Here is a 72,089-nt window from a genome sequence, read left to right on the forward strand (position 1 = left end):
ATATGAAGACAAAGCAAGGGAGATCAGAGCAATGGCGAGAATACAAGAACAGCAAAGATGCACCTACTTAAAATGTCATTTACATAAATCTTCCCAGGATTCTTGTGTTGGAATATACTTTAATCTTTTATTTTACCAAAGATTAAGCCATTGGACTATACAACACAGATAAAATGGAAGTTTATCATATAAATCAGTACCTGCCCACACTCATAGCAGTGAGGTTGGAATAAAAATCTAGGTTGCACTCTTATTCCACTTGATTCTAAAAATCAAGTCTATTTGACATTGGTTTGAAGCAACACAATCTTTATCAGAGTTCCCCTTTTAAAGAAAGCCCCAAGGAGATATGATCAAGCACAAATGATCACTTCATGCATTTTATTGATAGTCTATATTTTAAATCTGCAGTATGACATCTTACATAGGGAAAAAGCTTCTTCCTAAAAGATAACTATTAATAATCAAACCAGCTTTAATATGACTGACCTTCCAAGGTCTTGCTTTGCATTAAACAAGTTAATTTTTAGCAGGTGTAAAGCACTGTACAAAAAAATAAGAAAACTGGGTACATTCTCAAAATTTAATACAGGGCTTCCCAACCAGGAGTTTGCTGGATACATATTGGAGAAGGGTGTTATGTTCAGCTTTAAATTGAAAGAAAATGAGAAACCAGATAAAACCACCCAACCAAATTCACTTCACTTTGTGCTCCTCTCTGCTTTTTTGAAACTCTCTCCCAGAGGTCAGGAAGCCCTGGTACAACAATCACTTTAGTCTTTACAGAACATACATTTATGTGCTTCATGTTCAAAGACATAAAGGCAGCCTTTATTAATGTTCCCCCCAAATCCCTTCAGGTTCTTATAGGTTTCAGACATCTTTCCAAGACTGCTGCCCAGTTCTTTGTGAATCCAAGTAAACATCTATACCAAAGCAGCTCTTCCTGGGAGAAGATAAAACAGGCACGGGTATACAACCAGGCCCACTGCGTACCTACTCGACTTGATACCTGATCACATGGCCCTATATCTTTAAAAGCAGCACCAGGGACAAATGGAGCTTGTATCAAGAGGTAAAATCCAAACATCGGACAGTTAAAACATCAATCAGTTAGAAGAATGTTAGTAGCAGGGCACTAAATACAGAGTTAAGGCTGGGCAGCTGGTTCTTCAACCAAACCTTGGTAATGGAGTAAATCTGCAGGATGAGGAATTGATCAAGGAAACTCTGAGTCATGAGGCACAGTGGTATGTATGATGGGGCTCACTTTCACTACGTCTTTAAGATAGCCACCACCAGAACCAAGTGGAACTTTTAGCAAACAAATCCTCATCAAAAACAAGTATCTGATTGAAATTTTGAGTGTTGCATGGTATGACTGTTTCTTTTAGATCTGAATCCAAACACCTATATAGACATGGAAAAAACCATAAAACTGATAAACTGTTGCTTTATCCCTTGAGAGTTCTAACACCCTCATAACAATTCTATTCTATGCTGTAGACTTTGAGATACAAAGTAGATTTAAATAACATTAACTCATTGAGAGTATTAGATAATATTTTAGAACTGCCCAGTTAAAGAAAAAAATTGTTTCAGAATGCTAAAAATTTTAAAGGCCAGGTATACTGAACTCACAGCTGGTTTTAGCTGCTTATTAAAACTGATTTTAAAATCAAATACTAGTTCCTCAGACCTTGCATTTTCCAAATGAAGCATGTTTCATCAAGGTACATTTCCAAATGTTTTTTCAAAAGCACACAATTTACTAGTTAACTCAATGAATTACAACACTGTTATTGAATATTAAACATACTGAAGAATTACACTAAAAAGGAAAAACAGACACTTCAACATGTGTCTTATCAATTTCTTGGATTGCTAAGGTATAGAATACTTCAGAAAGTAGCAATTAGCAAAGTCTTAGAAGACTAGTAAAAAATAAAAGTGCCCTGAAAACATGGCTTCTGTGTACTTAATGCTGGTAAAAATTTGACAGGGAAGCCAGTAAAGTAAAACATTTACAAAAAAAAAAAATCAAATAAGGCAAATCATTTTCATTCACAAAAGAACAAAAGGGGCAGATAAAAATGTCCATCTTTAAAAATGTTAACCACCACCACAAGGTGCCACTGTATTCTAGTAAGCTGTAAAAATGGCCTTTTAAGAGGCATTTTGCTATATTTCTCTACCACATAGGTATTTTGGGAACTGACTGAAAATCATGGCTGACGCTTGACCCATTTCACATTGTGGACCCTTGGGAAGCAGGTGATTAAATACAAAGCAAATTAAGTGATAACCCTTGATAAATGAGAGACACTGACACTAGGAGAGAATACTTGGCACGGAAAGGATGTTTTCCCAGGGGGGAAAATATTGAGGTAATACTTAGAGCTAACCAGTTAGTTTCCTATCTTAAAGTTTGGATCAATTCCAATAATCATGGTCTTAAAGATTATGTGTATTACCTGCTGGAGTTTTTCTTATTAACTGGAGGTTTTCTTATTAACTGTACAATTATTACTTACAATCCAACACTAATGTGAACAGTTTTCTCAGTCCCCACATCCATTAACACCACTGAGTTTAACTAATGTTCTTTTTAGAGCAAATGTTCCAAATTAACACCACTCTTTTCTAGTGCTGATACAAACAGTCTGCAAACTTTTAATCTAAACTTATTCAGTTTTGTTTTCTGATACTAGTAAATCTCAACCTTGTCAGCTGCTTGGAGTTAAACAAAACACTGCAAATGTTTCACACTACTAAGTGAATTAAAAAAAAATCTGAAATATTCAAGGAAATTCAGATTTTAGTACTTTTCCCTATGCTTTGAACAATGTGATCTCCCAACATTGTTTTTGTTCCTACTACTGCATGAAGTTCAAAGTAGGTCTTAAAGACAGGACCTTTTTGTAATAAAGAAAAAGTGCAAAGATACAAAATGAAATGTAAAGTCTTTTGCAAGAAAATGCTCTCTCAAGTATAGGTGTTTGGATGCTGGTGGGGAAAAAGGATTTTTGTTCTCCATTGTACATCTGACACCTGCAAATGACCTTGTCTTCAATGTCCACAACATTAGTAAGCATACATTAGTTATGGACTTTGCAAAATAAAAAATTAAGTAGCAAATTCCACTAAAAATACTTGTATTCATTCTATGCACTCCAATGGATAAGAGTGCTAATGAAAAAGGTGTCCACATGCACATGTCCAGTATGTGCATTCTACCGAAGGCTAAAAACTTAAAAAGTTCTATTTCCAGTGTTTATGAAGAGCTTCAACATCTACATTCATGACCAGCATTCTGCTTGAGTTACCTCTTAGTTTTAATACTTCACAAATAAGTAATACATCTTGGGAAGTTAGGGAGGTACCTGTTGCCAATAACTCTTTTATGCTTAGAATGTGCTGCAGTTGTTTTAAAAACTATTTAAAATAACCACCCCTACGTTAATGGAATATTTTATATCAAGAAGAAAATGGACTTGTTTTTAGCCAATCAGTATTACCCTGCAGATATGAAAACCACTGATTATACCCTTAAGGGAAGGAGACAAGGAGGCTCACAAATACAAAGGAATCCTTACTTTTACATGGACATTTTTTTTAAAAAGATAAAATGTATTACATAAGCGCCATAAACAGTGAAATCTGCTTATATTAAAAAAAATAAGTGAAGCTTTGTTTGGACATTATTTCCTTGCAAGAGCAGTACATATCCTTAGTAAACAACTACCATATTTACACAAGTTAATTTCCTTGATACTTAGGTAGGATTGAAAGCCAGAAGAAAACATGAAAGAATGAGTTTTGAAATAATCTTTACAGCTTAGGTGATAACGGTGAAGGTAGCCAGGTAATTCCAAAAGCAGACTTGTTTATTTCATACAGTATTTGAATATTTCTGGGTAGTTAGCTAATTTTGTTTAAGGCCAAGGATGTGTTCAGTCCCTCTTCTGGCCTGCTATTCCCAGAAAAACAAGTATCTGTTCCACAGCCAGACTAATCCTAACCTCAACTGGTCTCAAAAGAGAAATTAGGCAAGTGTACTGGGGTTATCAAAACTATTCTTACTAGTAAGAAAACAACATAAAGTGCATGTCCATAGATAGTGAGCCAGCAATCTCATCTTCAGATATGGGCAGCACAATTAAAATTTAATTTCAAATAACCCAACATGACTCACTTTCAACAAAGGATGAAAATTCCTTAATTCTTCAACAGATCTTTTAAACGTGACATGTTAGATCTGTGCTAGAGAGATAATAATGAAATATTAACAAGTGTGTACTAGTACCTTACAGGACAAATCTTGAAAACAAGCAAATTCGAGACTTTCCTATCAGCACACACATCTGTACCAACTGCAATTCTTATGCTAAAAGTGGTTTATAGTCTCTTTCCTCCACCTTTTTATTTTTGAGGAGCAGACTTGTAAAAACATCAATTTAACTTGTGTTAGGTGGTAAGTGGTTCATTTTTCATAAACCAAAGAAAGCTCTTCCAAATTTGCTGGTCTTCTGCTTCATCTATTCAAGTAGAACACAGGGACAAGCTGCTGCTGCTCTCACAGCATGTAACCAGTTTGTGTCTGCATATTACTGTCTTCATGAACACTTCAAATTCTTCAGAGCAGTTTTCTTTACTTCCATCTTTCACTTCCTGCCTAAATCCAAGTTAATATGTGATTTCCATTGGTCTTTAATGTAGTTTAATTCTGCACAGTCCTTTCCTTTTCATGTCACAGTAGCTGTTCACATACATTAAATATTATAGATATGTTCTGCTCTTGACATCTACACACTTACAAAAGCAGCTTCGTACTTTGTTTGGTGTGTTTTTTAACTATGTTGGCTCACAAAAAGCAGTTTTCTCATTTCTAAGCATGGTACTTTACAATTTTTAATGCATTAATACAACAGTGCATTGGAAAAGTACTGAGCCTCTACAAAATAGCTTTACATTTTTAAACAAATGAACGTGATTTTTTTTCACTTACACAAGCATAGGCGTTTTAATATTTCCACAAGATAAATATCTCAATTAAACTATAAGCTCACTCTACAGTGTGCCACAGTGATGGGCTTAGGAGACAGTTATACACTTAGAAGATCCTAACTTTAGTGTTATTTACAGTGACATGTCCAGTATCAAACTAGTCTGAAAGGTGAACAAACAATATTCAGAATGTGACTGAATTTGTGTCAACTAAACTGGGAATGGTATAGCTTTAAGTAATTACTTATGAAACACATACTGTAACTTAGTCTTAACTGGGAATTTCCTTCACCCCTCTCTCCTACAGCATGGGAAATGTTAAAGGTCAACAAGAAACAGACAGGAGCCATTGCTAAGGCAGATCTTTTAAAATAACAAAGGGAAACTGACAAGTATACACGATAAATCATCAGTAACAGAAAAGCTATTGATTCAACTGGTACTGAAGTCAGATTTTTAGATCCTAAAACACTGCTTTTTAAATATCTCATTCTCAAACAGAAACTGGAAAAAGGACATGATTCCTTCAGAAAGCAATGACTCAATTCAGGTTGTTCCTTTACATTTAAGCACCACTCAAAAAGTGGACATAAAGCAAGTGATTCCTATTTGCCCATCACTATATCAGCTACATAGCTGAGAGTTCAGATCTTAATTACACAACACTTTCTCTGTTACCAGAAGCTAAGACTGCTCTGCGACAAATAGGACAGGTAGAATTCTCAGATAACCAGCGATCGATGCAGTGGACATGGTACTCATGGGAACAAGGTAGTTTACGAAGTTTGTTGCCTTCTGTATATTCTGTAATGCAAACACTACAGGTTTTTAATGCATCGTTTTCACCAAAACTTCTCATTGCCAAGTTGTCAATCTGTTCTTTGGTAAGTCCTCTAGGTTGATCATCATCATCCTCATTTAAGAGGAAAAACTGAGCCAGACTAAGGAAAGGCAAAGAGCCACTTTCATCAAAAGTGACTGGGGCCCTATGTCGGCCCTCTCGCCTGACACCTGATGAGCCTGATGAGCTTCCTTCATTACTACCTTCAAATACCTCTGAGCTAGTTTCTGAACTTTCACCACTAGAACTGGAACTAGGGCTGGAACTTGAACTGGAACCAGAACTGCTACCACCACCAGAACCCCCTCTTCCATTCCGTGACTCTGCTCTTTCCATATTTCCACTTGGGACGGAGCCACTAGGCTCTGAATCACTATCACTATACATAAAGTAGCTTAGCTCACCAAAACCTGTCATTATCTGCCTTAACATGGTCTGAATTGCAACAGATGTAGTCTCACTTAAACCGGTATTTAAGATTCTACGAATGGGAATCCTGATGGTACTGACATAGGTTCTCACACCTGCCCGCTCAGAACGTGAAAACGTGCGCCTGAAACCTCCTCGCTCACTTTCATAAGTGACCGTATTGTTTGGTGTCTGAGACCTCGACCGAGTTCTGCTAGCTATACTATCTCTCTGGCGATATTCTCCAGGACGAACTCTTCTAACTTGAAGATCAAGGACTATGGTTGGAGGTCTCTGTCCTGATCCTGTAGATTCACCAGTGCCAGCTGTATCTGAAGAACTAGCTCCTTGAGAGGCATTTCTTGTTCCAGAAGCTGCAAAAAGACCTCTACTTAGCAACTCAGGTCCAGTTATTTGCTGTCTCAATGTTACATGGTGCCGGGTTCTAGAACTTCCCTCTGTCTCATTTACTAAAGGGTGCTCAAAAGTCTGAGATGAGATATTATGATGAGATCTTCTTGGAATTTCACTCATTGGATGAAGGGGTGATCTACTTCTTTCAGCTCTTGCTCTGGTTCTCCGATGGTCTGGGCTCCTGCTTCTTGCCCGTCTTTGACCTCTAGGAGGTGGAGCTTCTCCTGTTAATGCTTCAGTTGAATTTCGTTCAGACCTAGATGGTCTTGCAGATGCTGATTCAGATCGTGGATTTTCCACTTGCCTTTGGCTACTGTTTTCCATATTTTCTCCACTAGAACGCCTCACAGATGGCTCATTTTCATTCTCTGGGTTTTGGCTCCCATTATTACGGTTAACATTTATCTCTAAACTGAATCTGAAATCACCACTGTTTGGATTAGTCCGGCTCACTGCTCTCCAAGACTGGTTTCCTCTTTGCCCACTTCTTGTCGTATTTCCAGTTTGTCTGACAGAGTTCAGCCAGTCTATTATAGAGTCACCATTAGACACATCATCTGAAGAGTCTCCTCCACCTGTTTAAAACAAAGGGTAGGGAGAGGGAGAGAAGGAACTACTAAAATTAGGACAATCACATAATAGCACTCTGCAACATTGTACTAAAGAACTTAAATATTATGACCAACTTTCACATTTGTAGATTTTTATAACCTCTACCACATAGATTTGCAAGTAAAAGGCAGGAGCAATTCAACTGTATTTGAAAACAGTAAGCTAATCCCTAGAGAAATTTAGAAAATTACTTTTGTGTGTGTGTGTGTGTGTGTGTGTGTGTGTGTGTGTGTGTGTGGTGCTGAGGATTGAACGGCTTTTGTGCACGCGAGGCAAACACTCTATACCAACTGAGCTATAACTCCAGCCCAGAAAATTACTTTTATCTTTAAAGGGCTGAAGGAAGTCTATTTTCAGTATTTCATGATACACAGAGCCTTGCATACCACTGTGGGACTGACAGAAGGCAACATTTTCTCAGTCCACTGTCAAAACACCAATGGTAGTATTTAGGTACAAATTTTATTTCTGTCAAACTTTCATCAGTCTACATAACTTCTAGGCTCTTAGCTTCTAAGTGTCATAGTCAAATTCCCTAATTCATATTGGGAGGGAAACACCAAACCTGAGGTCACAGCAGGATTTATTGGCAGTGGCACTCCTGACATTTTAAGCCAATTAATTCTGGGAACTATACTGTGTATTATAGGATATCAGGATGTTTGGCTACATACTTGCTCATCTTTACCTGCTAGATGCTGGTAGAAACTCTCTATTGTGTCAACCAAAAATGTATCTAGACATTGCCAATACTCCCCTGAGGGGGGCAAAATTACACATTATTGAGAACCACTGGGACAGACAATGCAGCATTTCATATTGCTTGTGAGAAAGCCATATATTTATAAACAAGAAATTAAGTAGGGAGAAATTTCAACGGCCGTGGAAAACCAAGAGGAAAAAGGAATCACATTTTAAATAGGCCTTTCCTCACTGTGTCCCAATTAATGCAAACAACCCAAAGGTGAGGCAGAAAAAAAAACATGTTGACATTCTCACCAAATATCAAGAAAATGCCACTTCTCTTTTTATGAGCAGTTATTTAGCACCAAATTAATTTGTGCCATTTCTGGATAATCTTTGTCTGACATTTACTATTATGAAGTTCTTATCATTTCATCCCCTACCCACCTACCAAAGCAAAATATACCTCTATTTTCATCTGAGTTTTGGGGTGGTGGACCCTCCTTAATTTGTTGTAGTCTTCTTAGCAACTCTTCCTCAGTACTTTCACCTGAAAGTTTAAAAATATTTTCCAAATTACAAATAAAATACTAGTGACTCTTACAACAAGCAAAACATCATAGGGCAAAAATAAGCTTAGGGGAATAAATACTTCATCAGTGCCCAATGGTGATTTGATACATGAAAATTATAAGAAAAATATTATGTTTAAAGTAGTTAAGAGCATAGTTTAAAAAAACCTATAAAATTAAAAAAAAAAAAGAAAACTAGAGATTCTTAAATATCTGATGTGAAAACCGGGATGTAGCTCACTGTTAGAGCCAAATGCTCAGTATTCTTGAGGCCCTGGCTTCAATCCCCAGCACGTACATATACATATACAAAATCTCTAATTTTTAATATACTTTTGCATATAATATCTAATTTTTTAAAATTGCAATTTTGGGAAGTAGATATTGTTATCTGCATTTTAAAATGAGAAAACAGACTGAAAGAGAGATTGACTTGCCAGAAGACACACCAAGTAACAGCAGGGCCAGAGCTCCAACTAAGGCATTCTTGACTGAAGTCTGGTACTGTTGGCTCAAAATGCAACCCCCACAAGTCTATTTTTTGAGGTACTGGTGATCAAAACCCAGGGCTTTGCACATACTAGGCAAGTATTATACAACTGAACTATGTCCTTAACCCTTTAAAAAAATTTATTATGAGACAGAGTCTCAGTAAGTTGCCTAGGCTGGCCTTGAACTTGTAATCCTCCTGCTTTAGCTTCCTGAGTTAGTGAACACACTCCCTCTTAAAAATCCTGCTTAAACCCTTACCTTTCAAAACATGCAACCACTCAAAGTGTATTAGAAATAGAAATGAGGAGGAAGAGAGATGCTGAGTTTTAGCCAGGGTCAAATGAGAATAACCAAAAGTTCTAACTGCTATTTTACCCATGACTAACTCTATAGGATTATATCTAGGACATATTTGGAGAATTGGAGATGACAAAATAAAGGTCTGTCCCAGGAACTATAGTGTCCATTATCTATTTCACACTTGGACCCATTTCTAAAAGTTAAAGAAAGCTAACTAAGAACAAAGAGATTGTCCAGCTCCATTTTTTATTCATTTTGCTAAAAATTCATAATTTATAACTTTAAAATTTCTGATAGGATTTCCAAATGGAAATGAATAGAATCAAGTAAGAAGTACAGCAGTAAATGCCATTTTATATTCCTTGTATTAATCATTTTTTCATAATGACTAAAGAAACAAGACTTTTACAACCAGCAATTTACATATACAAAATCCTTAAATTACATGTAGCATACCTGGGGTGCCTAGCAAATTGTTATCTCTCATAAGCCTATAATCTTCTTCACTCAGGTTATTTACAAACTGATAGAAAGCTTCTTCTCGATCCAATCGGTCCATCTGACTTCTGCGCTGTGCTGCAGATTGATCGCCACTTCCTTTATCGTTAGAATCCGAGTTTTCCATCTTGATGAACAAGTGGAAAATTATCTAAAAGGAGAAAGGAGACTAATCTTAAAAACAGGTCATTATGTATACTATTAAGATACCTTGTTTTTGGTACCAGGGATTGAAGCCAGGGGTGCTTAACCACTGAGCAACATCCCCAACCCTTTTTATATTTTTAAATTTAGAGACAGAGTCTTGCTAAGTTGCTTGGGGCCTCACTACGTTGTTGAGGCTGGCTTTCAACTTGCAATCCTCCTGGGCACCACGGCACCTGGCTTAAGACACTTTTCATTATGTGAAAATCTAGAATGTAGGTCAAGATGTGGATTTTAAGACCTCAAATAAATAAAACTGCAAAACATAAACCCTCCAGAAAAAATCACTGTAATACTAGGAACACTAGGTCAGAATTTGGAAAACTACAGCCATTGGGCCAAATCCAGTCACATTGCCTATTTCTATTCCCTTGCCATCCAAGAATGGCTTTCATATTTGGTGGGAGGGGGTGCTGGGGATTGAACCTAGAGTCTTGTATGAATGCACTCTACCAATGAACTACTGATCTCCAGGTTTTACATTTTTAAAGGATTAAAAATTAGGATATTTTGTGATATGTAAAAGTCATATGAAACTCACATTTCAATGTTCATAAAATTTTATTGGAACAAAGCCATATACATTCATTTACATACTGCCTATGGCTGCTTTTGGGCTGTAATGAAAGAGTTGAGCAGTTGTGACAGACTGTAAGTGGCACTCTCACTGCTTTCCACTGCTGCTTTGTGCAGTGTAAGCTGCCATGATGCAGTTAAAACTTGATAGTATTTCAGCTGTCATGAGTATTGCCATAATGTGACATTTTTGAAATTACTAAATTCATCATGTCAAATGAAAGAAAAAAGGACTTTGCATGGCATGCTTAAAGGAACATCAGATTATTTTCATCACATGATAAAGATTGCATTTATCACACAGACAATATAGATGTGCTAATGTAATACAGTATACACTTGATATTATTAGACTAAACACTTGTCATACTCTCAGTTCACAGAAAAGCTAGTCTTAAAAGATCAGAAAATTGAAAAATGAAGTATTTCATCCAAAATATTTCTTTATTAAAAATTGAAAACGAACCTTCAACTAAAGTAAGTTCACAAGTGGCTCATTTTTGCCTAATCAGGGAAAGCCATTTATCAGTGATAAATGGAATTGTTTTGAGAGCAGAAGTCTGTCCAGAGAAAATTTACGAATATTAGCTTTTTAGCTGGGCATGGTGGTACATTCCTGTAATCTCAGTGACTCAGGAGGATAAGGCAGGAGGATTGCAAGTTTGAGGCCAATCTCAACAACTTAGTGAAACCTTGTCTCAAAATAAAAGGGGCTGGTGTTGTAGCTCAATAGTAGAGTGCATGTGTGTTCAATTCCAAGCACCAAAAACCCCAAACAACAACAACAACAAACCCCAAAACAAATAACAATGTATTTGCCTTTTCAGGAATGTACTTGTACAAAAAGCCAAAGATAATGGAAGTCATATCATTAATCAATTGAATATTCATGCAAATTATGAAGTGGTTTTCCTTAGCTACTGATTAGTTGACAAATACAACTCATAATATTCAGTTGCTGTTTACTCAAGGAGCCAAGTGTTGATTATTTAAGGAGTTTGAACTAAATGCAGAAGTAACCCCTATGAATAGTCTGCATGAAACTGTGAGAATATTTTTTTAAGGAAGTTGAGAAAACAATTCAGCACAACCTAAAGCAGATCCACTAAGACATGTTACAACTGAAATGATAAAGGTATGTATGGAGTGGAAAATGACCTGGTTGGACAATTTTATAAAGCCTACAAAAATGTAAGGCGTTTAAAGTATGTGGTTATTCTGCAGGTACTATGCAGAAAATATTTGAATTCATCATGTTATTGAACCAAGTGGCGTCAATGGTGAATCTCACTTCTGTGAACTTAACCATCCTCAGTTCTATGGATTTTCTGTCAGAAATCTACACTTGCTCTATCATGTGACATTCTGATGGCTTAACATAGGTAAACTTTCTTGATTTGTTGTACTTAGGGAAAAGACTGAATTCTTTTTCTGAATGAGAAGTAAACCACTCAATTACTACTTTCAAACAATGAATGGCTTGGGAAATTAGCTTTTGCTGTGGACTTGATAATGTTTCTTAATGAGTAATAAGGCAAACAATGTTTATATTAAAAACCAATACTAATCAATCCAATAATAACTAGCACTGGCAACACAAATAATGTCAAGTTGTTCTATGTACTTGTTTGTGCTGTCAGAGAAACAAGAGCTCTATTCCCATACAAATTTACAGATTTATTTTTGGAGCTCAAACTATAATTTCAGAAGTGGTGTTTGGACCTTAATGTAAATGTAAATGTAAAGGAAATTTCCTTATTTCAAAATCCATTTATCCATGCAACTGAGGAGCTTCTATGTAACATTCAATTGGAAATACTAACTGTGCTGTATGAGATACTAAAAGGTGAAATTCAAAAGAAGCTATCAAAGTTCTGAAAATGCCTCCTCCAAGAGATGAGCATGCTTCATTAAAATCATATGCTTATGGGGAGGGTGTTATGCTCAGTGGTAGACTGTTTGCCTCATATGTGGGAAGCTTTGGGTTCAATCATCAGTACCATAAAAAATAAAACCAATTTACAGTTCTCTTTGCCAGGCATAGTGACACACACCTGTAGTCCCAGTGACTCAGGAAGCTGAGGCAGGAGGATTAAAAGTTGGAGGCCAGCCTGTGCAAATTAGTGAGACCCTGTCTCAAAAAATAAAAACTTTGCTGGGCATGGTGGTATACGCTTGTAATCCCAGTAACTTGGGAGGCTGTGACAGGAGGACTGCAAGTTCGAGATCAGCCTCAGCAAATTATCAAGACCCTGACTCAAAAAATAAAAAAGTACTGGGGATGTGGCTCAGTATCTCTGGGTTATATCTCAGGGTTAAATCCCTGGTATCAAAAAGAGAATTTTTGTGAAAATTTTACTTCTGTCTCCTAAAATTCACATGCTGAAGTACTAACCCTCAAGGTATTGGGAAGTGAGACCTTTGGGAAAAGTACTAGGTTGTGAGAATGGAACCCCCATGAATGGATTAGTGCACTTTTTAGAAGAGGCCCGAGAGAGCCGCCTTGCCCCTTATACCAAAGAGGATAAAAGTCAGCCCTCAATAAAAAACAAATTTGCCACTCCCTTGATTCCGACTTTCCAGCCTCCAAAACTGTAAGAAATAAGTTTCTGTTGTTCATAAGCCACCCAGTATATGATATTGTATTACAGTAGCCCCAACAGACAAGGACAATATGAAATTTGGTTTGTGGGGAAAAGATTAAGTCTATATTGGTACTAAGATTTAACCCCCTGCATACCTACACACAATATTTGAAGTACCAGAACATTTACAAATCCATTCTAAAGAGAAAAATTCTTTAAAAACCCTTTTCCAGATATAAACGTTAAGAAGCTTATCTTGTCAAACTGCCTGCTTGCTGAGCCTAAGGAAACTTTAGTCTAGACATGGGCACACCTAGATTTACATTTTATTTTCCTTAGATCATTGTTCTTGTAAATATCCTAACATTATTTAAACAAATAAAAGTATGTTGAAGAAATGGAGGGAGTAGACCATAATATTTTTGGTAAGAGTTCCCTAATCCCATAAGTAAGATTCCTTAATTTTGATTAAGATTAAACAATAGAAATTTCTGACAAATGCTATCTTTATAACTTGAAACTTTTGGGGAAGACTAGGAAAATCAGCTTAAATAAACACCCATATAAATTATGTGGCTCAAGCACTAAAAACAAAACAACAAAAGCCATTTTTCCCCCTACAATTTACTAATGGGAATAGCAAAAGCAAAAGCAACTGATTTGTTTAAAGTGCAGAGAGGCACAAAGGAAAAAGAAACTCCAGCTGTAATACCTCAAACCCAAAGAAAACCACCAGTAACATTTAGTGCATGTTCTTAAAGCAATTAATATTTTGAATGCCAATAACATGACAGGACAAGACTCACTTGTGAAGGATGAGTAAATAATTCTGAAAATAATTCTAGGATTAATAGACTTTGTTGTGCATTGAGGCACATAGCTGTAATCCCAGCAACTTTGGAGACTAAAGGCAGGAGTATTGCAAGTTTGAGGTTTGTCTCAGAAATTTAGTGAGATCCTATGCCAAAATAAAAAATTAGGACTGGGCCAGGCATGGTGGCACATGCCTGTAATCCCATCAACTTGGGAGGCTGAGGCAGGAGGATCACTAGTTCAAAGCCAATCTCTGCAACAGCAAGGTGATAAGCAACTCAGTGAGACCCTGTCTCTAAATAAAATACAAAATAGGGCTGGGATTGTCGCTCAGTGGTCAAGTGCCCCTGAGTTCAATCCCCAGTACAAAAAAAAAAAAAAAAGATGATTAATAAGCTTTAAAAATACAAATCTTCTAGGCTAGAGGTACAGCTCAGTACTAGAGCATTTGTCTAACATGCTGAGGCCCTGGATTCAATAACACAAAAAAACTGATTAAAAATATAAATTTTTCCAAGGAAGGTAAAAACATCTGATAAGTTCTGACACTTCAAGGACATGAACCACAGGTAACAGAAAACTCATATGCCAAGGACAATTAACAACAGTGGCACTAAGCCTTAAGAATAGCATCAAGAAGATTAAAGCCCAGAAGGAATAGAAACTTGCGAACATGTGAAGAAGATTAAAAAACAGCATCTGAAACAAGAAAGGCGTCTTATACTAAGCATAGGAGGGATGGACTATACTGAGAAGATGGAAGGTAGGGCCACTCAGCTTCTATTTTTTTTCAACAAGGAGAATTACCTTCTAATTTAAAGAATGAAAAAAAACCCCCAAACTTCTCAGAGAATTCAGAGCCAAGAAGAATGCATAACTTGTACTGGATGTGATGGTGCATGCCTGTAATCCCAGGAACTTGAAGACTGAGGCAGAAGGACCACAAGTTTGAGGTCAACCTTGGCAAATTTAGCAAGACCCCTTCTCAAAATAAACAAACAAACAAATAAATAAATGGACCTGGGATATAGTTCAGTGGTAGAGCATCCCTGGTTTCTATCCCCAGTACCACAAAAACACGTATAATTCCTAACAACAAAAATCTTTACAATATCATGAAGATGGTAAAACACTAGCTTTAAAAATGTTTCAATCTTCTGGGGCTGGAGTTGTAGCTCAGTGGTAGAGCACTTGCCTCCCATGCATGAGGTACTGGGTTTGATTCTTAGCACTGCATATAAATAAATAACAATAAAAGCCCATTGACAACTAAAAAAATATATATATTAAAAATGGGGGACTGGGGTTGTGGCTCAGAGGAAGAATGCTCACCTAGAATGCATGAAGCACGGGTTCGATTCCTAGCACTGCATAAAAGTAAATAAGTGAAATAAAGGTGCTGTGTCCACCTATAACTAAAAAATAAATGCTAAAAAAGATTATCTAATATCTTTTAAAAAATTATTCAATCTTCATAAAAGGTAAAGTCTAGAAATGACAGCACAGTAAAATGTAACAACAAACTCAGGGGACAGCTGGGAATGCAATTCAGTGATAGAGCACTTGCCTAGTATGTGCAAGGCCCTGGGGTCAATCCCAAGAAAAACACACACACACACACACACACACACACACACTCGGGGAAAATTCTGTAACAGACTATCAGATATACTGCTAACATGTAGAAGAAAACATGTCCACCAGAGGTGGAATTCACTGCCAAATTCTTATTGGCTTTACATAGGGATAGTTCTCAACTTTGGCTTGCACATTAGAAATCACCTGGGAATATTTCTCTAGGTCAGACAGACATGAGTATTTTTGAAATTCCACAGTTAATTCTATAGGGTAATAATGCTAACTTACTGATTTGTTTTCTGCACAGGATATGGAGTTTCTCTTCCTATCATGATGGAAAAACATGGGCTAGCCCAGTACTTCTTAAACTTCAGCATACATGTGAAAGATCTGAAAATCTTATTAAAATAGAGATTCTGATTCAGTAGAATGAGACCTGAGAATCTGCATTACTAATAAGCCACCAGGTGATGCTGATGCTGAACCTAGAATCACACTGAAGGAAGGAGCTTGATGATAATTCAGTTTAATAGATTCACGGCTGTTAATATACTACCCTCAAAGATTATGGAGCAAGCCAGGCATGATGGTGCATGCCTATAATCCCGGCAACTCAGGAAGCTGAGGCAGAAGGATAACAAGCTTGAGTTTAGCCTGGGAAACTTAGTGAGACCCTGTCTCAAAGAGTTGGAGATGTAGCTCTGTGGTACAGCACTTGCCTAGCATGTGCGAGGGCCCAGGGCTCAATCCCCAGTACTGAAAATAAAAAGATCATGGAGCAGTGTTAACCTGCAAATCACCCTATAAACTTAGCATTTAAAAATGAACCATTTGAGACTGGTGCGGTGGTGCACACCTGTAATCCCAGCAGCCTGGGAGCCTGAAGCTGGAGAATCATGAGTTCAAAGTCAGCCTCAGCAATGGCGAGGTGCTAAGCACCTCAGTGAGACCCTGTCTCTAAATAAAAAATAGGGCTGGGGATGTGGCTCAGTGGTCGAGTGCCCCTGAGTTCAATCCCCGGTATCTCCCCGGACCAAAAATTTAATCACCATTTGGACGAATCAGTTAAAGACATTCTCACCAAATACAAAAACAACTCAATGTTGGGAGTTAAAAGATGTACATAAGTAATATTCTGAATTCATAGTCAACTATGGGCTAAAATAAAATGACACAGTGATGATATATGTCCCACTTTGCACACTTTTATTAAGAGTGATCAGGCTAAAATAAATAACTCATAGCAAAAGTAAAGAGTAGGGGAAGAACCTGTCTTGGCAGTTCACATGAAAAAGAACTCAAAAGTTCTTACCTACCACAAACTCAATAAAAAAGCCTGTTTGACCTGGCTGCTAAGTAACTAACAGAGTCACAAGTTGCTTTCATATACTGCAGTGTTCAAATAAAAGCAGGTAACAGCCCCATTGAAACCTGCTGTTTAGACTACCTGTGACATTTTAAAAATATCTCCAAAAGGAAAATGACAAACACAAGCAAATCTAGAATGACCAAGATGGTGAAAAACCTATAAACAAAAGAAATGGCAGGTCAAGCACTGGAGTATAGGCCTGTAATCCCAGCCACTCAGGAAGCTGAGGTGGGAGGAGAACTGACTTCAAGCCCAGCCTGGGCAACACAAGACGACTTATCCCAGTCTCAAAAAATAAAACATATAAATGGCTTAATTACCTGGAGATGATTATCCTGAAGAAAGTCTAAAAAAAGGACACAATTATCTTCAAATATTGGGAGGTATAACATAAAGAGAGCACCGGCCAGACTTGGTGGCACACTCCTGTAATCTCCGCTACATAGGAGGCTGAGGCAGGAAGATCATAAATTACAGGCCAGCCTAGGCAGACCCTGTCTCAAAATAAAGGGCTAGGGATGTGGCTCAGTGGTAGGGTACTTGCCTAGCATGCCCGAGGCCCTGAGTTCAATCTTACTACAAGGAAATAAAAAAAGGACTCAGGGTCCAGGCTCAGTGGTGCATGCCTATAATCCCAGCAATTTGGGAGTCCAGGGCAGGATGATTCCAAGTTCAAGGTAAGCAATATGCTATCTCAAAATAAAATAAAGGGCTGAGGATATAGCTAGAGATGAGTACTCCTTGAGTTCAATCCCTAGTGCCCCAAAAAGGGATGGTGAGTGGGAGAAACTGGGGATATAGCTCAGTGGTAGAGCACTTGCCTGGCATACACGAGGCCCTGAATTCAATCTCTAGTACTGCAACCCTCCCCTGAGAGAAAGACAAGACACACCCACACCCACCCACCCACCCGAGACAAGCACACAACACTGTGTCAAATTAGAAATAGATAAAAAGGGCTGGGGTTGTGGCTCAGTGGCAGGGCATTCACCTAGCATGTGTGGGTCACTGGGTTCAGTCCTTAGCATGACATTAAAAAAATAAATAAGGGTGTTGTGTCCATCTGCAACTCTCTCTCTCTCTCTCTCTCTCTCTCTCTCTCTCTCTCTCTCTCTCTCTCTATATATATATATATATATATATATATATATATATATATATATATATATAGGGAGGGAGAAAGGAAGGAAGGGAGGGAGGGGCCAGGCACTATGGTGCATGCCCGTAATCCCAGTGGCTCAGGAGGCGGAGACAGGAGGATCATGAGTTCAAGGTAAGCCTCAGCAACAGCAAGGTGCTAAGCAACTCAGTGAGACCCCGTCTCTAATACAACAGTATGACAAAACTCCAAAATGGAGATGTAACCAGCCTCCTGAAGCAAGGAAAGTTATGCATCTCTGGAAATATTCAAGAAGATGCTGAATATTAAAAAGAAATATTCCTTATCAGGTAGGAGTAAGAACAGGCTGATTTCAAAAGATCCTTTGAACTAAAATGTCATTAAGGATAGTTCAGTCTCTTGGTCTTCTGTTCTGGGCAAAGGTCTTTTAAAGTTACATACTCCAGTGACACAAAATTATAGCAATTTCTGGGAAAGACCAATCTATTTTGTGTTGCCCCACCCCTGCCCAACATACTATATCCTTTATTCTATTCCTACTTTCCTTACAGACTTTCCTTAGTCTCTCCCTATTTCAGTCACTCTTTCAAAGTCTATGGAATCTTACCTCCTATGAAGCTGCTACTATCTCAGCTAGCAATTTTCCACCCATCTCAGCATACAATACTTGTCTGTGCCACCAGAGTGGCACTTCCTGCCTTCATGATGCTTTTGTTAAATGTTATGAGTCTTCTCTTCCCAAGTAGTTTCCTTTAGAGAAAGAACAAGACTTATAGTCCTTTTAAAACTCCTCCAAAAGCCACTAGCAAAATGCCTTACACAGTGTAGATATTTAAACCACTGAACCAAATCCAATGTGAATATTGAGTTCATTTCCCTTAATAACCTGTCTGAAGCGGCACAGTCCAAAAGAAACACAATGTGAACCACATGTAATTTAAAATTTTTGAGCAGCCACATCAAAAAAGTAAACTCTTGAATGGGAATATGGCTCAGTTGTAGAGCATTTGCCTTGGCATGCATGAGGTTGATCCCCAGCCCTAGAAACAAAGTAAAAAAAGGGTAAATTTAAAAAATGTTATTGAAGCTGGGCATAGTGGTGCACACCTGTAATCCCAGCAGCTTGGGAGGCTGAGGCAGGAGAATCACAAGTTCAAAGGCAGTCTAGCATCTTAGCAAGACCCTGTCTTGAAATAAAATAATAAAAAGGGCTGGGAATGTGGTCCAGTAGTAAAGTAATCCTAGGTTCAATCCCTGGTACAAAAAAAATGATTTTGCTTAACAAAACCAAAACATCACTTTTCCTGTTAGGTATAGCTCAGTGTTAGAGCATTTCTAGCATGCTCAAGGCCCTGGGTTCTAACTCTGGCACCTCAAAAGAAAAAAAAATCATCAATTTAATGTACTATCAATATCAATCACTGAGATGATTTTTTAAAACACTAAACTTCCAAAACAATAAAGTTGTGTTTAGTAGAAAATCATTTTATTTTACTTTTTAAAAATATTTTTTAGTTGTCAATGGACCTTTATTTTATTTATATATGCAGTGCCGAGAATCAAACCCAGTGCCTCACACATGCTAGGCAAGCGCTCCACCACTGGACCACAACCCCAGCCCCTGGAAAATCATTTTATACATTTTAGTTTTTTAATTTAAAATGAAATAAAATTAAAACTTTACTTTCATAGTCACACTAGACACATTTCAACTGTCCAATAGCCACAGAGTTAGTAGCTACCATATGGGAAGACACAGCTTTAAAGCATTTTTTTTTTTTTTTGGAGAAAATGTTGGAGATTGAACTCTGGACCCATGCCACTAAGCTACATCCCCTAGCCCTGCATTTGCTTTAAAGGTAGAAAAAGCTCAAGTATAGAAAGAGTTCCAAATGTTCTCAATATACTGTTTATACTCTATAAACCCACTGTACATCCCCTTTGTTTTGAAAACAAAATAACAATGCTGAACACTCTGTACATACACATAGGATAGATACTAATATTTTTCTTTCTTTTTTGTGGTGCTAAGGATTGAACCAAGGGCTGCACATATGCTGGGCAAGCATTCTACCATTGAGCTAAATCCTTAGCCCTGGAATAAGTTTCCTATGCTGCAATGCCAGCAACCCAGGTGGCCAAGGCAGGAGAATTACAAACCCATCCCAGGAACTTAGTGAGACTCTTGTCTCAAAATAACAAAAAGGACTGGGGATGTTGCTCAGTAGTGTAGAGTGTCCCTAGATTTAATCCCTAATATCAAAAATTATTCACTCTTAAATCTTGGAATTTCTAGTTTCCTACATGGAGACCAGAGACACAACATTATACCTCTGTTCCAAACTCTCCTGACACTAATTCTGGAGATTGGTGAAAAAAAAAATTTTTTTAAAACAGTACTGGTGATTGAACCCAGGGGCACTCTACCACTGAGTGACATCCCCAACCTTTTTATTGTTTGCTTAATTTGGAGACAAGGTCTAATTTGACAAGGCTGACCTGAAACTTGTAATTTTCCTTCATCATCTTCCCCAGTAGTTGGGATTTAAGATGAGATTGTTGAATCTTAAATAACTCCTGCCTGGTGAGCCTGAATTTCATTCTACAAGAGGGGTTTTTTAGTTTATTCTTTAATTAAAAAATATAACAATGAGACACTCACAAGCATCATGCAAACAAACCAAAATTACTATTATTTCCATAATAGCATACTGTTCTCCTTTCCCCCTAAATAATTCATATATGGAAAATATATCCCCAAATGATGGAATTCCCACAGCAGGAATTCAAAATTGTAACCAAACTGGCAAGGCTTCATTAAACAGAACACAATGTTTTTGTTAAGGTAGAGACTTCAATCCAAGCAACAAGGTTAGTTAAGAGATGGGGAAAGAACAATCTGATTTAATTCTCTCCTTTTGCACAAAGTCTCTATCCTCTCAGACTTAATTCTGCATTTCCCCTGAACTAGGAATGCAGGTCAAATGTACCTATATCCTTTAGGTTCAGAGGTCCCAAGACCATTGGTAATCAATCACATTTTCAAAGAAAATGAAATGCAAGCCATGTTCTCAAATGCCCTGAAAAATAATCTTACTCTCACACACCCAATGAACCCAGTCTCATTAAGCAGTCCTGAGCCAGTTAAGTGGCATAAAATGAAGAAATCTAATAAATATAAACCATAACAAGTTCTGCTTCTAGTAGATGTAAACACCACTATTTGATAAGTGAAAAAGAACATCTTAAAGGTTAAAGCATGTCAAAGATGTTAATACAAATTATAAACAGACTTTTCTCCATTTTGGTATGAAAATATGAGAGAAGAATTCCGTTAACAAAATGGGTTTCCAAATTCTACTTTGTAGTCAATGACACTGTGGTACATTTCTGGTTTAACTAGTAGGAGAAACGAAGAGGGCTGAAAAGATCAGTGGTAGATCAGTGGTAGAGTGCTCACCTGGCATGCAGTAAGGTCCTGAGTTCAATCCCCAGCACAACTTAAAAAAGAGAAAAAAGAAACCATACATACCCCTAGACTCCTTCAACATCATCATAAAAGACAGAATTTTAGATCTATTTAATTATCTCACTTTCAAGTTATAACATTCATGTATATAAGACAAATTCTGGCTTGAGCATGACTAGCTTCATCCATTTTTAAATAATTATTTCTATGAAGAGAGTACCAATAAAACATAATTTAGACAACAAATTATAATTATTCTTAAACCATTTAGCTCTCTCCCTGGTTACAGGCAATACCCATCACCCTATATTTACATAGGGCTTTTACCTGTATTTCACTTAATTCTTACAACAATACCATTAAGTAGGAATCACAACCTCTACTTTACAGATGAGAAACAGAAACATGGCAAGAGGAAGTAATTTATCAAAGACCATGTGGCTAGGAAAAGGCCAATAATTAAACCCAGATGTCCTGATTCCAAATTCAGTCATCTTTTCACTAAATGACAATTGCCTCCCAATATATCCCAAGCTGATGTATTTTAAAATATATTCCTTTTATCCCAATAGTCAAGACCAAACTATTCAATCTCACCATGAGTCTTTAATACCATGTTCACTCCTTATATGAAAACTTCCAAAAATGGGTCTGGGAATGTAGCTCAGTGGTAGAACACTTGCCTAGCATATGAGGCCCTGGGTTCAATCCCCCAGCACCGGGAGGGAAAATCTTCCAAAATGACAAAACATCTTTTGACTGATTCCTGTGCCTCACACACACGAGATCACTGAAGTACACCCCCAGCCCACAAAACATCTCATAAGCAGCAAGAACCTAGCAGGAATTATTCCAAATAAGTCAACTTTTTGCAATTTATCTGATTCCACTCCTAGAAACAAGGAACCAGGCTGGGCATGGTGGTGCACACCTGTAATCTGAGTGACTCAGGAGACTGAGGCAGGAGGATAACAAGCTTGAGTACAGCTTCAGCAGCTTAGTGAGACCCTTTCTCAAAAAATAAAATAAAAGAGCTGGGGATGTAGTTCAGTGGCAAAACATCCCTGAGTTCTAGGCCAACCTCAGCAACTTGGTGAGGCCCTTTCTCAAAAAATTAAAAAAGAGCTGAAGATGAAGCTCAGTAACAAAGAATCCCTGGGTTCAATCCCCAGCAAAAAAAAAAAAAAAAAAAAAAAAAAAAAAAACCAACCAATCAAGCAAACAAACAAACAAAACCCCCAAACAGACAAATCAAGAAAACCACACAAGAAGCAAGGAGCCAAATTAGAGATTTTATCTAGTCATTTCAGAAAACTACTCAGGGCTAGGGATGTAGCTCAGTGGTACAGTGCTTACCTAGTACGCATGAGGCCCTGGGTTTGATCCCTAGCTCTGCAAACACACATACACACCTGCCATGAAATACTATTCATCTGGTCAATAAATATACACTTGTATCAGATAAATTGAATTTGGGGTAGGAGAAACCAGTAAGAAAACCAATCCTGAGATTTAATCAGTAATTAAGTAATCTATAACAGTTCATTCACTCTGAGAATTTTATTTCTTGATTAAAACACAAATTTAACAAAAAAAGATGTGAGTAAATAATAATATATTAAAAAGAAAAGGAATGAGAGAAACAAAACTTATTGGAAAACATTGGGGATTGCGCTAAGGTACAAACTAGTTACTTTGAAAATTGATAATTAAAGGTAAAAAATTAAGCATTTATAGGCCTTACATTATAAATTGTATTTTAAGATTACCAAAATGCTTTTTTGAAGAAAAAACTACTAAAAATTTATTATGGACAAAATAAGAAGTGATAATAAAAAGAGAAAATCCCTAATGAAATGATCACTACTTTTAAAGTCTGAAAATTAAATTAAAATACTCTTCCATTTTACAACTGCTTATCCTTATGAGGACAAATTTTCTTCATACAATTCAAACAAAACAACAAACTGAATGTAGATGCAGAGACTTACCTGTCTTCTATTAAGACAGACATTAAAATGACATAAAAATGTAAAATAATCCCATTTTTCTCACTAAAATTTTTGGTTTAGAAAGTTAACATCTAATGGATTTGCTGTTTTTTAAATGAGGTAATTAAAGTTTCAAAACAATTATCAGGTCTAATTTCTACTATGATAATCTTGACATATATTTCAGATATGCAAAAGGTCTTTGGGTTATCAATAATTTTTAAGTAAGGGGGTGATGAGACCAGAGTGTATGAAAACCATACGACTTTGTAGGATTATCAAAATGTTCAAACTGAATCTAACCATGTGGTTAAAAAAAAAAAAAACATCAGACAAATCTAGATTGTGGACCTTTCTACAAAACATTTGGTCTAGACTCTTCAAAGATGTCAATGTGGGCTGGGGTTGTGGCTCAGTGGTGGAGTGTTTGCCTGGCATGTGTGAGGCACTGGACTGGGTTCAATTCTCACCACCACATATAAATAAAGGTAAACTGACAACTAAAAAAAATTGCTTTAAAAAAAGTCAATGTCCTGAAAAACAAAAATTAAAATAAAAAAATAAAAATGTGGGGGATGTTTTTTAAGAAAACTAAATACAGTTCTTAACCAAGTGAAATCCACAGATGTTGGCTAAATACTAAATGAAAAAAAAACCATATCTATACAGACATTTGGGGAATAATTGAAGAAATTTATATAAATATTTAGTACCAGGGATTGAACTCAGGGGCATTCAACCACTAAGCCACACCCCCAGACCTATTTTATATTTTATTTAGAGACAAGGTCTCACTGAGTTGCTTAGCACCTCACTCTTGCTGAGGCTGGCTTTCAACTTGCGATCCTCCTGTCTCAGCCTCCTAAACCGCTGGGATTACAGGCATGGCCACCATGCCCAGCTAGAAATTTTAATGTCAACTGAATATTAGAAAACCTATTGTATCAGTGTTAAATTTCTTGGGTATGATAATATTGTGGTTGTAATAGAGATTTACAACCTCCTGCTTTAGTCTCCTGAGTATCTGGGATTACGGTTGTAGTGTACCAGCTAAGTTGCAGTGTACCACTACAACCTGGCTCATATTCTTAAACTCTTACATATGTAAGAATATGTTATTTTAACTGAAGAATAGCAACTTAATAGACTTCTTCCCAAAAAGGATAGACTTCAAAAAGGAAGTTTAGGGCTGGGGATATAGCTCAGTTGGTGGCAGAGTGCTTGCCTCACATGCACAAGGCCCTGGGTTAGATCCCTAGCACCACACACACACACACACACACACAAAATGGGGAAGTCTAATGTTGGCTCAATTTTTATTTCTTGGTAGTAAACCAGTTTTGTAAGAACCACACCCTGAGAATTTTAAAGAATAATTTCAAAAAAGGAATTAACTTCTACAACCATTACATTAATTATGCAAATTACTGTTTCTGACCACAGCTAATAGTATGATCTCATTCAATATACTTAGTCCATGAAAAGAATATTGTTATGATATTATAGTTGAAAAGTCATTTAATCCAGGTACGGTCCAGTACTCCTGTAATCCCAGCTACTTGGGAGGCAGGAGGATTGCAAGTTTGAGGCCAGCCTGGGCAACTTAGTGAGAGCCTTTCTTAAAAAATAAAAAGAGCTGGGGGCCAGGGTTGTGGTTCAGTGGTAGAGCACTTGCCTAGCATGCATGAGGCACCTGGTTTGATCCCCGGCACCACATAAAAATAAAAACAAACAAAATAAAGGTATTGTATCCATCTACAACTAAAAAATATTTTTAAAAAATTAAATAAAAAGAGCTGGGAATGTAGCTCAGTGGTAGAGCTCCCCAGAGTTAAATCCCCCATACCACAAAAATTAAAGAGAAAATTCACTTATTATTTTTTAGTATTAATGAGTCAGGAGATCTGGAGCTCAGTATAAATATGCACATAATAAATGGCTATACTACATCATAGTACCCTTAACTGTTAACAAAAAGCTTAAAAACTGTTAACAAAATAGACTTAGAAAACAATCTTGACCCTGGGTTCAAATCCAAGCTCCACACACACAACAAAAGAGGGCTGGGGTTGTGGCTTAGTGGTAGAGTGCTTGCCTAATATGTGAGGCACTGGGTTCGATTCTCAGCACCACATATAAGTAAATAAATAAATGTCAACTGACAACTTAAAAAAAACAATCTTGAAACATCAAGTTAAATGCTTGTGTAAATGCTGATTTTAAAATAAGCTATGTCTGTTAAGTCTGGAAGAAACTGCCTCTTTCTAAAAACAAAAAAGGGCTGGGTTAGATGAACGAATTAAAGTAATCTAACATCAACCAACCACTAAAATATGTTGAGCATCATCACCTTTTGCATACCCGTTCATCCAAGTTCCAAACTTGATAACATGCTAGAGTAGGACAAACCAGTTTAAATAAAAAATTAATTTTGTTATGATATTAAGAGTTGAAAAGTCATTTAAGCCAGGAATGGTGGCATACTCAGGAGGCTGAAGTAGGAAGATCAAAAAATTCAAAGATAGCCTCAGCAACTTAGCAAGACCCTGTATCAAAAAAAAAAAAAAAGGAAAAAAAAGACCAGGGTATATGGCTCATTGGTTGAGCACCTGTGAGTCCAATCCCCAGTACCAAAAGGGAAAAAAAATTTCCTAGCAACTTGGGAGGCTGAGGCAGGAGGATTACAAGTTTGGGGCCAGGTTCAGCAACTCTGTGAAACTCTGTCTCAAAATAAAAAGGGCTGGAGATATAGCTTAGTGGTAAAACACCCCTGGGTTCACTCCCCAGAACTTAAAAAAAACCTACCAAAGGATATAAGCATTAATGGCATGTGATCTTTTGTCAACAAAATGTTAGCTCAATAATGCCATCACCAAAATTATTTTATATAGTTTTAAAAAAGTTTTTATAGTTTTTTATAAAGTTTTTAAAAAGTTAAATTACTACTGAATTTGAGGTGAGGATATAAAGTATCATCATATGAGTATACATTGAAAGTGCTGTCAATTCTTCACATATAGAATGTGTAATTAAAATTTATGACATTTTTAATAGACACATAAATGTTTGGTAACAACCAGATAACTTGTTTATTCTATACATGGATAGCAGAGGGGAATTCAGCTCTATGAAAAAGAAAATAAAAATTCTAGTGCTGTCTGTAACCGGGCTATGTGAATTTTAATCAAATCATTACACCTCTTGTGCCTCAAGATCTCCCTCAACATTATACAATATTAGACTAAGCCATATACAAGGTACCTTCCATGTCAACGAATCTGTGATTTTGATTAAGATGCAATCTAAGAGGTTAAAAAAGTAAAACTTAAGAAATAACGTAAATAACATGTAAACTTAGAAACTGTGCTTTCCTCACTGTAGATTTGGTCACTATGTATTTTTATCTCCCTTTACTTGATTACCTTATCTTTGTAAAACGAAATATAAAACGTTCTTTAAAAAAAAAAAGAAACAGGGTAAGGTTGATGTATTACTATCTCTACTAATTGCAAGATACCTTTCACCAACCACACAATTTGTTGAGAATTTCTAACAGTGGCCTATCAGAAGATGCTACTAAGACATTCACCACTGCTACTACTACAGCAATAAGAGATTATAAATTATCTGAATGGCAGTAGTAGCTTAGCCTCACTTGTATTATTCTATCTTTACCACCTGTAAAGGGCAGCAAAAACAAATCAAAAGGACTCAGGAATGTCCCTCCTGTGTCTAATCTCTTGGCAGGAAGTCTATTAACTAGCAACTTACAATTTTGACCACTACAACCCTCTAAAAAAGTTAAATTGAAACAAGAGTACTAAGAACTCCAGTAAAGTAGAACAAAGGACAGAAGAACATGCCATGCTGCCAATTTATACCATCAAGTCAGTTAAAGAAGAAAACCATTATGACAACATTTCGTCTCATTCAAGTACCTTAATCTCATTACCCATTTCATGTTATTCTATTGAGTTACATCACTAAATCAGAATTTGGTCTTATTCATAAACTCAATTTTGATTTGCTGCTCTCATTGCTTTCAAGAAGTTAAAAAAAAAAGACGGTTCAAGTGTTTATTAAAAGTTATTAATGTAAAATCACTAATTACTGGCAATGCTGGTATTCATCATCAACTAACATACGATTTTAAGAACTTAAGATTTCCTATTGGGGCGGGGGGAGAGTAAAAAAAAGATTTCCTATTTTTAAAAAATCAACTTAAAATATTTTATCTACACCAGTCACATATTATTTGAGGAAAACAATTTTATTTTGGACCAGCATTCTGTCAATTGTCCTTCCTGAACAAGTGTTCCTACATAGACTTGACATGGGGATGCCCATATATGCCTGTTTTGTCCAGAAGAGTAATGGTTCATACTTGTGCTAAAATAATGATTAATCTGTTCTCAAAATATTTCAGTTTGGGCTGGGTGCAGTGTCACAAGCCTATAATCCCAGTGGCTTGGGAGGCTGAGGCAGGAGGATCACAAGTCTGAGACCAGCCTCAGCAATTCAGCAAGACCTGTCTCTAAATACAATATAAAATAGGGCTGGAGATGTGGCCCAGTGGTTGAGTGTCAATCCCCAGTACCAAAGAAAAAAAAAAAAAGTATTTCAGTTTGGGTACTTTATATGGTCACCTTAGTTTTAACTACTATTAAAGGGAACTTTGATCAATGAAAATTATAGCTAACTTCTTCTTACAGTCGTAAAGATTAGGAGGAAGGGGACTTTTTTCACTCCAGAAAAAATTTAAAACATTTAACACAAATATCTCCTTCTCTGCCAGAAAGTTTCATGTTCATTAATATTCAGACTCCATTAAACCATCAAACATTGTAACAGCAACTTAACCTGCAGTTGTAAAATTACAAGAGGTCCATAAATCTATATGTATACACCAGATGCTGTCTATAGATATGTCTTGCACATATGTAGATGCTATTATGATTATTGAAAAAAAGACATAAATATGATTGGTAGCTTATACTAGTTATCAAAACTCTGTGGTGCACACCTGTAATCCTAGTTACTCAGGAGGCTGAGGCAGAAGGATCCCAAGCTCCATGGTAAAGCACCCCCTGATTCAATCTCAAGTATCCACAAACAAAACACAACACAACTTCAAAGTATTGCATAACCTGGATACTTCTAGAAATCAACAGGCCATAAGGTTTTAGAAATCTTTGTGTTATACAAAATTTTAAGAAGTAGACTTACAAAAGAAACAGTTGTCCCCATTCTAGGCAGTGGCCCCAATTCCAGCAACTCACTGATCTTAGACAAGACTTCTCACATTCTAATTTGTAATCCACACTAAGGTAAATCCAGGAAATAGGAGGTTGGTCAATGATGTGTTCTATTTCCCAGACCACCAGAGCTATGGAAGAAGTAATATACACATAGTATAATCCCATAAATACACATACCCCATTTAACCTATGGTATTAGTTAACATCTCGCTACATGTTCACTAATCTGAAAGATATTCATCAGCCTAATATTTCTAGGAATTTTACTATTAATTAACCTTTTCCTAAACCTTTTCTAATTTTCAAATTAAGTTTACCAACCTGTATCAAGAGCTCTAATAGTTGAAACAAACTGTAACAGAACACCAACAACAAAAAAGCAGGGATAATTGCAAGGTATGTGTCACCTGCTTCATAAAGTAGATTACTTTTAACAGTTAACCTGTTTTTTTTTTTTTTGAGGGGAGGCTGGGAGTACTGGGGATTGAACCCTGAGGGGCTTTATCACTGAGCTGCTCCCAAGTCTTTTTCAAAAATTTGAGATAGGTTCTTGCTAAGTTCCTGAGACTGGACTTGAACTTGCCATCCTCCTGCCTCAGCTTCTCGTGTAGCTGGGATTACAGGTATCACCACCCCCAGCTAAGTTAACAAAACTTTTTAGTGCAACATAACCTAGAGACTTATTACAACTTTTCATTTTCACTGCATTTCTGATGTAACTGGGCAACAGGGAGGTCTAGGGGCATTAAAGTTTGGTGACTTGAATGTGGGACAGACCTGAGATAAAATGAAGGTTCCACCATTCACTAGCTTTTTAACCGAGGACAAATTACTTAACTTTCAGTGCTCTCTGTAAAAATTAACATCCTCTCAGGATGCTTTGTAGTAGTACACAAGCCCTCAACAGAAGTTAGTTATGAATTTAGGCTATCCATCCCAGTTTGCCTATGATAATCTAGGTTTGCACCTGTTGTGCTGGAATAACTATTAATAATGTTCCCTTTGCTTTTAAAAGTGTCCTGGTTAGGGCAATAAATCTATGTGGTTACTTTAACAATGGTGATGATAATAAAAGGCATTAACATCAATTAGGGTATCATATACCAATGATTTTTGAATCGTGAAGGGAAAAAAAAAATCAAACACCACACACAATAATGTAAATTACATTCCTGTAAGATATTCTGATATTTCATTTAGCTATTCACTGAAATTAAAAAGCTATTTTATTTTTATATTTGGGTTGTTCTAACAATGATTTAAGGCAACCATTTTTCTTTCTGTTCTATACAGGTACTGATAAAGAGTAAAATTCACAGATAAAGCACTGGTGAGTTCAGGTACTGAGAAACATTACCCTTTGAATTCCCAGTGAAAAATACCCATTCTCATCATGAAGAATGCCCAACACCAACTAATATATATCAATGAGCCCATCCAACCACAGGGCCTGTAAAACAGAACAATAAATATTTGTAAACATGCATTCTACATATAAATCATCAGGAGACGCAACAAAAAATAAATTACCTGACTGTTATGACATAGTATTGAATTACAATAAACTGGATTTTAGTTTTCTTCACACTCTGCTCTAGAAAAAAAAAGAATCCATTATTCTTCCTCTTTTATAAGATACATTTCTTTTTTTGAAATAAGACACATCCTTTAAAAATACACATCCTATGTATTTCAGTTACACAATCATAACCCAACCTAACTCAATATTAGTACCAGAATATTTGGGGAGATGAAGAAAGTGAGAGGGAACCAGGAATTAGTATAAGATTTCTTTACAGGCTGAGAGGCAATCTACTTTTTAATATAAACTTGCTTAAAATAGGCCTTTCCTTATCAGACCAGTAATTATTTTCAGATTCTGATAGTCACTTTCAATGCCTTATTTGGCACATTACACTAGCTAAGGCAGGATCTAAGATACTTTAAAAAAAAAATCACCACATTTGTGACATGTTTCAATAAGAGGAGTCTGTCCTAAAATTGTATTTTAAGAAGGATTTGGGTTCATCTTTTTGGGTACTTATATTTTCACAGTTTAGAAAACTATTTGAGTAGGGGGCAGGCCTATAACTGTGCCTGCCTGCTCTCAAGTCCTCCAGGACTAACACAATGTACCTGATGGAGGTGATATGAGTAATTACTTTGTAATCACGAAGAGCCAAAGAAATGGTTATTAGTACATTTATCATTTCTTCCTCTCTTCAATCATCAAAAGCACTGCGGTTAATTCTGCCCCAGGAATTGCAGGCTCCTTATTTCCAGCAAAAAATTACTGTGGGGCCTTGCAAATGGTGCATGACAATCTGATATAAATACTTCCTTTTGCCCCCAAACGAAAAAATGACCTAAATAACAAGTCAGATAGGCCTCAGATTCCCGGACTAACCTGTGGAATAAGTATGGTGAAACTGTCTAGGGAAGGAACGTGGCTGTCTCCTCCATCTTGAAATTAATCAGCATAAGGGAAAAAGGGACTGAGTATTCAGGAAGCAGAAGCCCAACCGGTTAATACTAGTTACTTAGCTATGGCGTACGTGGCAGGTACCGCCCGCAGAAGCAGAGAGACCCTTAGGCTTTTTTTTTTGTGGGGGGAGGGGGTTGGGTTGTTGGGAGGATTGAACGGAAATTAACTTGAAAATAATTTGGCCAAACTCCCAACCTTACCCAAAGAAAAACAACAAACATGCAACGGCTTTTCCCTCCCTTTTGGGGGGGGGGGATCCTTCCAGTGATAACTGGCAAAGGATACACCAGGGTTATAAGAGCAAGGGAGTAAACCACAGTTGCCTCAGTTCCTTCAAGGAAGATGTCATCGCGGCCCCAGGGGGCGCCTAATTGGTAAAGCCCTGCATAAGGGCTCAAAATAGGGTTTTGTAAATCCTGGGAAAATCTAAAGGCCCAAAAGTTCCCAGCATCTGACTCGGAGCAGCCAGATATTACCCCTTTTCCCAAACCCGAGCCCGCCATGTAAAACGAGGGGTGGAGAGGGAAGCCTCCCCCCAAGAACAGAGAGAAAAACCCGAGGCACTGTAAGATTCTCACGCCCGAGGCCAAAACTCAAACACCGCCTCCCCTTAATTCTTAAGGCTCCGGAGGGCCCGGGCTGCGGCTCGCGGGGCCACGGAGAGGAACTACTACCCACCTCCTCTTCCCCTTCTTCAAAGAGCCGGACGAGTATACCACCCAACTAAAATGGCAGCGGCGACTACGCCACGGAGCCCCCCGCAGCAACGGGCCTGGGGTCCGGAGGCGGCGCTGAGCCTCTACCACAACGCGTCACTCGGGCCATTTTGAGAGAACGCGGCAGCAGTGGCTCAGCTGTCTTCCTCTCGCTCTACATCCATTTCTCAGAGGATTCCCATGTCTTCACTTACTCGGTTTTAGGCTCAGGATCTCACTCGGTTGTTTCGGCCGTCTCCGCTGAGGCTTCTCCGCGCCTCCCCAGCCGCCTCTCTCAAGCCCGCCTCCGATGAGTCGCTGGTTGAGACCCGCCTCTACCCCAGCGCCTGCTCCGAGACGTTGCTCAGGCAGCCATTATCTTCCCCATTGTTACCAAGCAGCGACAGGAAACGACTGCCCACAACAGGAAGTGATGATGCCGCGTCCGGGCTCCGCAGCCCCACTCCCAGCCAGTTAGCCAATCCCAGTCGATTCCTTGAAAAGGCTCGGCGGGCAGAGGAGGGGGACGGCCGACGACGCGGCAAGGCGGGCGTGGATTTGGAAAAGGAAAGCTGCTATGACGCCCACCATGTGACAGGCCCCACCCTCTTCCGCCATTTTGAATTGTGGCGAGAAATTCGCGTTCTGAGAATTGTGGGAACCTTTGCTTTCCCATTTTGTAAACTGAAGGACGTCACCGTCTGGCTGCTTGAAGACTTTTTCAGAGAGCGAGAAATGTGGTATTAGTCTAATCTAGCATCGATTTACACAGTCAGTCCAGACCAGCTCATACAGCATCCTGCATTTAATTCAACATACATTTATTGAGCACCAACTCTGGGTCAGGCACCGTCGTGAATGTTGAGAAAATTAAAGTAGACCAAAATTTTAAAGAAATTAAAATAGACTAAAACCTCAATTCTCGTAGCTCTTGATAATCCACTAGGATTTAAAAAACAAAACTATTACATTAGCCATTGATAAATGCTAGGGAGAAAATTTGGGTAAAGGAGGTAATAGGGATGACAAAGTATCCTGTAGGGCAAATGGGAATTACAGTGTTTAAAAGTGGTAGAAAACAATCTAGGGTGGTAATTCTTTGAAATACTTGAAAAGGGTTGGGTGATGGTAAAAGAAAGGGAAAATCTGATAGGAGTGGAATTCATCAAAGGGTGGTTAAGAAAGCCTCTCAGATGGTAATGCCTGAAGGAATGGGGGGAATGTGCCCGTAGCATCCAATTCCTCTCACAGTTAAGAAAAATAATCTTACCCAGGTTTTAGGGGTGCTTCTTGCCTCCCTCATTTTTCTGGTTTCTGATAACACAACAGCTAGGGTGACTTTTTTACTCTTTTCCCAACAAACCTACTTGTTCCCACCTCAACTACTTGACCTAAGCTGGCATATTTTTCATTCTTTACTTTCATCATCCAAGCCTCTTAAATACTCACCTCCCCAGAGAAAACCTTTCTTGAGCACCCTATCTACCATACTAATCTCTCTCATGCCCCTACTTGCTTAGTTTTCTGTAAGGCACTTACCGAAATATTGGTTTACCCCAATCTTTAAGAGCAGCAATTCTCTGTTTTATTCACTGTTGTAGTCCCATAAACTGCGTAGTAGGCCCTTATATATTTCGGGATAATTGCCCTCTTAGTTATAATGGAGTTTCATGAGCCTGGAATATAAGCAAAATTTCATCCCAAGCCATTAAAACAATACCCCTTATATCCTGTTCATCTTACCAGCAGATTCGATATTTTCATTTTTGACAATGTGATATATGATTTAGGTGCTGTATATCTACTCAGTTTTTGTCTTGTTTTCATAATAACTTACTATAACGTTTACCTGGAATGCATGAAATGAATTCTTCAGTGACCTGAGACTGCCAGCCAGTCCGTGACATATTCTTGAGGTGTAAGTAGCTTAAGTAAAATATAAAATCATCAAAGAAGTAGGAGAAAATATTGGTGAATTTCTTTAGCCTTGGGGATGGAGAAGGACTTTCTAAATATAATAAAAATCCATAAAGGAAAAGACTGATAAATACAATTTCCTAAATATAAGTAAAGCTTCAGAATGTTAAAATACAAGGTTAATAAAGTTAAATGACAAACTGAAAAAACTATAATTTCAACATGACATATGATAGCTAAAAGGTAATGTTACTTTATAATGAAACTAAAAGACAAATGACAAACTGGCAAGTTGAATATATATATAAAACACATGGCTAAATATCACTAGTCTATAATAATAAACTATTATGAATTGTTGAACCCTTCTGGCATCTAAACCAATGCTCTCACTGAGCTACATGCCCAGCCCTGATTTTTTTAAAACTGAAGGTTTTAAAAACAAGAAGAAGCCACTCAAGTATGAATAGAATCATGAGTCAACTAAAATTTTTAAATAAAAATTCGTTTTTAAAAAAGATAAATATCCCAGTTTTTTAATATCTTTATTTATTTTTATGTGGTGCTGAGGATGGAACCCAGGGCCTCACACCTGTGAGGCAAGCACTCTACCACTGAGCTATAGCCCCAGCCCCAAATATCCCAGTTTTAAAATATGCAAAGGGCCTGGGGTTATATCTCAGTGGTAGAGCTCTTGCCTAGCACATGTGACACACTGGGTTCCATCCTCAGCACCACATAAAAACAAACAAAAGGTACTGTGTCCATCTACAACTAAAAAAAATTTTTCAAAATGTGCAAGGACACAAATGGGCAATTCAAACAAGAAAATGCTTGACTGATAATCATATGAAAATATATTCAGCCTCTCTAGTAATCAATGAAAATAAAAACTGATTTCTCTTTTTGCCTATCAGAATTTCCAAGATTTAAAAACTTATTAAGGGGCTGGGATTGTGGCTCAGCGGTAGAGTGCTCCCCTAGCATGGGCGGAACCCAGGTTCGATCCTCAGCACCCCATAAATATAAAGGCATTGTGTTGTGTCCATCTACACCTAAAAAAAAAACAGCTTATTAAGTATTGGGGCTGGGGTTGTAGTTCAGCGGTGGAGCATGTGTCTCGAATGTGTGGGGCCCTGGGTTCGATCCTCAGCACCACATAAATGAAAAATAAAGGTATTGTGTCTACCTACAACTAAAAAAAGACTTAAGTATTGATGAAGATTCTATGAAATGGACACATTTAAAAAAAGAAAGAAAAAAAAGAATGAAATGGGCACATCTGTATGCTTAGTGGTACAAATTGATATAACTTTTTACAAGCAATTTGATAACGTGAATCAAAAGCCTCAGTATATCCATATTGTTTGACCAACAAATTTCCATTCAGAAATTCACTTTCAGGAAAGAAATGAACAAGTTTGCAAATATGTATTATATATTTATATATCTCAAAGAGGCTAATTGTAATGTAGAATGAAAATGTTGAAAAATCAAGAAAGGTAACTACTCAACAATAATTAGTTAATTACAGTTAGTTCTACATAGTAGACTACTACATAGGCATTAAAAATGAGTAGCATTCAGTGCCGGGCACGGTGGCACACGCCTATAATCCCAGGGGCTTGGGAGGCTGAGATAGGAGGATTGTGAGTTCAAGGGAGGTGCTAAGCAACTCAGTGAGACCCTGTCTCTAAATAAAATACAAAATAGGGCTGGGGATGTGGTTCAGTGGTTGCATGCCTCTGAGTTCAATTCCTGGTACAAATAATAATAATAATAATAATAATAATAATAATAATAATAATAATAAAAAAAACAGCATTCAGGCTGGGGATATAACTCAGAGAGCTGGCGTATCTTGCTAAAAGTTCTGCATTCCATCCCCAGCGTGCCTCCCAGCTCCCAGTGAATAGCATTTGTTCAGGTTATAAATTTAGTGAGAAAAGCAATTTACAAAATAATATGTATGACTACTTTTTATATTAAAAGGTATGCATAAATATGCTTAGAAAAAGTCTAGATGAGTATACATGCAAATAAAATATGATCTGAATCAATCACTGAATACTTAGTTTTTCATTCAGACTAATTGCATTTCCTTTGTCACTTATATGTGATCTTCAAATGGTTTTTATTACTCTTGATCAAGTGACCTTTAAGAAAAAAATAAAACAATGTCCTTCTGTTCATTTTAAGGATACCTGGGCTGTTTGGAAGGGATATGTTTGTACCTATATCAACAAGACCACACACAAGAAGACCCTACCTGTGGCAAGTCCCGACAAATACTTATCCAGGTAATTAATGTTACAAAGAAGACCTGTGTACAAATGAAGTATATAAAAGGAGCCTTTAACTGAGAAAAGCTGCCATTTTTAGCTGAGACCTGAAGAGAGAATGATGTTTCGGGAAGACTAGGGAGGAGCCTTGGGAGAGGGAATAGTATTGTAGAAATTCTCTGGGAGCCTGGGAAACTAAAAAAAAAAAAAAAAAAAAAAAAAAGCTTATTTTCTGTAACAAATGTCCCATTTTATTTTTTTTCACAACACTCATCACATTGGAATTTATCTGGTCTGTTTATTGATTTTATTTGTTTATAGTCTGTCAGTCTTTCCCCGACCTGCCCCATCCCTCCTCGTGTAAACTCCGTGGGAACTGAGGATTTGCCCAATCCCCTCATGGCTGTTATTTTCCAAGCTTAAAATACCCAATAGGCATTCAATCAATATTTCTTGAATGAATTACGAATTAGCTTGAAGTTCATATTACGGATTTTGTATCCTATCCAAACAGCAATGGGAGGCTGTTGAAGGGTTTTAAAAAGAGGAGCTATATTATCCAATTAAAGTTTTTTTTTTAAAGTTTGGTGGCTGCTATGTGTTTGAAACTAAATTTTTCTTGATAGTGGATAAACTCACTGATTTTAAGATTTCAGTACTCCCTTATCTTTAAGAAATTCCCCTGGCTATGTGAAAAAAAATACATCCACAAAATACCAGTTCATTTAGTTTAAGTACTGTCTCCCCTTACCTCTTTCACTACTGGGGATTGAACCCAGGTGTACTCTACTGCTGAGCTAACTCTCCAGGCCTTTTAACATTTTTAATTGTGAGACAGGGTCTTGCTAAGCTTCCGAAGATGGCCTGGAACTTGCTGTCCACCTGCCTCAGTTATAGGTGTGTGTCACTGAGCCAGGGAGTGCTTTATTAAAAAAAAAAAAAAAAAAAAACTTGAGGGGAGTACAAGGAAGTACTAGAGACTGAAATGAAACAAATTATATTCCATGCATTTATGATTACATCAAAATGAACCACACTATTCTGTATAACTACAATGTACTAATGAAAATATTTTAAAATATTTTGAATTAGAATCACAGATCAAAGTCAATTTAACCAGAAAACAATGTCTACTGCTTGGCACTTCCATTTTACCAAATTTGCTCTTTTAGGAATTCACATTAGATTAAAGATATGAACTCTAAATATATTCTTCAGTTTGACCAGAGGAAGGGGAGAGCAGAATGGAAAGAAACAAGATAAAATAATCTTTGATTAATTAATTTGATTTATTTAATTTGGGGCTTGGGAACTTAACCCAGGGCCTCATGCATGCCAGACAAGGGCTCTATCATGGTGCTACACCCCAGCCCTCTGATTCATTAATTTATTCGTTTAATTAAGTAATTCAATAAGTATTGTGTGCCCCATTGCTCTGTGCTAGGCTTTGGGACTAGATATACAAAAGATACAATCTCTGTCCTGAGCACAATTCACAAATCTGGCTGAGGTAGAAGGATGGCAAGAGTCCAGCCTGAGCAAACTAGCAAGACCCTGTTTCCAAAAAAAAAAAAAAAACACACACACACACACACAAAAAAACAAACCAATAACAACAACAACAACAACAAAAAAACTAAAATAAAATTGTCTCTAGATGTAGCTCAGTGGTTGACTTCTGGTTTGATTCTAGTATCTAGTAAAAAAGAAAAAAGAGACCTGCTGGGAGAGTGGACTTCAATCTACATCCATTTTGTAAAGAGGTGTGGAAGCTAACACTGATGCATTTATTCCATTGAAGGGGCCCCAGTAACATGCTTTAGGAGGCAACTCATAGGTCTTAAAAATAAAGATTAGGGAATGAAGCACACAAAGCCTGAAAGTAGAGCCCTTTTTATTTCTTACCATCTGTAGAAGGTATTTTTAGCTGAAAAGCTTGAAAAACAGCATCTTGTAGATTTGCCTTAGGCTAGTAGTAAAGCTTACAATTGCTTTTGTTTCTAACAACAGAACACCCCCTTTTAGCTGGGACTATGTGTACATGCCAAGGCACAGGGCAAATGCCTGGTTTAAACTGGCATTGTTATTGAAAATCTTTAGATTCAGGACAACTCAGTTTATCTCTTTGAAAGAGTATATTGTGATTCATATTGTTCCTCCCACAAATAGCCTGTAACTGGATTAACTGGGATTGTTATCCCCCATGAAAATATACTCTAGAAATAGGAAGTACTATTGCAAATATTCTGCCGTAAGTAGAAATAAAATATGCTTGGCTAATTACATTAATATCAGAGGAATTCAAAGTAGATTAACTGTCATGCCCTTTTCCCCAGCTATTACAATAGTGATGAAAATTCTCTCTTTGTTCTAGGCTTTCTGGGAATTTAAAAGTAACCTGACTGGTGAAGCAGTATCACCCATCTTACCTATCCAAACATAAAGGTTCAGATGCTCTGGTTTAGAAAGCACAGAACAGTTTTACAACTCATACCAAAGCAACTAGAAAGTAATCTTGATGTAACTAATTAAAAGCAGTGCATAAGAGAAAAGACAGAGGCATGGATTTATAGAAGACATATTATCATATTTATTTGCAGGGCTGGAGATTGAGTAATCTATATTAATAAATGAGTTCTCTGACATTTATTTAAACTGTGAAAATAAGATGTTTAAATAAATAAATAAGATGTTTTGTTTCTAACAATAGAAGTTAGATTAGGTTGATTATGGACTATCTCTGACATTAAAACAACTACATACCAAGTTTCTCTTTGGAGACAAGATGACCCATCTCTGCTTCTTATCTTGAGTCTCCTTATTCACCATAAAAAAACCTCAAGCCCATCTGGTCTACACCCACCTAAATTCACATTTCCATAGAGGTCACCTGGAAATCCACTTAGATCTTCACCTGCACTGTTCTCCATTCTCCCAATATCTTCCTCTGAGCCCTTTGGGGCTGTGCTTTCTTTTTTTTTTTTTTAAATATTTATTTATTTATTTTAGTTTTCGGCGGACACAACATCTTTGTTTGTATGTGGTGCTAAGGATCGAACCCGGGCCGCACGCATGCCAGGCGAGCACGCTACCGCTTGAGCCACATCCCCAGCCCATGTGCTTTCAATATAATATCTTCCCCTGCTTTCTCAGTCTCTTCATAGGAATGTCTCTCCTTTTAGCATTTTTACTGAAAATCACCAGTTTCCAAGAGACCTTCCCTCCCCCAAGGACTCAGCAAGAGAAAAATTCCAAGTGCAGATTCCCACCCTCTATATCTTAACACCCGCATAAGGGAGAGGTGGGAGGACTACTTAACTAAAATGCAGATTCTATCCATGTTGCAGGATTCTAATTCAGATATTTTAGGGTGGAAATCAGGATTATTTATCTACTTGTTTTCTGGTACTGGAGATTGAATCCATGGGAACTTTACCACTGAACTACATCCCCAGACCTTTTTATTTTTCATTTTGAGAGAGGGTCTCTCTAAGTTGCTTAGGGACTCATTGAGGTGCTGAGGCTGACCTCGAACTTGTGATCCTCCTGCCTCAGCTTCCTGAAGTCACTGGGATTTCAGTCATGTTCCTCCATGCCCAGCTGGAATTTTGATTTTAAATAAACCCTGCAAAAGATTCAGACACAGGTTATCTACCAAGAAGTGTTTGGAAGACAGACTTTAGTTAAAATAATAATAGCTGCCATTTACTGTGTTCCTACTATGTACCAGAAAAATGCACATTAACTCTATCAAAGACCTTGAAAGATGCTTAGAGCATTTTATACTTGAGGAAAATGAAGCCCCAAGCAGTGAGAAACAACAGCAAAACCAAAATTTATTGACAATTGCATAACTAGTAAATAAGAGATATAGATTTGGACTCTTATGTGCATGCTTTTTTTTTTTTTTTTTGTAATAAAGGTTGAACATAGTGGCACTTTATCACTCAAGCCCTTTCTATTTTTTAAAATTTTGAGACAGGGTCTTGCTAATTTGCTGAGGCTGGCCTCAAATTTTCGATCCTCCTGCCTCAGCCTCTGGAGTCCCTGAGATTACAGACATGTGCAGCCACTCCCAGATAAGTGCATGCTACTTCTAACAAACCAGATCTCTTAGCTCCAAAACAGGTCTCAAGTGAATCGCAGATTTAGAAAATATTTTTCTTTTTCACATCAGAGTGGTAATGTGCCAATGTAACAGCAAGGTTTGAAGGAGGAACATCTCGTACAATAATGTGAACAATAAAGCTAATGAACCACAAAAAGATTGTGAAATTTTTTTCCTTTTTTAGTTTCTTTCTTTCATTTGTTTTGTTCTGGAGATCATACCCACCACCCTGCATGTGCCAAACACATGTTCTACCACTGAGCAATACCCCCAGCCAAATTTTTTTTCTCAAAGACATTTTAAAACATGGAATACCTGACTGTGCAATTTAATTCCTCAGAAATTCCGTGTATTTTGTAATTTCTAAATATCTTGAGTGGTCATGATCTTTTCAAATATAAGTTCTCTCTCCTCCTTTTCCACCCCACCCCTACTACCTCTTCCTCTCTATGTTTATTGCAGAAATCAGCCAGAGTCTGGTTATTTATTTGATTATGTTGGTTGCTTTTTTCTTGGTGGAACAAAAGCACTTGGAAATACCTAGAAAAAGAATGCAGTCAGTAAAGCACGGGCAGTATTCAACTTCTTACAAGCCCTCAAGATAATCCAGCTGTGAGAAAATGGCTATCAGTCTTCCATAACTCTGTGATTCACAGAGGAAGTTTAATGCTGTTTAAAAATACCCTGGTAATAAAAATAATATTTGTTATATATTTCAAATGTGTCAGGCTGTGTATTAAGTATCTTATTCAAGGTTCACAATTAAATCTGTGACATAGGTATATTATAACCCATTTTACAGCTGGGAAAATTAAAGTTTTTAAGTATATCACGCTAGGGGTGTAACTTACTGATAAGGGTGGATACTTCATATGCACAAAGCCCTGGGCTCCATCCACAGCACACACAAAAGATTACTTTATCTGCACAATACAGCTAGTAAGTGGAAGAAACAGAATTATAAAATGACTCTTCCTGACTTTAGTGTTCAGACTATGTGCTAACACACTCTGTCAAATCTCTATAAACCAATCTTTCAGGAAAGCAACACACATTAGGCAGAAAAGGATTTGGACATGCCCACATGATTCAGAATTGAGAACAGAATATTTTAATTTTGAATGCTTTTGTTTTTTCCATGAAGCACTGGGCCAACAGATGCATCCTTTCTTCAAATATTAAATGCCCAACCCTTTATTGCTTTTGAACATTGAATGGTGGCCAACCTGCACTAGTTTGAGCACTAAGTGGAGAAAAATAAATAACCTCGTGCTCCTTTTTACTCAGAGCATCATCTTCTCTATCCTTGTTTCTCAATTACTCCCACACTTGGAAAGCACACTTGTGCTTTCAAGGAAAGGGTTATTGCTTAGATGGGCTTTATTTTGAAGCCCTACAAACCCTCCTTGATAGAAATGAACTTGTTCCTTAAAGAGTAAAGAATAGGAGTTTCTCTGATTCTGGATGCCAGAAGCTTGGTAACCTTGGGTATAGCTCAGTCTTGGGTGACTCTTCCATATTTTTTCTATTTCTTTCTTTCTTCTCCCCTCTGTCCCATCTTTTATTTTATTTTTTTTGTAGTACTGGGGATTAAACCCAGGGTCTCATGCATGCTAGGCAAGTACTCTGCCACTGAATTACACCCCTAGCTCTTTTTTAAAAATTTATTTATTTATTTAATGTGATGCTGAGGATCAAACCCAGTGTCTCACATGTGCTAGGTGAGTGCTTTACCACTGAGCCACAACCCCAGCCCCCCAGCCCTTTTTATTTTTTTATTTTGAGACAGGGTCTATAATAAAAATAGAAAAATTGCTGAAGTTCTCCTTAAACTTGGCAATCCTCCTGCCTTACCCTTCCAAGTTGCTGGGATTATAGGTGTGTACCACTAGCCCAGCTATTGTTCCATTTTTTTGAAGGAAATCTTCTAGAAAAAGACACACAGTAATACAAAGAAATGTAACTGGATTTCCTGCTCCCTTTTTTGGTCCAGAACTTGATTCAGCAAGAAGCACAGAGTCATAAATAGAACATCACACTTAGGCATCAGGATATATGGACATCATTTTCCATTAGTATTGTCAAAGGACAAAATTACAATATATTTAATTTTAAAAGATATTGACTTTATTTGCAATTCTAGAATCAGACAACACCACATTCCATAAATAGAATGTGTTCCAATGAACTGAGCATAAATAGGTGGTTTTATGAACAGAGAAAGAACCAAAGAAAGTAGAAACAAAGAACCAAGGTAGACTGGTTGTTTTAAAGTCACTTTCCTTATGAAGTGAGGACAGGGAGGCAGAACAATATAAAAGTAACTGATAGGTTAACATCAGTTTAATTTTCTTTCTTTCTTTTTCTCCTTTATTTTTTGCTGTGCCTCCTGCATGCTGAACACATGTTCTACCCCTGAGCTATACCCCCAGCCAAAATTGCCTTTTTTTTAAAGTAAGAATTAAAGCAGAGGGAACTTCATTGTCATCAAGTTGAAACTGCCCTGCTCAGGAAATTTAGTTATTATCTCTCCTGATTTCTGAGAAGATCAGACAGCAATTTAGTTTCAGCCTGGTGGTATGAGTGACTTCATTTTGATTTTTAATCTGATCTGTTGGAGCCTAGTGCAGGAGCTTAGTAAAAAAGAGTGATCTCCAATGATTCATAGTGGGATAGGGAGAGGGAGCATTTTTTGAGCACTTGCCTAGCGTGCATGGGAGGAATAGATGAACTCTAGATAGGGCAGAGGGGTTGGAGGGGAAGGGAGGGGGCATGGGGTAATTAATGATGGTGGAATGTGATGATCATTACTATCCAAAGTACATATATCAAGACACAAATTGGTGTGAATATAGTATATATACAACCAGAGATACGAAAAATTGTGCTCTATATATGTAATAAGAATTGTAATGCATTTGGCTGTCATATATAAATAAAAAATTTACATAAAAACAGTGGTCTCCTGTAATTTTTATTTAACAGTGTGGAATTGAAATTGTACAGCTTGACATGTTGCCCATTGAATAAATACAGTACAAGCCAGTACAAGACCAGGTGGGGAATCTAATAGACACCAATATAGTTAATATTAGCGATGACCCTGAACAAAGTTGCCAGATAGGGTTTATTTTAGTTGTTCCCCTGGCATTCCTTCCTCAATTAGGCTTCCAATTATCTGTCCTAGAAGTCATTGTTAATGTTTAACCATTTAGTTATTCCTAACCATGTTTAAAAAGTTTTATTAAGGGCTGGGATTATGGCTCAGTGGTAGAGCACTTGCCTAGCATGCATGAGGCACTGGGTTCCATCCCCAGCACTACATTAAATAAAACTAAACAAACAAAATAAAGGTACTTAAAAGATAAAGGTATTGTGTCCATCTACAACTACAAATATTCTTTTAAAAAGTTTTGTTGAAACCCCTTGCTGTCAGTGATTTTTTTTCCCTTTAATTGATTCACCTCTTTTGCAGGGGGTGGTTCTGGGGATTGAACTCAGGGGTGCTTTACAATGAGCTACATCCTCAGTCCATTTTATTTTGAGACAAGTTCCCACTAAATTGTTAAGACTGGCCTCGAATTTGAGATCCATCTACTGAAGCCTCCCAAGTCTCTGGGATTACAGGTGTGCATTAAATTGATTCATCTATTTAAATACAAATATATTTATAAAAAGTATTTTGCATAACTTATAAATGGAAAACTAGTATCACTTGTCACAAATGGAGAGTAGTTAGAAAAATCAATACACAATGATTAAAATACAGGATACTCATTTGAATTTTATCTAAAATCAAGCTGGCATGGTGATGCACACCTATAATCCCAGAGAATTTGGAAGGCCAAGGCAGGATTGCAGGTTCAAAGCCAGCCTCAGCAACTTAGAGAGACCCTGTCTCAAAATAAACAATACAAAAGGCTGAGATGTACCTCAGAGGCCAAGTGCCCCTGGGTTCAATGGACAGGACCAAAGAGTAAATAAGTAAATAAAATAAAAAATAAAAATGGGCTGGGGATGTAGCCCAGCAACAGAGAACCTCTGGGTTCAATCCCCAGTACCAAAATATAAAAGTCCAAAAATGAATGGCATCTTAAGATCAAGGTATCTTTTTTTTTTTTTTAATTTTTTATTGTGGGTTGTTCAAAACATTACAAATTTCTTGACATATCATATTCCACACTTTGATTCAAGTGGGTTATGAACTCCCACCTTCACCCCATACACAGATTGCAGAATCACATCAGTTACACATCCATTGATTTACAAATTGCCATACTAGTGTCTGTTGTGCTCCGCTGCCAAGATCAAGGTATCTTTTAATTTTGAGACAGATCTTGCTAAGTTTCCAAGGCTGACCTTGAATTTACCATCCTCCTGCACCCAGCCTCCCAAGTATCTGGGATTATAGGCCTGATCCACCATGCCCAGCTAAACCACTTTTAAAATGTTAACATAAGCAAAGAAAGCCTTGCTTATGGATTGAATTTTCTGGCCTGGAACCCATTGCTGTCCAGAGGTTACTACATTTTGTTCCTTCCTTCCCTTCCAAATTAAGCCAGTTCTGTAATTTTTCCTCTTAAGGTTTAAGCCTCCTTGGTGGCCTATTTCAAAGTGATAATTAACTCAAGTTGAATAAACCAATTTCCAGTTTAGGAGAAAGGATTGGAAGAGACTCTCTCCAGGCAATACATGTGACTTTTAATTCTTGCCTTCTTGAGTTAATTGCTGCCTTTTTTCTTAAAACCAGTGATCTCCAAAATTCCAAATTATTGATCCTAGAGTGAATCTGATTCAGTAGGTCTGAGGTCAGGTCAAGAAATGATAAGGAGAGGAAAATTCTAATTATGCTGATTTGGTGAGTGCATACTATATGTATGTGTTGAAATTACATTGAACCCCATAATACATGTTAATAAAAATAAAACAAAACCAACCCAAGTGATATGACTGTGAAACCTACTTGGGAACTTTGGTATAACCAATAGGTTTTCATTAAGTTGCTGAGGCTGGTCTTGAACTTGTGACCCTCTTGCCTAGAGGCCCATGCCAGCATGTTCCACAAAAATGGGGGGCTTTTGAGGGGTGATACCAGATTGGAGGGGAAGATATTTGAGGTGTGAAGACTTGATGTCATTTGTCAAATTACACTGTAGGCAGTTACTACAGGTAAGGTTGGTTTTGTAGACTTGAGTAACCAAAGAAAGAACTTAATTGGGGGCAACTCTTATCAGTTTAAGACAATTTCAAAGTAGTGTCAAATACAAGAAGGGATAGATTGTAGGGGGAAAAATAGAAACCTAAATCATACACAAATATTCCAAATAAATATCAATAAAGATGGCATGTATTTTTCTTCTTTCTTTTTCTTTTCTTTTTTTCCTTTTTGGTACTGGGGATTGAAACTAGGGGCACGTCACCACTGAGCTACATCCCCAATCCTTTTTATTTTTTATTTTGATACATGGTCTTGCTAAATTGCTGAGGCTGGCTTCAAACTTGTAATCCTCCTGCCTCAGACTCACTAGTTGCTGGGGTTACAGGCATGTACCACCATGTGACCTACTTTTTTTGAAGTGACATTTAGCATTATATCCCAAAAGCCTTGAAAATATTCATGAAAGGGTCCAGTCGCACACACCTGTAATCCCAGAGACTTGGGAGGCTGAGGCAAAAAGACTGCAAGCTTGAGGCCAGCCTGGGAAATTTAGTGAGATCCTGTTTCAAAATAAGAAAATTTAAAAAGCTGAGGATGTAGCTTAGTGGAGTATTGTCCCTTGGTTCAATCACCAGTCCCCTCTTCTCCTCCCCCAAAAAATTCATGCAGGGCCAAGGGTATATAGGTCAGTTCTATGTAGAGCAAATATTTTATAAGCACAAGGCTATGGATTTGATTGATTCTCAGCACCAAAAAAAAAAAAAAAAGAAAGAAAAATGTACATGCCCCTTTATGTAGCAATTCTACATTTGGAAATTTATCTTGAAGAGATAAGTGCATAAATGCACAAAGCTGAATATGTAAGACTGCCCATCAAAATATTGTTGTTATTGGGGCTGAGGCAATAGAGTGCTTGCCCAGCACAGGTGAGGCACTGGGTCTGATCCTCAGCACCACATAAAAAAATGAATAAAATAAACTTATAAAAATATATATAGTTTAAAAATATTGTTGTTATTAACAATGCAAAACTAGAAAAATCTAAATATTTAAAAATATGGTATTGGTTACATAAAACTCATGGTAAAATGGTACAGTGAATTGTTTTGCAGAAACAAAATCTGATTATGTCTCCCTACATTTATTGGTTTAGAAAGATATTTATGATATGATGTAATTTGAAATTACAGGTTACCAAATATGATATACATTATTTTAAGCATGTATAACAATATATGTGCAGAGAAAAAAGCATGGGAAGGGCATGGTGGCACACACTTGTAATCCCAGCAATTAGAGAGGCTGAAGCATGAGGATTGCAAGTTCAAGTCGGCCTCAGAAACTTAGCAAGGCCCTAAGGAACTTAGTGAGACCCTGTCTCAAAAAAGAAGAGAGAGAGAGAGAGAGAGAGAGAGAGAGAGAGAGAGAGAGAGAGAGAGAGAGAGAGAAAGAAAAGAAGAAAGGGCCTAGGGATGTGGCTTGGATATCAAGTGCCCCTGGATTCAATCCTTGGTCCCCCCCCCGCCCCCACTAACTGGATAACTATTCATCAAAATATTAATAATGTTGATCTCTGGATGGTGGGGTTAGAGGTAACTTTTCTTTTCTTTTTTTAATATTTTTTGAATTTATCCCCAAAATTGCAAGAATCAACTATTTTTAAAATAAGAAAAAAATAATAAAAATGTTTCTATTTTGTTCATATCCTTTTTGCTTGGCAGTTCCAATTTTAGGAATTTTTCCTAAAGAAACCAGCAGGGATATGCACATGCACACAAATAACAACCAAGGACTGTTTGCTGTGAAACTATTTATAATAGCAAAGAGTTAGAGCATCCTAACTCTTCAATAATTATGGTATTTTAAAATTTGTTTTTCAGTTTTTTCACCACCTTCACCATTTTTAAATGTATGGTTCAATAGTATTAAATGTATTCACACTGTTGTGAATTAGGGTATTTGTTAATCAATTGTGGCATATTTCATGATAAAATATTATAGCATCATTAAATGCCTATTTAGGAAGAAAATTTAATGACATGAAAAATGTTTATGACATATTATCAAATGAGAAAAATCATTTTATAAAATGATATACATAGCATATGTTATGGATACTGGCATTATAGGTGATTATTTTCCAAAGTTTTTGCAAAAAAATGTGCACTGCTTTGGTACTCAAGAGAAAAAGAATGTTACAAAAGAGAGACTTTTATCTCTAGAGTAATCAATCTTTTCTCATCTTCCTTTGCATCACAAATTGTTCATTAGACTGTAACTATCATGTGGGCAGAGATTAGGTTTTTTTTATAAATTTCCCCTGGAACTTCCTGCCACATAGTGTTCTGCATTCAATAAATGTTGACTAACTGCACTTGTGCATATGCATACATATAAGGCTATGCACCTGCATATTTAAATATGCCAACGTTTTTCTCATAAGTAATGAGAATAAAACTGGAAGTTAGGTTTTTGAAAAGTGCTTATGAGCCCTTAGCCACATATTGGGAAAAGAACAGTGGTCTATATTTGCCAAGGTTAAGGGTACAGAGTGACCGTTAGTTACCAATTTGGGGTCATACCAGTCAATTTGTCCATTTCAGACCAAGCAATTATTTTCTTGTACCACTTCTGGGTAAGATTGGGTCAAATTCTTTATTGGTTCTACTAATTAGCTTGTCTGGGCACTTTACTGGAAACGTTTAAAGAGAAAAACTACATACCACTCCAATGGGTAAATGCATCATCTGTACCCACCCTGGGCTCCTTGTTGCAGCCATCATTAAATCAGCTGAAGTGACAAGGACTTTGTCATGTTGAGAGGCCAGCAAGCAAGACTGGCTCACAAGTCTTTAGTCATATCTCATTTGCTGTCTCCAGAATTCCATATTCTGCATCAAAACTGAGATAAGAGTACAGTTTGTACTTCAGGATGTCAGCAGGTGCCCAAGAGGGAATGAGTGTTAAAATCCCTCAAACCACTAAATTATTAAAAAGCTCTCAAACAGGCTCTTCAGAATCAGACAGCAGAGCTCAAGGATATACACATTTGATATCAGAAATAGGAGGACAGGATAAAGGCCGAATTTGAGCCCTTGATGATTTTATTTTATTTTTTTTAATAGTTACGGCTGTGCAAGGAAGGCATGGAAAGTGGAGGACATTTTAAAGGCAGATTATGGCTTATCCTTAATTATGGCTGCAGCTGAGCTAAGGAGATGGGTTGGGGCCTAATCATGACTCTGGCCTTCCCTCAGAGACACAGCAGGTAACTGGGTAGGGCTTCTTTTGCTTCCTCAAAGCCTCTGATGGAGAATTATTGATTCTGAAATCTCCTGCAGGAAATTTTTACACAGTAAAGTGGGGAGTTTAGAAATCTGGGCAGATTGACCAACTGTGAATTTATACTGCCTCATTATGTTAACCCGTTGGAGGTTGTATCTGGGGACACACTAATGCCACTGTCTTCTTACATATTTATTGGGCTGTCAAGGTAGAAAATGTCACTATTAAAATCAAAAGCACCATGCAGCAGACCTTGGCTTAATGTTGCCTCTGCTTATCAGCTGGCCAGCTCCATAAGTCTCCCACGCCAAAATTCTGGCAGCAGGCAGGATCCCTATGCTCAGCAAAGATTTAATAGCAGAGAGCACTGGTGTGACCTCAGGTGACCCCATTCTACTACTTTTTCAAATTAACCAAAAAGTGTTATTTTGTATGTGTGTGTGTGTGTGTGTGTGTATTTTGGAATGTGTGTGTACATGGGGCTCAAACCCAGGGACTCACACATATAGGCAAGCACTGTACTACTGAACTACATCCCTGGAAAGTGTTATTTGTAAATAATTAAAACACTAATTTACTTTGAGGTCCCTCAACTACATTAGATCTTATGTGGGGAATGACAGCTTTAAAATAAGTTCTCCACTTTGCATTTTGTGGGGAGGTGCAGGGGGTACCCTTGTGATGAAAACAGGGACTAGCACAAGAATCAGTGAGAATTCTAGAATTTCTAAGCCATGGATTTACTAAAAAGAACCTTCCTGGCCCAAAAAAGCAAAGGCAGGGGCTGGGGATGTAGCTCAGTGGTAGAGTGCTTGCCTAGCATGCACAAGGCCCTAGGTTGAATCCCCAGCCCAAACACCCAAAATCCCCAAACAAAAAGCAAACACATAAGCACACACACACAAAAGCTAATGCCATCATATCCCTGTCCTGTAAACTTCTCATGCTATCGACAAAATCTGTACCCTTATAGAATATACTCATAGCCTCTAATGTTCTGACTCCATCCTCAGTCTTTCTCTTGCATAAGCACTAAATATTTGTTCATTTTTTAGATGAATGAATAATTGCATCTAGAAAGATGGTATTTTTCAAAGCCTGCTAATGTTAAATTGAGTATGAATGAGCTTTCCAAATTTGTCCATGTTAAAATGTGTGGCTGACCGTACAGAATGGATCTTTGAAAAACAGTTTGTCCAGAAGTGACCACTGAGCATCTGAATAACTGCCCAAGCACCTTGTCATATCTATTGTTGTTCCTTACTTGCAAATAAAATTGATAAATTATCCATGAAAGAAGGAATTTACTTTTACTTCCTGATCTATATAAAACCTCAGGCCAGGAATGAGGGAAGTAGTAGGGAGTGATATTGGCCAAATTATATTATTATATTGTGTGCATGTGTGAATATGTAACAATAAATCCCATCATTATGTGTAACTGTAATGCACCAATAAAAATGTGAAAGAAAAAATAAAAACAAGCTGGGTACAGTGGCGCCCACCTGTAATCACAGAAGTTTAGGAGGCTGAGGCAGGAGGACTGCAGGTACAAACTTAGCAAGATCCTGTCTCAAAAATAAAAAGAGATGGGGATGTGGCCCAGTGGTTAAGTGCCTCTGGGATCAATCCCTGGCACAAAAACAAAAACAAAACCCCCCAAAAACAAAAAAACAGGTCAGGCTGTGGGTATTGCTTCATAGTAAGAGCATTTGTCTACATTAGACCAAATGAAATTTTTATTATTTCTTACTTTACATATTCCACTTGGTGGAGTAAACTTGAAATAATCACTCAAGGGATAAGTCAGGTAAATGATGATCAGGCTTGATGGAGAAATGGAAATGTCACATGGATCACTGAGCAACATCCCCAGACCTTTTAATGCTGAGTCAGGATCTAAGTGCTGAGGCTGTCTTTGAACTTGCTGTCCTCCTTCCTCAGCCTCCCAAATTGTTGGATTACAAGCATGAGCCACCATTCCAAGCTTCAACTTTGTTATAAAATTCTTTCTTATATTTAAGTTTCAAAATTCATAGGTATAAGAGGGAGGGGTTATAGTCCCACCTTCACAAATATATAACTCTACTTTCAATGTAGTCCCTGTCTAAACACATTTGTGGACAAGATAAATAAAATCACTAAAAAGAAAGGAATCACTTTTTTTGTGGTGCTGGGGGTTAGAACCTAGGGCCTTGTACATGTGAAGCAAGCACTCTACCAACTGACCTATATCCCCAGCCCTTTAGTTCTTGAAATCTATATACCAGTTCCCTCTCTTGTCTCCTGGGGGAATTATTTTATATTCTCATATTTTATTTTTACATTATCATTAGTCTGGATTATGTCCACCCCTTGTTTATTTTATTCCTTTTCATCCTCATGTTCAACTCCCATTTACTTCCACATTCCATATAGTATTATTTTTATGTGTTTAATGTATGTATATCTTTTCATTTATAGATATTCTGGCAAAATGTGTATTGTCCTGTATGCATGTGTTAGTATACGTAAATGGCATTGTACATCTCATTTCCCCCTCAGCACTGTGTTTAAAAGCTCTATCCATTTTGCTATGCTTATTTATTTATTTTTTGGTACTGGGGATTGAACCCAGGGAGCTCTACCACTGAGCTACATCCCCAGTCCTTTATATTTTTTTGAGACAGGATTTCAGTAAGTTGCTGAGAAGCTGGTCTCCAACTGGGAATTCTCCTGCCTCAGCCTCCTGAGTCATTGGGATTACAAGCCTATACCACCATGCCCAGTTTGCATGTCTTTTGTGAACATATGCTTCCAGTTCTCTTAGATAAATATGTAGAAGTTAAATGGCTGCATTATATGGGAAATATGTATTTTACCTTTCTATAAAACTACCAGATTGTTTTCCAAAGTGGTTATACCAGTTTATATTCCCACCAGCAGCATATATGAATTCTAGTTGCTCCACATCCTCACCAACACTTAATATTGTCAGCATTTTTGGCTTTAGTTCTTTATTTATCTGTTGGGTATGAAAAGGTATATTCATTTCCTGTTGCTGCTGTATGAATTACCACAAACAATGTCTTAAAACAATACAAATTTATTATCTTACAGTTTTGGAAATCAAAAGTCCAAAGTAAGTTTTAGGGTGCTCAGATCAAGGTGCTGACAGAACTGCATTCCTTCTGGAGGCTTCAAGGGACACTCTATTTCCATGACTTTTCCATCTAAAAGCCACCTACATTCACTGGCTCATATCTTCCTCCAACCTCTGCTTCTGTTGTCACATCTCCTTTCAAGTCTGGTACACTGGCATCCTTCTTAAAAGGACCTGGCGATTATATTGTGTTTATCCAGATAATCCAGGATAATCTTTCCAGCTCAAACTCTTTAATTTATTCACATCTGGAACAGCCCCTTTACACTGTAAGGTAACATTCATTGGTCTAAGGGATTAGGACTTGGACATCTTGGGGGTGCATTTTCAGCCTCAGTAGATATTTCCTGGTGTATCAATATCTTGAAATACAATTCACAGACCATAGAATTTACACTGTAAAAGGTTCTGTTTTTTTTAGCATATTCACAAAGTTGTTTACCTAGTACCACTAATTCCAGAACATTTTCATCACCCCAGTAAAAAACCCCATACTGATCAGTAATCAGGACATGTTTCCATCTGCTGTTCCCTAGCTTTAGGCAATCATTAATCTGCTTTCTGTCTTCATGGATTTGATTGCTCATTTAACATAAATGGAATCATGTAATATGTGGTCTTTCATTTCTGGTTTCTTTCACTTAGTATGTTGTCAAGGTTCATCTCCTTTGTAGAAGGTATTAGCACTTTATTCATTTTTATGACTGAATAATATCACATATTCAGTAACTATTCATTAATAGACAATTGAGTTATTTTTGCTTTTTTGGCTATTTTGAATAATTATGCTACTAACATTATATACAATTTTTTTTTCCTGTGGGGATGTGTTTTAATTTCTCTTGGAACTTCATTTCTCTTTTAATCAACAGACTTGTGGTACTTCTCTATTTAACTGTTAAACTTTTTGAGGAACTGCCAAGTTGTTTTCTTTTCCTCCTTCTCCTTCCTCCTTCCTCCTTTCTCCTTCCTCCTTCCTCCATCATCCCTCCTCCCCCCTCCCTCTCCTTCTCCTTCTCCTTCTGTTTTTTGGTACTGGGGTTGAACCTAGAGGTGCTTTTACCACTGAGCTACATCCCCAGTCCTTTTTATCTTATCTTTTGAGGTAGGGCCTCACTAAATTGCTGAGGCTGGCCTTTAATTTACAATCCTCCTGCCTCAGACTCTCCAATCTCTGGGATTACAGGAATGTGCAACATGCCCAGTTTTTGTGTTTTTTTCCTTACGCTAGTATCACACTGTCTTCATTACTACACTATAGCTTTGTAGTATGGTTTGAAATTGGGAAATGCAACTTTTCTAGATTTGTTCTTTTTATCAATATTCTTTTTGAAATTTTTTTTTTGTACCACAGGATTAAACCCAGGGGTATTTTACCATGGAGCTACATCTCCAGCCCTTTTTATTTGAGACAGGGTCCCCATAAGTTGCTGAGGGCCTTCTGAATTGTTGAGGCTGGCTTTGAACTCCTGCCTCAACCTCCCAAGCCCTGAGATTATAGGTGTGGGCCACCATGCCCGGCTAAAAAAAATTTTTTTAAAGGCGTGGCTGGGTACACTAGTGCACACCTGTAATCCCAGCTACTGGGGAGGCTGAGGCAGGAGGATCACAAGTGCATGTTCAGCCTCAGCAAATTAGTCAGTGGCTTAAGCACACTTGGGTTCAATCTCTAGTACAGGAAAAAAAAAAGGTTGTGAGGTAGCTCAGTGTAAAGCACTTGCCTAGCATATGCAAGGGCCTGGGTTCACTCCCCATCACCACACACACAAAAGGATTGTTTTAGCCATTCGAAATCCTTGACTATCCATATGCATTTTAGGATTAACTTGTCAATTGGAGGACGGTATTGCCATCTTTTTTTGTTTGTTTAAAATCAATCTTTTGAATACAACTTTATTAAAAAATTTTTTTTTGTAGTTGGACAGAATGCCTTTATTTTATTTATTTTTATGTGGTGCTGAGGATCGAACCCAGTGCCTCATGCATGCTAGGCAGGCACTCTACTACTGAGCTACAGCCCCAACCCCTGTATTGCCATCTTAACAATATTTAAGTCTTTTGACCAAGGAACACAATGGTCTGCAGTGTTTGATATACAAGTTTTGTACTTCTCTTGTTAAATTTATTCCTCAGTACTTTTTTGATGCTATTGCAACAGGAATTATTTTCTTAATTTTATTTTCAGATTTTTCATTGCTAATATAAAGAAATACAATGATTTCTGTGTTTTGATCTTGTATTTTGCAAACTTGCTACATTAATTTATTAGCTTTAGTATTTTTTTAGACTTTAAAATATTTTCTTTATACAAGATCATGTATGCTGGGAGTGGTGGCACATGTCTATAATTCAAGCAACTGGGGATTACAGTATAGGAGAGTGAAATTTCTCTCCTCATAAATATTAGGCATTATTAATATTTTTATTTTATCATTCTAATCAGTGTATCATTGTATTTATTTGCATTTCTCTGATGACTAATAATGTTGAATATCTTTGCATGGGCTCTTAGCCATTAGTACAACTCTTTCATGGTTTCATTTATTTATTTATTTTTGTTACTGGGGATTGACTCCAAGGTTGCTTTGTCACTGAGCTACAACCCCAGCCCCTCCCGCCCCCCCTTTTTTTTTTGCAGTACTGGGGATTGAACCCAGGCTTACTCTATCACCGAGCTACATCTGCAGCCCTTTTTAACATTTTTTATTTTGAGACAGCCTCTTTAATTGCTGAGGCTGGCCTCCCATTTGTGATCCTTATGCCTCAGGCTTCTAATTCTCTGGGATTACAGGCTTGTGACACTGTGCTCAGCTGTTTCATGGTTTGAATTTGAATTTTTCTAATGGCTATTGACATAACACCTTTTTGTGTGCTTGTTTACCAACTATGTATCTTCTTTTTAAAAAAATATATGTTTTTTATGTATCTTCTTTAGTAAAACATGAATAGTCATGTCTTTTGCCTATTAAACAAATTAGGATTTTTTTACTACTGAGTTTAGAAAGTTCTTTGTATATTCAGGATATTAGTCTTTTGTTGGATGTGTGATTTGAAAATATTTTCTTTCAGTTCATTTTTGACAAAGGTACAATGTCAAGTCAATGGAGAGTTGACAGGGTTTTTTTTGACAAATAGTGCTGACACACTGGATATCTGTGTGGGAAAATTAATTATGACCTATACCATACACCACACACTCAAAAAGGAAATATGCAGCAACAAAGAGGAGTAAACTGGAATAAGCTAGACTTCTAGAATGGTGGAGCAAGGAACTGAACAAATCCTTTCCCTCAGTTCATTCCTTTTTATTACTGTATGCTATTTAATGGAATGTATAGACCACAGTTTAGTTATTTTTCTGATATATAAATATACTTTCATAAAGCTGGGTGTTTTCTATTTTCTTCCACTTCCTCCTCCTTCTCCTTCTCTTTTGGTGCAGTGCCTGTGGATGCCCTAAACCTGATTTTATTTTATTTATTTTGGCACTGGGTATTGAATCCAGGGGCACTCTAAAACTAAGCTATATCTTCAGCCCTGTTAATTTTTTCTTATTTTGATTGCTAAGTTTCCCACACTGGTCTCAAACTTGTGATTTTCCTGCCTCAGCCTCCCACTTCAGCCTCCTGATTTGCTGGGATTATACGTGTGCTCCCCTGCACCCAACTTCTAAAGCTGTTTTTAAAAGCCATGACTACTGATACATATAACAAGATGGATGAACTTCAAAAATATGCTGAGCAAAAGAAGCCAGCATAAAACAGTATATACTGTATTATTTACTGAAATTTTAGAGAAGACAAAACTAACTATAGTAATAGAAAACAGATCAGTGTCTTCCTGGGGCTGGGTGTTTGGGGCAGGAAATTGTCATGAGGCATGAACCAACTTTTTGGAATGACAAAAATGTTCTATATCTTGATTGGGAGTGGTGGATATATATATATATATATATATATATATATATATATATACACACACACATACATACACACACACATACATACATACATTTTCAATGCTCTTTGAGTTATAGACATAAAATAAAATTTAAAAGTTGATTAATAGTGGGGTATGGTGGAGTAGGCCTCTGAGGCAGGAGGATCACAAGTTCAAGCCCAACCTTGGCAACTTAATGAGACCCTGTCTCATGGCAAAAAAGGGCTGTGGTAGATTGATTAGCTTACATTGCACCCCTAGAAGACAAGAGTTCCTGGAGTGGCCTCAGAATTCTTCAATATCATATCACAACTCAGTCTTGCCCTGTGATAGGAAGATGTTATTATTTCCATTTTACACTTGATATTATCAGGGCCCTATACCCTACCAGTGTCTGGAATCTTTCATCAACCTGTTAAGGATCATGTTTTGCCTTCAGAGCATATGAGATGATTGAAAATACCCTTTTGCTAACCCAGCCATAGGGACACAGGGAAATCAATTCTGAGTGATGCTAAGATAGAATCTAACAGTTTTGTTTTTCATAACTTTTGAGATAGCAACTGGTTGTTTCAGAAGTGATAAATACAAGTTAGGGACATGTTGAGCTAAAAATGTGAATTAAATATATTTTACATGTTATATATAAATATGTATTTAATAAAACATATGATTCATATATATGATTTATCATTTGTCATAATGAGCATCATTCTTTATAATAGAATTTCAATGTTAGCCATTGTCCCCTCAGGACAACAACTTTCATTTCTAAAATCAGACTGGAATTATGGAAAAAGGGAAGACTCAATCTCTGTCTCTTTTTGTCTGTCTTAATTCAACCTCTTAAATTTATAGTATTTTTTCCTTTCTTTACTTTTCTCTGATTATCAAAGATAATAAGTATACATTATAGAAAAATTGTCAAGTACACAAAAGTGTATATAAAGAAGTAAATCAACCACCGTCTCTCCACCAGTAGCCACAGGAAACAACAACAACATGGCAAAGAAAGGCAATACTATGTATGACAGTAGAGTGTGTTTTGACATTTTATACATACATGGAGTATAATTTTTCATTCTTGTGGTTGTGCATTATATGGAGTTACACTGATCATTTATTCATATATAAACTTAAGAAAGCTATGTCTGATTCATTCCACTGTCTTTCTAATCCCATCCCCTCCCATGTATATATAACATGTCAAAATACACTCTACTGGGCTGGGGATGTGGCTCAAGTGGTAGCGCATGTGTGCTGCCTGGGTTCGATCCTCAGCACCACATACAAACAAAGATGTTGTGTCTGCCAAAAACTAAAAAATAAATATTAAAAAAATACACTCTACTGTCATGTATATTTAAAAAGAACAAAAAACCTTCCTCACTGAGTGCTGGTTTGTTGCGACATACAACTAAACCAGTCAGGGTCACTCCAGGTGAACTGGGCTGGCACGAAAAAATGACACACAGAAAGATAAATACCTTTTTCTTTGGGTTCTGTGATAGCCTCTCGGACCCAGCTCCCACAAAGGAGGCAAGGCAGACAAGAAAGAGTGAGAACGCCTCAAACCCGGGTTTTATTAATGGGGGGAGCTAATATTTTTTGGAACATTCTATCCAAAAAAGGGCAAAAGGGTAGGATTACAACAAACAGGTGGGTGTAATTCAACCCTATCAGGTGATGCCCACTTCCAGAGCTGCACCTTTTTTATCCAAATAGTGGTAAAGTCCACTTGCACTGCAGGGTGCAATACCAGTCCAGTACCTCTTTACTCAGGATTTCAAGGTGTGTGCATAGCTCCTGTTCAGGGCGGCCCCCATCACTGGTTAATGAAAAATAATAACTTCACATAGAACATAAAATAAAGCATAATGGATGAGTGCAATTAAAAAAAAGAAAGGCAACACTATCTTCAGTTATTGAGAAATTGTCTATATTCCCCCATTCCTCATTGATTTATTGGCCTGGTAATTAGAGGCTAACTTCATTTCTACAAGGATTTTAGTTGGGAGCTTTCAGACAGAATGAGAGAAATGTATGATAAATTGTCAATGGATGAACAATGAACTAGGGATGTAAAGTGTTCTGAGGCAAGCTTAACTAGAAACCAGAAAACAATTATTAGTGATGGCAGTTCTAGGGACCAACTCCATTTCACCTCATTTCCAGTCTGTTACCTGATCATATCATAATGACTGTGGCTAGTTGTAAGTTTTAATTCTCCAAACCCTGCTTTTTAGGAACTAGGCTATGAGTTTTGGTGGTAATAATTTTGTAAGAATTAGGAGTATTCACATTTTTACTTAACTCTGTTACCTTTCCCATCTAAGGTTAATAAAAGAGCCATGCACATCAATGACAAGGATGGATAGGAATTAAAATGCCACTTTGTGATCAGTGGAATTACTGTTTAGTACTGTAGTACAGAGTTTTCTGGTAAAGCTAGGTATTGGTATACAACTTAGTCTCAAGGTCCAAAGAGGGCATCATTGTTCGTAGCCAATTTCCATTTGCTTCAGTAGCTGATCACTTAATTTATAAAAACTACTAAGTACACAAACAATTAAGTGAAAGAGTCAAGAAAGCAAGATAACTGGGAACCCAAGATGCTCTATTTCAGTCTCTCTGAAAGGCAGGAAAGAAAAAGCCATTTAGAGTATCTGACCTTTATTTGGTGAGTATGTGACCTTTTAACCCACAATGACCCTCCATTATAATTGGATCCTGAATATCCCCTAAAGTTCCATGTGTTAAAGACTTGGTCTCTAGTGTGGCATTTTGGGACATGGTAGAGATTCAAGGAGATGGGACCTTCTGAGAGGTTCTTAGGTCATTGGAGGAATGTCCTTGAAAGGGATTGTGGTACACTGAGCCCTTCCTCTTTTTCTCTGCCTGACCAAGAAGGGAGCAGTTTTGCTTCACCATGTGCTCCTGCCATGATATGCTGTCTTGCCACAAGCCCAAAGCAAAGGGGGCAACTTGATCATTAACTGAAACTACCAAAACTGTGAGCCAAAAGAAACCATTTTTTTCATTATAAGTAAGTGATCTCAAGTATTTTGATCTAGTTAGGGAAAACTGACTAACACAGAAAAGTGGTACCAATAAGTGGAGTCATTGCTATAACTATATACTTGATGATGTAAATAAGCCTTTGGAATTGGTTTGAAGGAGAAGTTTGGAGGAGAAAGCTAGAAAAGACATATAATGCTGTAAGGAAAGCTTACCAGGTGATTCTTCTGGAGGCTCAGAAGACCTGAATGCTGATAGAAATGTGAACGGTAAAGGCCATGCTAATGAAATTTCAGATGGAAATGAGGACTCTATTTGGAATTAGACTAGAGGTCACCCTTGTTACACCATGACATAGAATTTGCCTGTATTTTATCTATGCCTTGATGCTTTGTATGAGGCCAAGCTTTAAGGTGATAGACTAGTTTATCTGGTAGAGGGGATTTCCAGGCAGCAAAATACTCAAGCTGCAGAGTGAGCATCATCAGCTACTTTTAGCCAAATTTACAGTGAATGTTGGTAGCAAAACAGAGCAGATTTGGAAAATTTGTAGCTTAACTGGAAAAGGAGCATGTGTAAAGGTGCAATCAAGGAGGGTGTGGTTGTTAGCACTAATAAAAGAAGTCAATACCAGGTGCTGTGGTGCATACCTACAATCCCAGTGACTTGGGAGGCTGAAGCAGGAGGATTACAAATTTGTTGTTAGCCTCTGCAACTTAGCAAGACCCTGCTCAAAATGAAAAATAAAAAAGGGCTTGGGATGCATCTCAGTGGTAGAGGGCACCCATGTTCAACCACCAGTATCAAAAAAAAAAAAAAAAAAAAAAAAAAAAAAAAAAGAATTGGCAAGCCTGTAGCCATCAACAGATTTAGAAATGTAGGAAAACAAATTTGTTCTAAATATATTCCAGGACAGAATTATTGAATATATTTTGTTATAGCCATGGAGTGACCTTGGTGCCCAAGATTGCCTACAGAATCATTTCCTCATGTTCAGTCATCAAGGCGCTTAGAGGCCATTGCAACTGTGGTTCAAGCAGGCCCAGTTACAGCTCATGCTGGCAGCAGACCTCGGCAGTGTCCATGTGATGTTTGTCTTGAAGGCATACAGAATACAAGAATTATGAGATCATGGAGGATTCCACCCAGATTTCAAAGGAAAACCTGGCAAGTCAGGCAGTGTGTTGCAGGGTCAGAGTCCCTGCAAGCAGCCCCGACAGCAACGTTTGGAGCTGGGGTGGATAAGCTAGCATCCTGTTTGTAGAATTTGTACATTTGTTGTGGAGGCCTCTTCAGCTCCTTAGTCCTTCCTAAAGGCCTCTGTTTCCCTTCATTATCCATTTAAAAAAAAATCTTCATTTTCCTTTTCCTTCAACTCTTGCATTCCTAACAAATGTACTCCTTCTTGTGAGAAAGCACCCCACATTTGTTATTTACAGCTCTCCATGTGAAATTCACAACCTAGCAACACTCACATTCTTAATCTCCTGTTCATCTCTGTTCGTCTGTGTCCCCAGATACCAGGGGATTTGTGTGTGTGTGTGTGTGTGTGTGTGTGCGCGCGGCGCGCGCGTGTGCCACAGTGAATGCTGTTGTTGCTATCTGCTTTAGATTCCTTAGATATCCCAAACCTGCCTTTTAGGAGCAGTTCATCCTTTGTCTCCACACAACTGAACCAGTAAATAAATTATCCTCAACACATTCATGAACTAAAGCTGTTGTTAATGTTCCCAAAATCTGTGTGACCCACTGAGCACCAATAGGTCCTTATCCATGTCCTCTTTTCTCAACTTGCCTTCTCTTGGGTTTCAGACTCTCTATGTCTTGTGTAACCTGTGCTACAACATTCTTTTGCCTGCCCCCACCCACCCAGCAATAGTGGCATATGCTTCTAGATGTTCCATTTCCTTCTGATTCCCCTATTTAATTTTTAAGTCCCCGTGTCTTTTCTATCTGCTCATGGCTAACACTATTTGCTGGATCTAGTGTCTTTTGTGACACTGACATTTCTTTTCCTAACAGTTCTTCTTCAGGCTTTGCCTTTTGGGATCCTTCCCATAGTGAGAGCTACAAAACAAAAGAAGTTTGAGGACTGCAGAAAGCATCCACTATTGTAATAAAACCTCTTTACTCACCTAAGTAGGGTAATTTCTTCTGAGCTATATCTGCATGATTCCATTATTTAACACAGACCAGACCTGCATATATTGTTTCTCTTAATTCTTTCTAAATGTTTCATAATCACTCATCAAAAGAAGACTTGTGGACTGGGGTTGTAGCTCAGTGGTAGAGTGCTTGCCTGGCACATGTGAGGCCCTGGGTTTGATCCTCAGCACCACATAAAAATAAATAAACAAAGGTATTGTGTCCATCTACAACTAAAAAAATATTTCAAAAAAGAAGGCTTGTAATCTGTTCTTCTTATTGACATATTGTCTGCAGTTTTCACAGGGCAACTCAATAGTTTTATAAATCTGGATTCCCTTGTGGGAAAGGTGAGGTAATGGAAAGTCATTACAGTTTACTCTCATACTTTTCCATTAAATCTGAGTCTGAGTTACTTTCCTGAACCTTATATCAGAAAATGTAACCTCCTTTTTCTTTGTCTCATATCAAAACATCATTTTATACCTTAAATATATATAATAAATACATTTAAGTAAATATCTAATAAAAATAACAAATATAATAATTCATGTTTAAACACCCATATACATACACACACACATATATATCCACAATGCCCCCCGCCCCCAGCACACAGGCTTTTAAGCCTAGAGATATCTTTTGGGGTACCTCCTTCTTTTCCCTTTCATGTAGGCCGAGTTTGACCTCTAAGATCTTAAGCCTTTTCCACCTTCATTTCCTGATAATCTTTTGGTTTGCCTTCTGACATTTCTAAAGCTAAATCAGTCTTCTGAGCTGTGGTTCTCTGTTCATTAAAAACACACTGTAGTTGTTCTGCCTGCTGCCAAGGTCCTTAAGCTGTTGCTGTGCCAACCAGATTCTCAAGGCCAAGGCATTACTGCCACAGTCTTTTTTTAGTGCATTTTTTTTTGCTCAGATATTTTCCTTTGGATTTGTTGTAATTTATTTCATTGGTTTTTTTTTCTGCCACCTCAACCCTAGAAGCAACCATATTCCCCTTGTATTCAGGGCTCTCACCCTTCTTGATATTGTTTCCAATAAAGGCCATCATCTTTTGGGTCTTCGAAATCCACAAACAGGATCAAGGTTTACCGAAAGAATAATCAGAACCAATTCAAGAGCTTGTGGTAGGGGAAAGAGGATCATAGAAGCATGGCAAACAAGCCAGTCACATCTTTAGGTGAGTCACACTACATTACCCTCTTTGACAATAAATGTGGTTTAGAATAAGGTAAAGAACAACATAACATGGGGAGCTAGTACCACCTGCTAACACTTAAAGCCCCAATTGATAGTCACCAACCAAGGCTCAATTTGCATTCATAATAGAGGAGTAAGATGGTAAAAAGGGGGGAAATAAGTTATGGTATCTGAAATCATGCCACTGTAAAAAGAGTAAGGATGTGGTAAAAAAAATTATAGTCTTTGTTCACAGTAGTCAAGTACTAGCAACCCAAAATACCCATTAACAGATGAATGGCTAATCAAATTGCTGTATTTTTTAAATGGAAAACTACTGAGAAAAATAAAGATTTAGGTTAAACTTTTTTTTTTTTGGAAAGAATATTTCATAGATGGTGTTGTATACTTCATGTTGCATCATATCAAGAGGCACATAATGTTGGTTTGTCCTAATAATTATGGTGCTAACTTAGATAATTTGGTTAAGATTTCTTCCTTGACAAAAATTTTTCTTATACAATCAGTAAATTATCAGTGGGGTGATACTTTGAAAATTTATAGATATCCTGTTTCTCTAATAGTTTTTCATTCAATAATTTTAGCATCTGTTAATAATCCTTACCTAAATTCACTACATTGAAATTGCAAAATAATTTTTAAAATCTATCCTTCTGCATTTCTTAGCTACCATTCTTCTGTAAAGAAAAACTTCCCTTTGTAATTTTTTTTTTCTGGTTGGAGCATTTAAGTAGTATCATCCTTAGGGACTAAGCAATGTACAAATATTAGCATACCATTTGGACTGTTTTACACCCTTTTAAAATAAGTCCTGGGAATCAACCAGGCACAGTGGAGGATGCCTATAATCCCAACACTGAGGAGGCTGAGGCAGGAAGGTTGCAAGTTCAAGTCCAACCTCAGCAATTTAGAGAGACCCTGTCTCAAAAAAAACCCAGGCAAAGTGGCATCTCCCTTTAGTCCCAGCAATTTGAGAGGCTGAGGCAGGAGGATAGCAAGTTCAAAGCCAGCTTCAGCAATGTATCCAGACCCTGAGAAACTTCTTAGTGAGATCCTTCTCAAAATAAAAAATAAAAAGGGCTGGGGATGTGGCCCTGGGTTAAGTCCCCTGGTACAAAAATAAATAAATAATTTAATGAAAAACAGAAAAAAAGGGCTGGGGATGTAACTCAGAGGTAAAGTACCCCGGGTCTAATCCTAATAATAATAAGTTCTGGGAATCTAATATATAGCATAGTGACTATAATTAATAATACTCCATTGTTTAGTTGAAATTCGCTAAAAAAATTAGATCATAAGTGTCCTCACCTCAAACACAGACCAAGCTAACTGTAATGACAGATACACTTAGTAATTTGACTATGGTAATCATTTTAAAATGTATACACATATCAAATCATCATGCCATATACCTTGAATATATGCAACCTTATTTTGATATTTATATCTCATTAAAGCTAGAAAAATTAAATTAAAAAGGAAAAATTAAAATAAACATTTTTATAAGTACATGTAGTACTATTTGGATATTTTTATTGGCTATGCTATATTCACAGATGAGCATATAAAATTTATTTAACTGTAAGCCAGTCCCAAAAATCCAAAGGCCGAATATTTTCTCTGGTATGTGGATGTTAACCCAAAACAAAGGAGGGTTGGGAGGGGAAGACTAGAAGTCCATTGGATTAGACAAAGGAGAATAGTAAGAGAAATGGGAGGGTAATAGGAAGGACAGTGGAACGAATCCAACATAACTTTCCTATCCTTTTATTTGAATACACAACCAGGGTAACTCCACATCATGTACAACCACAAGAAGAGGATCCTAGTTAGAATAAGGTATAGTCCATGTATGTATAATATGCCAAAATACATTCTACTGTCATGTATATCTAAAAAGAACAAATAAAATTAAAAAAATTATTTAACTAAGTTCTTATGAGTGGGTATGTAGATTATTTCCAATCTTTTGCCATTGCTAACAATGAAACTACAAATATCCTGTGACCACATTGGAATTTATCTCTAGGTATTTCTAGGTCCTAAGATATGTCATTTAATTTTTTAAAGATATTACTAAATTGATCACCATAAGACTTTTACTCTAAGCAGCAGCAATGCACAAAATCACAAAATGACAGTTTTCTTCCACTCCTTTTTTTTTTTTTTTGGTACTTGGGATTGAACCCAGAGGCACTTAACAACTGAGCCACATCCCAGCCTGTTTTTATATTTTATTTAGAGACAGGGTCTCACTAAGTTTCTGTCACTAAGTTGTTGAGGCTGGCCTTAAATTTGCAATTCTCTTGCCTCAGCCTTCCAAGCCACTGTGATCACAGGCATGCACTGCTGCACCCAGCAGTTTCCTTCTACTCTTAAAATTCATTTTGTTGTTATGTTTAACAATCTTTGCATATTTGAAAGACAAAAAATTTACTCTTTGGCAGTTTGTAATTGCATTTATTTTATTGTAGATAGTGTACCTTTTCATCTATATGAAAACCATTTTTATGTACTTTGAATATTAATTCATCTGTTTTGCTGATTTCATGATTGTTGTTTTGGTAATTTCTCTTACTAACTGTATATAAAGGGAATTTTTTTTTGTTATATGTCTTACAGAACTTTTACTAGCTTCTGAATTGCTTTTTAAAAATTTGTTCTTTTTAGATATACATGACAGTAGAGTATATTTGACATATGATACATACATGGAGTATAACTTATTCTATTTAGAATCCCATTCTTGCAGTTGTACATGATGTAGAGTTGATGGTATTTCCCATAGAAAAAATTATATATATATATATATATATATATATATATATATATATCTCCCCCTTTTTTTAAATGGACTCTTACTGTATTTCCCAGGTTGGTCTTGAACTGCTGGGCTCAAGTGATCCTCCTTCTTTAGCTTCCTGAGAAGCTGGGACAACATGTGCATGCCACTGCACCCATGTCTTTTTATATTATTTTAATTAACAAATATTAATTGTATACATTTATGAGGTAAAATATGATGTTTTTAAAAAATTTTAACAATATTTTTAGTTGTAGATGAACACAGTACCTGTATTTTGTTTATTTAGTTTGTTGTTGTTGTTGTTGTTATGTGGTGCTGGGGATTGAACTCAGGGCCTAGGTAAGTGCTATACCACTGAGCCACAACCCCAGCCCCATATGATGTTTTGATATATTCATACAACATGGATTAATTAAATCAAGCTAATTGAATCTATTATCTCACACTTTTTTTGTAGTAAGACATTTACTTTACTTTCTTAGCTATTTAAAAATACACATCATTATTTTTAAGTAAAATCACCCTGCTGTGCAATAGATTTCAAAAAGAGATCCTGCATCATTATGTTACCTGAAATAAGCCAGGCAGAGAAGGACAAATGCTCCATGATTTGGCTCATATGTAGAATATAAAAAGGGGTTGATATCATAGAGGTTGAAAGTATAATGGTGGTTTCCAGAGGCTGGGGAGAGTGGAGGTCGGGAAGGAGGAATTGGAAATGGTTGATCAATAGATACTAGTTGGATATGGGTTTGGAGTTTTGGTGTGCTATTGAACAGTTGTGAGACTATACATAATGATAAAGTACTGTATATTTCAAAAAGCTAGAAGAAAAAATTTTGAATGTTTTCACTATTAAGAAATGATAAATGTTTGAAGAGATTAATGTTTACCCTGATTTGAATATGCACATAAACATGTGTATACATGTGTAATATTCTAGTTTTTATGTACCAGATAAAAATAGATTTAAGGGCTGGGTGAGGTAGTTTATGCCTGTAATCCCAGCAACTCGGGAAACTGAGGCGAGAGGATTGCAAGTTCAAGGCCAGCCTCAGCAATTTAGTGAGGCCCTAAGTAACTTAGTGAGACCCTGTCTCAAAATAAAACAAATTGAGAGGGCTGGAGATGTGGCTTGGTGGTTAAGTGTTCCTGGGTTCAACCCCTAGTACCAAAAATTATTTTTAAAAATAAATAAATAAATTTAAGGGCTAAAAGTAGCTCAGTAGTAGAGTGCTTGCTTCATATGTGGAAGACCCCGGGTTCAATCCCTACTGTTGCCCAAAATAGTCAATTAAAACACCATAAACTTCCCTCTCTTTCTTTTTTGTGGTATTTAGAATTTAGTTCAGGGATGCTTTACCACTGAACTACATCCCAAACCCTTCTTATTTTTTATTTTGTGACATAAAATCTTTTTGTGCCACAACACGCAACTAAATCAGTCAGGGTCACTCCAGGTGAATTGGGCTGGCTACTAAATAATCACACAGACACAGAAAGTACCTTTTTCTTGGGGTTCAGCGACGGCTCCTCTGCCCCAGCTCCCACAAGGGAAGCAAGAGGGGCAGACGAAAGAGAGAGCATACCTGAGACCATCCTATTTACTGAGGGGAGCTCGGTAAACATTCCATCCAAAAAAGGTAAGGGGTAATATTACAAAGGAACAAGAAGGCAGCCCACTCCCATTGGGTAATGCCCACTCCCAGTGCTTCACTCCCCTGCTGAGCGGAGTTGGGGATCCACCTGTTTCTGTGTGCAGTGGAAATCAGTCTCCACATTTCCATCGCTCAAAGCTAGGGGGCGCTCAGCTCCTATGTGGCAGCTCCTAACATTTTTGCTAAATTGCTGAGGCTGGCCTTGAACTTCTGATCCTACTGCCTCGGCTTCCCGAGTTGTTGGGATTACAGGCATATGCTACTCCAACTGGCCTCATTCCTCTTGCCTAACTGAAACTTTGTACTCTTTATATGATTATCCAAAGGAATTAATATCAATATTTTGAAGAGACACCTGTATTCCCATATTTAATTGCTGCACTAGTCACAATAACCAAGATATGGAAACATATTGGTACATAGACACAATGGAATACTATTTGGCCATAAAAAACAATGAAATCCTGTCACTTGTGATGACATGCATGGAACTGGAGATCATTATGTTAAGTAAAATAAGGAATACACAGAAAGACAAGTACCTCATGATCTAATTCATATGTACAATCTAAAAATATGATTTTTATATACTTAAATTCACCAACCTTTTTTTCCTCTCTCTAGTACTACTGGATAGAACCTAGGGGCATTCTGCATCTGAGTTACACCCCCAGTCCTTATTAGTTTGAGACAGGGTCTTGTTAAGTTGCACAGGCTGACCTCAAACTTGCCATCCTCCTGCTTCAGCTTCCAGAATAACTAGGATTACAGGTGTACACCACAGATAATCTTTTATCTTTTGTAGCTTTGTTAGTTTGCTTATTTTTTGTGGTGCTGAGTATTGAACCCAGGGCCTCCAGCATGCTAGGAAAGCCCTATACCATTGAGCTACAGCTCCAGCCCTTGTTTTGAATTATTTAATTGAAATATATTTTTAAAAAACTTTATTTTTATAGTTGTAATTGGACACAATACCTTTATTTTACTTATTTACTTTTTATGTGGTGCTGAGGATCAAACCCAGTGCCTTGCACATGCTAGGCAAGCGTTCTACAACCTCAGCCCCCTTTAATTGAAATATTATGTACAAAAGTGTACATTATTACACATGTCACAAGCATGTCCAATGAATTTTCAAAAACTGAATAATTCCATGTAATAAGCACCCAGATCAATAAACAGAAGAGCACCAGTACCCTGGAAGCTTATTTTGTGCTTCCATTGAGTTACTGACTGCTTCTTCCCACACAAAGGATTCTGTTAGCTTTCTATGGCTTCATTTTAAAAATATATCATTTTTAGTCAGGTGCAGTGGCAAATACCTGTAATTCCAGTGTCTGGGAATGAGGCAGGAGAATTGCAGTTTTGAGCCTCAGCAACTTAGCAAGACCCTGTCTCAAAATATAACAAATAAATAAAAAGGTGTGGGGATGTAACTCAATGGTAGAGTACCTCTGAGTTCAATCCCCAGAACCAATAAATAAATAAGTCAATTCACATAAAATATATCATTAAAACTTTTTTTGGGGGGTTAGGGGGTGAGTCTAGGATCCAATTTTTTTTCAGATTACCATCCTATTGTCCCAACACCATTTATTGAATAATCCATCTTTTGTCTACTGATATGACATTTGATATTGATCATATAACAGTTTCTTTTAGGTATTTGGACCTATTTCTGAACTCTTGTTTCATTGATGTGTCTCTTTTTATGGTTTCAAGGAGGGGAGTGACGTGAAGTAAGTTCTTAGAAGATCACTCTGAGTTGGGCCTGGTGATACGCACCTGTAATCCCAGCTACTCAGAAGGCTGAGGCTGCAGAATTGAAAGTTCAATGCCAGCCTCAGCAACTTAGTGAGACCCTGTCTCAAAATAAGAAATTGAAAGGACTGAGGATATAGCTCAGTGGTAAAGTGCCCCATATTCAATCCACAGTCTCTCTCCCTCTCTTTCTCTTTCTCTTTCTCTCTCTCTCTGTCTCTCTCTGTCTCTCTCTCTCTCTCTCTCTCTCTCTCTCTCTCTCTCTCTCTCTCTCACACACACACACACACTAATCACTCCAGCTGTGCATGGAGAATGGACTATGTAATGGAGGAATGGGCAGAGTATAAGTAGATAGACAATTTTGTAGGAATATTGTAGTACTTTGAGAGACAATAGTGACTTTGGTTAGGGAGGTACAGTAGGATAGACCCAAATGGTCAGATCTGAGTTATGGTATGGGTATTAATTCATGTGTCAGTACAACCCAACATTTGTAATTTCTGTGTCTTTATAATGTATTTTAATATATCATAAGGCCAATACCTCTTCATTACTCCTCTTTTTTCATAGATTTTTTTTTTCTGGCATTTCATGATTACCTCATTTTTATATGGACTTTAGAATCAGTTTTTCTAGTTTCGAAAACTCCGGTTGGAGTTTTAATCATTATCAAGTTAAACTTATTGATTAATATAAAGATAAGAATGAACATCTGTGTACTATGAGTCATCCTATTCAACAACAGGACATTTCCCAAGACTTTGTATCCCCCAGAATTGGATAACAACCTTTTCATTCACATCTTGTATATTTCACATTTTTTAGTCCTGAGTATTTTTTGGTAATTGCTATTTGAAATGGAATTTTCTCTACCATTATATTTTGATCATGAATTATTAATATCTCAAACACAAATGTATAAAATATAATGAATGTTAAAATTTCTCATATTTGTTTTGTTTAGTTGTTTAGTAGTGCTGGGGGATGAAACTCAGGGTCTTGGGCATGCTGGGAAAGTGCTGTACCACTAAACTATACCCCTGGCCCTTTTAATCTTTCCTTTCTTTCTTTTGTTGAAAAAAGAAGATATATTTAGAATTAGACAGCTGGACTCTGTCTAGATGAGCCCAATTTTGTTGGCAAAGTCTAAAACATCATAATCAGGAGCCAGTCAAACGTCTGCCTTCTTCTTTCCATGAGGCCTGATCAGGGTTTTAACTTTGGTCCCATCAATGTTATAGAGCTTCTTTACAACTACTTTGATCTGTTGTTTGTTGGCCTTGACATCTACAATGAACACAAGTGTGTTGTTGTCTTCAATCTTCTTCATAGCTGACTTAGTGGTCAGGGGAACTTGATGATGGCATAGTGGTCAAGCTTGTTTCTCCTGAGGATATTTGGCCTGCCTCGGGATCTGCAATGTCTTGGGTCACCGGTGGGTAGGTGACGTGCAGATCTTCTTCTTTTTATGGCTGTGGACACCCTCAACACTGCCTTCTTGGTCTTCAAAGCTTTTGCTTTGGCTTCAGCTTTGGGAGGGGCACCATCTTGGTGAAAAAGCTTACCTTTTCTTTTGAGACATGGTTTTGCTAAGTTGCTTAGGCTGGCCCTGAACTTGTGATCCTCCTGCCTCAGACTTCTGAGCAGCTGGGATTACAGGTGTGCATCATCTTGCCTGGCCAGATCATTGTTGGTTTTTAAAGAATAAAATGATTATGGACAACATTAAAACCTTTCCCATCTCATTAATCTCCTTTCCTCCCTACATGTAACCTGATACTGGAAAGTATTCCCTGTTACACTAATATGCACCCATAAATGTTATATAGCATCCTATTGGACCTACTTTTCTTGAGAACCCTGATTAATAAGGATTTTGGTACCAAGAGTGTTTCTAGAGGAACAGAATCCTGTGGATAACTTTTCTGAATTGGTTCTGGAGGTTTTAGAATTGCTCCTCTGATACAACTAGGTTTAAATGCAATAATCATTCTATTTACAATGGTAAAGAGGGAACTAGGGAAATGGAAATAGACTTTTCAGGAATTGCTAATCACCAGCTCTGAACTGCCATTAATTCTAGGAGACACAAAATATCACTGTGGTTCATCAATCAAAATAGGGATTGATGGTGGTCAGGTGATCAAAGGAGTTTTATCTCAGGTCCATCTCACAACCGATCTGGTGGGTCCTTGATCCCATTTGATGGTTATTTTACAATTCTGGCTTGCATTATTTGTAATATGCATAGTCAGCAACTAGCAGAATCCTGATATTGTCTATCTTGTGGAATGTGGGTTATTATGGTAGAAAAGGCCAAATGCAAACCACTAGAACTGCCTCTACCTAGGAAAATAGTAAACCAAAACCAATATTGTATTCCTGGAGGGATTTATTTACTTGGGAGATTAGTGCCACTACCAATACTTGAAGGATGCAGGGGTGATGACTCCTACCACATCCCCATTCAACTTGCCTATTTGGCATGTACAGTCGACAGATGGATCTTCGAGAATGACAATGGACTATCAAAATCTTAACCATGTGGTGACTCCAATTGAAGCTTCTGTACCATATGCAGTTTCATTGCTTGAACAACTCAAGACATCCCCTGGTATTTGGTATCAGCTGTTGATCTAGAAAATGATTTTTCCCTCAATGCCTATAAGTAAAGACCACCAGAAATCGTTTGCTTTCAGCCATCAAGGCCTGCAATACTGTCTTATCCCAGGGGTATACAAACTTTCTACTCTATGTTATAGTTTAGTCCACAAGGACTTTGCTTGCCTTCACCTTCCACAAAATGCCAGTGATTCATTGTATTGATGACATTATGATGATTAGACTTAATGAGAAATCAGTACCAACTACTGTAGATTTGCTGGAAAGACATTTGTATGTCAGAGGTTAGGAAATAAATCTAACAAAAATTCAAGGCCCTCCATTTCAGTGCATTTTCTGTGGATCCAGTGGTGTGGGGTATATTGAGAAAGCTTTTTTTTTTTTTTTTTGCATACCGGGCATTGAACTCAGGGGCACTTGACCACTGAGACACACCCCCAGCCCTATTTTGTATTTAGAGACAGGGTCTCACTAAGTTGCTTTGCACCTTGCCGCTGAGGCTGGCTTTGAACTCGTGATCCTCCTGTCTCAGCCTCCCAAGCCGCTGGGATTACAGGCATGCACCACCGTGCCTGGCTTGAGAGAGCCTTTTAAAGAATGTTGAGTTGTTGCACCTGGCCAAAAAAGATGCATGATATCTAGTGGCCCTCTTTGGACTTTGTAAGACAACATATTCCCAATTTAGGTGTGCTACTCTGACCCCTTTACAAAGTGACCTAAAAAAGCTGCTAGATTAAAAAAAAAATTACTTGAGATAGAGTTTGGTTATATTGCCCTGGCTGGTCTCAAACCCCTGGACTCAAAGTATCCTCAGTTTCCTGGGTACTGGGGTTACAGTAATGTGCCACCATGCCCAGCTTGAACACTTCTAGTTTTAAGTGGAACTTAGAACAAGATAAGGCTCTGTAACTGGTCCAGATTGCCATGCAAGTTGCTCTGTCAGTTGGGCCATATGCTCCAGCAGATCCAACAGTGCTTGAAGTGTTAATGGCACATAGGAATGCTGTTTGGAGTGTTTAGTAGGCCCCTATGAATCACAGCATACACCATTAAGAATTTGGACCACAGCCC

General features: G+C 37.4%; 1 protein-coding gene, 1 non-coding gene and 1 pseudogene across 7 annotated transcripts; all 3 read right to left on the reverse strand.

Moving 5' to 3' along the window:
* Positions 1–366: 366 nt before the first annotated feature.
* Rlim (ring finger protein, LIM domain interacting) lies at positions 367–32,391 on the reverse strand. 6 transcript variants are annotated; one of them, XM_058584895.1, is made up of 5 exons: positions 32,187–32,391; positions 30,322–30,380; positions 9,787–9,979; positions 8,418–8,516; positions 367–7,245 (listed from the first exon to the last, which is right to left on the reverse strand). In XM_058584895.1, exons 3-5 carry the CDS (start codon positions 9,953–9,955, stop codon positions 5,663–5,665), a joined length of 1,851 nt encoding a protein of 616 aa, XP_058440878.1. In that variant the 5' UTR covers positions 9,956–9,979; positions 30,322–30,380; positions 32,187–32,391; the 3' UTR covers positions 367–5,662. The 6 variants fall into 6 exon arrangements, with proteins under 6 accessions (XP_058440878.1, XP_058440876.1, XP_046318078.1 ...); XM_058584893.1 differs by having other exon boundaries at positions 30,322–30,385; XM_046462122.2 differs by having other exon boundaries at positions 8,433–8,516; positions 30,322–30,385; positions 32,187–32,389.
* A 7,950-nt stretch (positions 32,392–40,341) lies between these two features.
* On the reverse strand, positions 40,342–40,438 carry LOC124105090 (small nucleolar RNA U13). The gene has a single exon (XR_006855625.1). It is a non-coding gene; the product is annotated as a small nucleolar RNA U13 (small nucleolar RNA).
* Positions 40,439–69,513: 29,075 nt separating this feature from the next.
* The window catches only part of LOC124105068 (large ribosomal subunit protein uL23-like), a 3,895-nt pseudogene continuing 1,319 nt past the window's right edge, over positions 69,514–72,089 (reverse strand).

The sequence above is a fragment of the Marmota monax genome, unplaced genomic scaffold, assembly GCF_021218885.2.
Source record: "Marmota monax isolate L192 unplaced genomic scaffold, Marmota_monax_Labrador192_F-V1.1 WCK01_AAM20220418_F8-fsc00192, whole genome shotgun sequence".
Taxonomy (NCBI): domain Eukaryota; kingdom Metazoa; phylum Chordata; class Mammalia; order Rodentia; family Sciuridae; genus Marmota; species Marmota monax.

Bases quoted from the DNA above. Each gene is read 5' to 3' on its own strand.
- Rlim (XM_058584894.1), bottom strand. From the start codon at position 9,955: ATGGAAAACTCGGATTCTAACGATAAAGGAAGTGGCGATCAATCTGCA. The intron at 8,517-9,786 runs GTATGCTACATG...TTAAACTTTCAG, and splicing joins CAATTTGCTAGGCACCCCAG to GTGAAAGTACTGAGGAAGAG. The intron at 7,246-8,417 runs GTAGGTGGGTAG...TGTTTTAAACAG, and splicing joins TAGAGGTATATTTTGCTTTG to GTGGAGGAGACTCTTCAGAT.